Raw genomic sequence first — 69,195 nt, 5'->3', positions numbered from 1 at the left:
TTTTTATGCTTATGGCTTAACGGGTCTGGGGGTTGTGAACGGGGACAGGAGGGTTATACTGGGTAGATGTTGTTTTAGGGCAATGGGATGTAAGGTTGTTTTATTATTATCTTTTTTATCTATTTTTTTATTAAACTTTTTGTATTTTTTGTAGTATTTTTTTTTTAAATGGTTAGAGGTCCTCTTAGGGACCTCTTGAACATGTTTAATGCCAGTGATGTCACAATGACATCACTTAGCTCACTTAATTTTTTTTTTAATTATTATTTTTTGTATTTTAGTGATTTTTTGTTAAATCACTAACCTTTTTTTTCCTCCGTTTCCATGGACGTACCGGTACATCCATAGGGGACTGAAGGGGTTAAAGTAATTTGACAACACATCTAGGTGTACCTCTTGTCTCACCATGTTCTACTGAAGTTACTTCCCCTTCTATTGTCATGTATAAAATTGTAGAATGAATGATTTTGTCTTAGATGACAATGCTCAAGTTTTCAGGGGAACCCATATTATCTGTGACACTCCACTGATACCTATAATCCAAACATTTGTAAATTTGAAAAAAGAAAGGATGAAATCTGCCCAATACAGAAGCAGCACCTTGATACAGGAAAAACATTGATTTCTTCAGGGCTGTGCCATGTCATGCTGTACACGAAGGTCTGCATAATTTCCTGGTCCTTGGAGGTACAGAGACCAAGTCTCTTTAACTAGTAACCACGGGAATGTAATGATAATATCCATCATCCTCTGTGTTTTCAGTGCAGCTGGATGAAATATTGAAAAATGCATTACCAGAAGCTACTTCTTTTCAACGATAGTTCAGATGATTAGAATTAACACACATAACTAGAAGGGGGTAATAGATTGTCTTCCATATTAAATATATTAATTTCCAAATTATATCACATTATGACCACTGACAGGTGATGTGAATAACGCTGATAATCTTTGTTATGGTTAGCTATCGTATAACCGTACACATAGGGTGTGGATGTGCAAGGGTTAACGATACCAGCAACATACCACGATCAAGTTATGTTTTAAGATGACTACAGCTTATGGATGCTTCTGTAACACCCAATACCACATTGAACAAATACAAAAATGTATAAAACCCAATTTAAGATAATTCAGTAGAGTGAATTATTCAGGCTTTCTCTGGATCTAGAGTTCGGTTAGAGCACAGAGACGGAAACTGGATTAATACGTAGTTTAATTGGACGAATGTCACAGTGCTTATGTAAAATTGTTAAAAATAAACAAGGAGAAACACAGAAACACCTAATTATACAAAACCCTTAGAGGCTCTCTGCAGGAACCTCAATGTCATTGTTGAGTTTGAGGGTTTTCAGTGATGTTACAAATCCATAGAAAGTTCCAGGAGAGATTCTCTGATTTTCCAAAAAAACATTCAGTTTCATCTCCTGGTGTGATGTTCCGCCCCAACAGTGTCACAGAGAGATGTCCCAGACATAGCCCTTAGTATCACGCGCATATCAAACTACATCTTAACATACATCTGTTAAGATTGACAGATCCCATTGTGTCCTCAAGATGACCCAAACCCAGCATAGAAGACCCTCACCCTGAAGTCAATATCATAGAGGAGTTACCACTAATGGTCACTGTGGCTGAACCTGAATGAATTTATAGCAGGGCTCTGGTATGTTCAAGGTGTCTGTCAGTCTGTGTGGCTTAAGAGGACAGCTGTTGGCTGAAAAACACATCTGGCTAGGTTAACCCTTCCAAAGCCAAACCCCTGCGTTCGCCCAACAATCTGCATGACAATCTTGTTATCATGGCACCTGTCAGTTGGTGGGTGTCACAGTCCCGGGTTCCAGTATCAGTGAGCGGTCAGCCGCTCATGGATGGTGGTCACCCGCTACAGTCTGTCACTAGCAGACGTCGGGCACCCGCGACTCTGTTCCTTGACTCCGTTGCCGGCGGGCAGAGACTCTGTCGCTGGCGCAGGAGTCGAGGGGTTAAATCTCGGGATCCCGCTACGAGTGAGCCATCCGCTACCCGTACTAGCAGGGATGCCCAAGAGGGAGGACTTACCTTGCTTCCCTGACCATTCTCTGGATTCTGATTTTGTACCTTTGCCCGGATTTCTGTGTACCAGTTTTGGCCTGCGTGACAACCAGCTTTGTGTCTTGACCTTCTGGCTCGTTCGACTACCCGACTTGTGTACTGACCCGGCTATCCTGACCATCCTTCTGGGTTTACCCCTTCAGTTCCTGCTGCCCGTGTCATTCGTCTGGAGCTTCACCTTCGCCTTGCCATCACTCAGTACCTATCTCTACCTGCCCGCACTCGGCCTCCTTGCTGTTGGGATCCTGGTCGTCCGCTGCTAAGGGCTCCTCTCTCGGTAGCGGGAGGCTGGGCAGAGGAACGTCCGTGGTAAGCGCTGTTGGTGTGGGTGGTCGTGACACTGGGAAATTAGGCAACACGTGAACATTTTGTCCTCAAAGTTGATATGTTAGAAGCAGGAAAAATGGGCAAGCTTAAGTATCTGAGTGGCTGACACAGGCTAAATTGTGATGGCAAGACAACTGGGTCAGAGCATCTCCAAAACTGCAGTTCTTGTGGGGTGTTCCACGCCGCGTCCTGGGGTGAGCGTTTGGTGTTGCTGAATGCCTTGTGATCAGGCCCGGACTGGGACAAAAAATAGGCCCGGGCATTTAAGCCTGAGCAGCCCATATTTATTTATTTATTGTTAAAGCCCACCCGTACCATCTTTGCATTTAATCATTCACACAAATCATTAACACATTTATTCATTCATTCTCATACGCATTCACACTACCCCCTCTCTTCATCTTATCTGCCCCTTCTCACTATGTTCCCCCTTTTCACTATGTAACCCCCTTCCCACTTCTCAATATGCACCGCCTCTATCTATCCCCTCTCCCCCTTTCTCACTATATAACCCCCCTCTGCCCCTTTTCACTGCACCCTCCTCCCTCACCCTACTTACCTTGTTGCCGGAGCAGGCAGCAACTGCGACCCACCTTAAAATAGGCCCAGTCAGGACTGGACTGACTGGTCCTATATGGCCGCATTAACGCAGAGCCCCTTAAGCCCGCCACAACTACCCCCTCCCTCTTTGAAGTTCACTTACCTTTCAGGAGTCCTGTGGTGGGGGTGCAAGGCCTCTGCCTCTGTATGGAACAGTATTGAGTGATGGGAGTTTTGATGTACTTTTAGAGCATAATTAGATCATGAAAAAGACATTGGAAATGGTACAGCATAACACCCATCACTCTCACACACTTACCAATCCACACATATACCAATCCACACGTATACCAATCCACACGTATACCAATCCACACACATATACCAATCCACACATATACCAATCCACACACATATACCAATCCACACACATACACTAATCCACACACATACACTAATCCACACATATATACCAATCCACACACATACCAATCCACACATATACACCAATCCACACATATACTAATCCACACATATACACCAATCCACACATATACACCAATCCACACATATACTAATCCACACATATACACCAATCCACACATATACTAATCCACACATATACTAATCCACACATATACTAATCCACACATATACTAATCCACACATATACCAATCCACACATACACCAATCCACACATACACCAATCCACACACATACCAATCCACACACATACCAATCCACACATATACCAATCCACACATATACCAATCCACACACATATACCAATCCACACACATACACTAATCCACACATATATACCAATCCACACACATACCAATCCACACATATACACCAATCCACACATATACTAATCCACACATATACTAATCCACACATATACCAATCCACACATACACCAATCCACACATACACCAATCCACACGTATACCAATCCACACGTATACCAATCCACACACATACCAATCCACACATATACACCAATCCACACATATACACCAATCCACACATATACACCAATCCACACATATATACCAATCCACATATACACCAATCCACACATATACACCAATCCACACATATATACCAATCCACACATATATACCAATCCACACATATATACCAATCCACACATATATACCAATCCACACATATACACCAATCCACACATACACTCTCATTGAATGTTTTCCTACCTTTCCTCTTTTCTCCTTACAGCTCCTTTTCCTCCTCTTCGCTCCTCTTCTTCAGTTCTTCTGTCTTCTCTGTCTTCTTCCGGTTCAGAGGGCACGGAAAGCGGTGGGCGCGGCTTCAGTGTTGTGCGCCGGGGTCTGACAACAAACCCCAGCGCACAGCAGCTGTTGCCGCGCGGATCACAAGGGAGCGGTATCGGAGGTCTTTAACAGACCTCCGGCTCCCTTGAGTGATTTTAAGCCGGGCGGAACCCGGCTTAAAATCACTCAAGGGAACCGGAGGTCTGTTAAAGACCTCCGATACCGCTCCCTTGCGAGCTTGCTCCTCCAGCGGCGGACATTACTGTCCGTCTCTGGAGGGGTGCCGGGTGCCGCAAGTTGGCACCCCCTGATGAGCGGCACCCGGTGCGGACCGCCCCCCGTCGCGCCCCCTGGAGTGTGGCGCCCTGCTCTAAGAGGCCGGGAAGCCCCCACCAGGGCCGGCCTTAGTGGTCTGCGGCCGCACAGGATTTAAATTAAAACATCGGGGTTTTTTTTCAACTTTATTTAACATCCTCCATGTTAAATAAAGTTAAAAAAAACTTTATTTAACATGGAGGATGTTAAATAAAGTTAAAAAAAAAAACCCGATGTTTTAATTTAAACCCTGTGCGGCCGCAGACCCGTAAGGCCGGCCTTGGTGGGGACTTCCCGGCCCCTTAGAGTGGCGGACCCGGTCGCACTTGCGGCGGGCTTAAGGGGCAGGTGCCCCTTATGCCCTGCGTTAATGCGGCCGTAGGTAGGGTAGGGTAGGGGCCTGGAGCTGCAGCTCCATCAGCCCCTAAGTCAATGCGGCCCTGCCGTGGCCCGGCCCACCGGGCAAATGCCCGGTGTGCCCGATGGCCAGTCCGGGCCTGCTTGTGATCGAGGCATTTCAGCAACACCATTGAAGTTTACGAGGTTATAGTTGATCGCCTCCTAAACACTTTTAAAACGGGGGTCCGCCGCAGTGTATGGCAGACATTGACGCCCCGGGGAGTGGCCAGACACGGCCCCTGATGCCGATCGCTGTGTTGACGAATGCCTCAACGTCGAGGCATTACAGCAACACCGTTTGGGTGCAGAAAGCGAACGTAGATTGCTTTCTGCATCCGTTTAACCCCTCGTAGTATATTTTGGGACAATGGCTCTTTTAAAATTTTTCAGTGTTGCTGTTTAGCTGTGATTTTCTCTCATTTCGTGCTCCCACACTTATTATATATTGTTTTTTTTCAGGGCAAACAGGGCTTTCTTTATTTTTATCATATCATCTAATTTACTATACAAAATGATAAAATATGGTAATATTTTGTTTAAATGACCTTTTTTTTAAAAAAAAAAACTTTTACTCATCTGCAAAAACTAATGAAAAAACTGCTAAAAAGATTCTACTATTTGTCCTGCGTTTAGAAATACCCAATGTTTTTATAGTTTTTTTGCTTTTTTCTGCACGTTATGGGGCAATAAGTACAGGTAGCGTACCAAAAAAAAAACAATTTTTCCCCAAAGCTGGTCATTCTGCCCCATGTGCTATTTCGGGTATCTTTGAAGCCGGCCAACGCAATTTACCCTATCAAACCATATATTTTTAAACACTAGACACCCCAAGGTATTTCAAATGCTGGTATTTTAACCATTTCCATGCACCAGTTCTACCATCAGCCTTTGTCAAATTTTATGGTTATAAAAAAGTTTTGTATTTTTTTAACACGTTGTAGTCCAGGTATAAATTTACCCTACCTGGTATATGTCACTGCCAAACAACACCCCAATATGTCCTGAGCGCAGTGATACCCCATATGAATGGGTTTGTTAGGTTGTTCGGGGACTTAAAGGGCCTTTTTTGAGAGGTGTGCATTTACCCTATCAAACCAAATATTTTTGAAAACTACACACCTCAAGGTATTTGAAATGCTGGTATTTTAACCCCTTCCATGCACTAATTTTACCAGCCTTTGTCAAACTTTATGGTAGTACATTTTTAGTATTTTTTTCCACACACGTTGTACAGGTATAAATTTACTGCTCCTGGTATATGTGTCAAACAACACCCCAATACGTGTTCAGTAACATCTCCTGAGCGCAGTGATACCCCACACGCATGGGTTTGTTGGGTTATTTGGGAGGTAAAAGGCCACCTTTGTGAGGTGTGTCAGTCTGTGCCCATATTTGGGACATCTTTGAAGCCGGCCAATTCAATTTACCCCATCAAATCATACTTTTTTTTTTTTAATTTTCAATTACAAAATATATATACAATAGAATGAGTATAATAAATTATGTTCACAAGACACATCCCTATATTTTATAGAATATATGATTTATCCCATATCGGTGTCCATGCAAATAAGTTACTATTTGAGAAAACAGAGAAGGAAATCTAAGAGGAAAAAGAGTAGAAGTAAAAAGATATAAGAAAAGATTAAGAGAAAATTTGAGGAACAGATTAATAAATGCCTTCCAAATAGTACATTATGTTCACAGGGCACATCCTTGTATAATATATAATTTATCCCATAGCAATGTCCATGCGTATAAGTTACTGTTAAGACGAACAGAGAAGGGAAAAAAAGGAAAAGAAAAAAAAAGGGTAGGAATAAGAAACATAGGAAAGAGTACTTTAAGAGACAGATTAAGAAGTAGATTAATATATGCATTAATTGCATTCATTCCATACACTTCAAACTCTCGGAGGGGTTCTACTCTAAGTCGTTAGGGGAAACTACCTTTTTAATTTTATGTAAACTTCATGAGGTCCATTTTCAATTAAATTTCCGGTCCCATGTTGTCCAGATTTTATTGAAAAGATATCCCTTACCTTCTCTATAATAAAAACCCTTTTCCATATCATGTTGAAAATATATTTGATTTATTACTTCCTGCCAATCTATTTCTTCTGCTTTTTTCCAATTCCTTGCAATGCATAATATGGCAGCTGAACAAATATGCATAAACAGATTACGTTGCTCATTATTTATTTTGGAGAGATCTAAAAAGAGAAGAAAAGTCTGTGGGGATAGCAGATTAGTGGAAGGGAGTAAGGAGTTTATCAAACTTTTAAGTTTAAACTTCAGGTTTGTTAATTTCTCACACTCCCACCAACATGTTGGTGTGTTGAGTTTATCAATTTTATGCATTTTCATTGGGACCATATACCAACGGTAAGAGATTTTATAATGTAATTCTACTATGGTCACACAGTGTATACTTTTCCTAATTTGATGTATTCCCCGTGTCCAGTCTTAAGGATCAATGTCTGTATTCAGTTCTGTTTCCCATTTAGCTAGGAAGGAAGGTTTTTGATCTTCCCTACGATTACATAGCAGGTTGATAGTTCTTGTTAGCTGTTTCGTATATTTTTGATTTTAATCCTCTGTAATTATTTACCCAGAACATATTAAATAGATTTCTATGTTCTTTACTGGGATCTTCTATTCTTAACCATTCTGGCTCTTCTCTGTCTTTCCTATTCCACTCAAGAAAATGATTGATCATACAGGCGTTATGGAGCACTTTATAATCTGGGCAAGCTAGGCCCCCTCTTCTTAATGATTTTGTTAGAGTATGTTTAGAAGTTCTTGGCTTTTTATTAGACCAAATGAAATTCATGCAGATTCTCTGAAGCTGCTGGATCCATTTCGCATTGACTCTAAGTGGAATTGTTCTGAACAAGTATAATATTTTAGGGGTAATATATACTTTAACCACCTCTATCCTTCCCAACCAGGACATTTCGTATTTCCTCCAGGCCACAGGAATCTACCCCAATTTTCTCAATTAAGTTCTTATAATTAGACTCTATTACATCTTGAATTTTAGCGGTTATTTGAACGCCTAAATATTCCATATTGGTATTAAGCCAATAAAATTGAAAACTTGATTGTAATTTTTCAAGTCACATGTTTGTATATCTACTATATCCTTATAAGGATCTTCTATTTCTTGAGTTCGCCATGCTTCTTTATAAATACATTGTTTAACATAATAGCTTGAAAAGCGGACTATAATATTCCAAGGAAAATATTCCTTTATTCCATCTGGTTTCCTAATCCTGTGGCACCTCTCGAAAGGATATTCCCCTAAAATCTTTTGAGGAATTAAGCATACGAACATTTTTTTCACAAACTCTTCTAATTGATCGTTTAATACTTGCTCTGGGATACCCCTTTATCTGAGATTTTTCCTTCTTGAACGGTCTTCCATCTCAGTCATTTTAAATTCCAGAATATTTATCCTGCTTTCCATTGCCGAGTTGGAAGATTTCTTGATCTTTTGTTCATCTTGTAACTGTTGTATCATGGTGCGGATCACGTCTCTGCCATCTGTGGAGCCGAAGTGGTGGGGCCGTGACTCGCTGCGGGGCCTGGCACCCTCCTTTAGGTGATCCAGCAGCGACCGGGACAGGCCAGCTGGATCTATAGCAAAGAAGCGAAAAAGTGGCGATAGAGACAAGAAAAGCGGTGAAAATGGCAGCGCTCCAACAACGAGGTCTCTATATGATTTTATACTATATATGATTGCCACGTGGAGAAGGAAGAAAGACTAACAAAAGAAAAAAAGAAGATAAAAATAAAACAAAACGAATTGCAGCTAAATATGAAGACAAGTAAGCAGCTCCAAGGATTCGTATGTACATATGGGACATATGGGACATTATAAATATATTTTGCTTAAGTTGATTCCTGCACCAGGGACACGTGGAGCTATTATTATTTAATAGAGTTGATTGCATAACAGAAAATAACCTGTGACTTATGACAAAATACTGATGAAAAGCAGGTTCAAGGATTTGTGAGTACATCTGGGATACTATTAATATCTACACTACTTTCCTCAGAACAACTTCATACCTTTGTTTGACCTCTGCATCACGGGTTTGTAGAAGTGCTTAACCTTTAATAGAGCCGATTACATAATGCAGGAACCAATCTATGAATACTGATGAAATTTGGATTGAAATCTATATCATTCAGAAATTTTTAAGTATTATCAACTACGCCTCTGGAGGATTATTAGAAGTTCAATAATTCAACAGACTCTTCTTGAACTTTATATTCGTGAATAAGCATAGAAAATTGCCTGAGCAATATGCTTTCCAACTCTGGACCGGGTACTGAACTGAATATATGAACACCTCTAGTGATCCAAGGATACTCAAGTTTCCTGCTGAACTAAAGTTGCACATATATTGCATGACATAAGGAGAGAGGAAGTTCAGCAATAAAATATAACACATCATAGCTAAATATCACAGTATTCCGCATACTGCTTTCCGGGCTAATACACTTGTGAACGAAGTAAAAGAATATAAACTCACCATTACTACCACCTGTGCATGATATTTATATCATAACGAAGCTAAGAAATAAAATTTATCATTCCTATTTCCTGCGCACGATACTCACACAATTGCCTGTAACCATTATAGGCTCCCTCTACTTCAAATAAGTATAAAAGCATCTATAAGCATATATAAAAAATCTAAAAGATAAAATCATCTATCTCTCTGAAAGTCAACAAAGGATATATATTAAAGTAGGGCTGCAACTAACAATTATTTTAATAATCGATTAGTTGGCCGATTATTTTTTCGATTAATCGGATAAAAAAATGCATTTTTTTTAAATTTAAAATAATGTAATAAAAAACGTACAATTTACACTTTCATCTCTTTATTGCAATGGCCTCTCTATTCACCTTCTTATTTTACTGACATAATAATAAAAGCTACAAGAACCCAAACACAGTGTTTCTCAAACTAGGTTTTAATACAAAGTTATTAGTAAATATTAATTCATGTGTTAACTATTTTTCATATTTAATAAAAACTATGAGAAAAAAGCCTTGTTTATATTTTCTTGTATTTACCAAACTGCCCCCAGTTATGCTCATCTGACCCCCAGCTTGCCACTCTGCCCCCAGATATGCCTTATACCTCTTATATGCCAGATTCCACTGTGCCCCCTGATATGCCACTGTGCCCCCGATATGCCTTATACTCCTTATATGCCAGTGATATGCAACTGAGCCCCCCGATATACCTTTTACCCCCAGATATGTCTTATGACCCCCTGATATGCCTAATATTGATATGCCACTCGCCCCATTTATGCCTTATACCTCCCTATATGCCACTGTGCACCCTGATATGCCACTCCGCCCCCCCATAAATGCCCTGCGTCTAGTAGACAGCGTGCCGCGAATGGAGGAGGAGACAACGCGGGACCTGCCGGACCGGACGGGCAGGCGTCCCGGTAGGTGCCAAACCCCAGGACCCTTACACTGGCAGGGCACACGGCTAGGAAGCAAACGGATAGGTAGGTATGTCTGGGTCTGGGTATCGGGATCATTGAAGTAGCCAAGATCAGATGTAGGACACTGTTAGGTCAGTATACAGGGCTAGGAACACAATGCTCTAGCAATGAGGCTAGGCTGATGCCTGGTTTATATTGAACCTTAATTGACCAAAGGAGGGGCAGGTGTTTCAAGAGCATTAGGGAACAGCATGGACCAAGGAGAGGCAGAAGGAGACGATGATCCAAGATCCAAGATCCAAGATCCATCTGGTGGACTAGTGGATAGGTGATTCACCTAGATTCCATAACGTTGCAGGTTCAAATCCCTGTGGTTCCTGGCAGCCACTCTGCCTCCCTGATATTCTTTTTAACACCCTATATGCCACTTTGCATCTAGAAAGCCACTCTTACCCTCCCCTGACTTACCAGTGCTTCCATAGACTTCTCCCTGTGCTTCAGATAACTTAGTGTGTAGTGGGGGCAGCCGGTGGAGGTTCTGCACAATTTGCACAGACAACTTCCACTGCTGCTGCCGGCACTTCATATGAATGAGTACAGGAAGGTCATATGACGTCATAGATGCCCCAGCATCAGAGGAGGTTGAAGACGCCCACCAGCTGCTGGAGAGAAGGATCCAGGTCCCCTGCAGATACTTTTTATTGGGGCCACGTTACCATAACCTTTAAGAATCACCAGAACATATGAGATCACTTAGCTGTTTTCATGGAAAACAAGGAAATTCCTAGCTGTGCTAATATAATTGCAAAAGGGTTTTCTGATGATCAGTTAGCCCTTTAAACTTAAACTTTGGTTAGCCGCCCAATCAGCAGCTGCAGGACTGGTTGGGGAGATCACAGATCTCCCTAACCAACCTAACATTAAGGTTGCAATCTAAACGCTTGAGCACACTGGGCAGTGCGCACACAGGCACGATGAACGCTGGTGTAGGTAGGAGGTGCCTGATGAGCAGGGCTGTTTGGGGAGCGCAAGGTCTGTCACTTCAGACCTCGGCTTCCGTGCTCCCTAATCACAATGACGTCATACCCCAGCGGTCTGCATCAATAGGGAGCACTAAAGCAGAGGTCTGAAATGGGTGTAATGGCAGTGTATGTGTATATATGTGACTGCCCAGTCCCTTCCTATGTCTAAGTAACCCTGTGCTCACTGGGGGACACAGGGTGACCGAGAAACCCCGTCTGTTCTGCCAGAACCAGACACTCATGGACTAGCCGGCTATGGGGCTCTGTCATGAACACGGGCTATTGGCCCGGTTCCTAAAATGACCAGCCCTCCTAGGTGGGTCAGAGGGGTTTGGCCTTGACAGTTTATGGTCCACTCCATCATACCTGTCAAGAGCCCAGTGCAGACTTCTACCTGAGAATACAGTAGTCTTCCCAAAACTAGCCATTTACAATACACCATGATAATCTTGATATGATCATATTCCTCATATATTTATGAATCTTTAGACACCAAACACACTGGTTTATCTATTTTGGAAAGTAGCCATTCTCATCTCTCAGGGCAGAAATACACCAACTGAGCATGTTTGGTACCCAACAAAAGGCAACCCAACCTGGGCAATCTAAATATACATTCATACTGGACCGTCTCACAATACATATACATGTTCTCGATATTTCATTGTATGCGGTTATGCTCTGACTTAGAGGTTATTCAGAGGACATGTCCCAACATACTTTACAACCCCCAACATTTGGCTCTGGTGATCCTTATCTTCTAAGTACATTTTATGGCATAGGCCTGGTGTTACAAGCCAAAGGTTTCCTGATCAAAGCCCACCATAATGACTATAACAACAAACAAACAAAACACATTATATTGCAAACCAAATGCCAATTCATGAATTGACATTATAGGCTCTACAAGCCAGGAAACGCTCAATGTGTAAGTCTTGACTAGTGCTTGGAGAATATAAGTGTTGATCCCTTGAGCAATTATGATTTCAGGGGGAAAGAAGGTCTCTACAGTTGAGCTACTCAGTCCGAGTATGGGTTTCCGTCACAATGCCCAATACCCACTTTGAGTCAGGAGGTTTGTCAGACCCCTATTATTTTTATTCAACGGACATAAATCTCATAGAAATAGAAGTGACAGAATTATTAGTATAAGAGAACATAATTCTGGCTCCTCACGCTACTTCAGGATTTATAAGCAATCTTTTCTTAGTAAAAGAGAAAATTGACCTCAAAGTTCCCATATTTCAGCATCAACAATCATGTATATAGGAAAGATAGAAATACCAGTTGTTTACTTGTCTTCCTTTTGGGCTTAGGTCAGCCCTGTGGTGTTTCATAAAATTAATGAAACCGATAATTCCACTTCTAAGAAGCAGAGGTATCAGATCAATAACATACTTAGATGACATCCTAATAATGTCCCAAAGCAAGAAGATAAACATATCACCCACCAAATGGACACTGGACCTTCTCAGAAGCCTACGCATCCTAATAAACTGGAAAAAGTCAGTGGTCACTCCCAGCAAGCTGATGGAATTTCTGGGTTTTACCATAAATTCTTCAGACGCTTCACACAGTGTTACCAGCTAATGCATGTTTTGTGTGTTTGTACAAATCAATTAAAACGAGGGTGATCTCTAACAAAACTAACGAAAACAATTGCAAAAATGCCGAAAATTTGTTTGGGTTCTTTAGATTTGTTTTCATATGTAGCCGCCATTACAAGCTAGCGCCATTGCAAGCTGTTTTGGCGCTCCTTGATGAAGTCAACAATACATCAATACATATCAATCACTGATAGACAGAAGTAGTCAAAAAAAATTCGGGATGATGTCATTGATTGTTTTGGCTGTGATTGGTGGGTCCAACAACCTGTGGGAGTTTTTCCTTACTTTTTTCACTCTGGACAATCAGCATTCTAAAGGGGAAGGTGCAAGCATTAGATATATAAGTGTGCTGATGCCATTTTAACTTGTCAGTAGCAGCAGTTACAGACTGATGGGAGTGTGAGACAGTGACATTTAGATTAGCAGAGGCTGTGATTGATGATCATTGCTCACCTACCATCCTGCAAGTTAATTAATAGCTTATTTTAGAGCAGGAAATGACTTTTGGGGGGTGGATTGGAGAAGCTGTAGTGACTACTGTAGTGTATTATAGGAACTGCAGCAGACATTTGTTCCCTTGTTCTGAGCTACAAGCCAAACCTGTAATTTGTGGACAAGTACATTTTTTTTTATAACCTTTCTATTATATCCTCTATTATTCTTCATTGATAAATTAATATTGGTGACAATAAATATTGGTGACAATATGTGTAATATATAATACTGGGTGTGACGGGACGCCCTGTACCCCAACTGGGTACACCAGCGGTTAACCCTTTGGGCAGACAGAACCAGCATTGTAGAGAGAAGGGGAATGCCCCTGCGTTGGTGCTGTGGCTAGCCATAGCTTAGCATATTCAGCGCATGTACTTTCCTGAAAAGGACAGTGAGCTATTACAGAAGCCCACCCCAAATATCAGACAGCACCAACCAGGGCCGGCCTTAGGGGTGTGCGACCTGTGCGGCTGCACAGGGCGCCATGGCAACAGGGGCGCCAGCCCGGGACTTAACCCCTTCTTGACAAAGGCTGATTTTACTTTTTGTACCCTTCGTGACAATGGCCGTTTTAACATTTCTGCGCTGCTCGTGTTTAGCTGTAATTTTCTTTCCCGTTTACTGAACCCACACAAGTTATATATTGTTTTTTTCAGGACAAGAAGTGCTTTCTTTAGATGACATTGTTTTGATTGTATCATATTATTTACAATTAAAAAAAGTATAAAATATGGTGAAAAATTTAGAAAACAATAACTTTTTCTAACTTTTAGTTGAAAAATCTTTTACTCATCTATAAAAGGTAATGAAAAAACCTGCTAAATAGATTCTGCTATTTGTCCTGAGTTTAGAAATACCCAATGTTTTTATGTTTTTTTGCTTTTTTCTACACGTTATGGGGCAATAAGTACAGGTAGCTATTTCAAAGCCATTTTTTCCAAATCTGGTAATTCTTCCCCCCATGTGCCATTTCGGGTCTCTTGGAAGCCGGCCAGTGCAATCTACCCCATCAAATCATATTTTTTTGAAAACTAGACACCCCAGGGTATTTCAAATGCTAGTATTTTAACTCTTTCCATGCACCATATCTACCACCAGTCTTTGTCAAACTTTGTGGTAGTCATTTTTTTTGCATTTGTTTTTTCGCACACATTTTACTTCAGATATGACTAAACAGGTTCTGGTATATGTCACTGTCATAAAACACCCATAATATGTGTTCAGCAACATCTCCTGAGTACAGTGATACCTCACATGAATGATTTTGCCTGGCTGTTTGGGGGGAGGGGCAGGGCCACATTTGGGGTATGCGCATTTTTCAATGTTGAACTTTGGGGATCCACTGCCCATGCCCATGCCCTATTTGGTACATCTTTAAGCCGGGCCATTTCAGTGTGCCCAATAAAACCATATATCTTTGAAAACTAGACACCCCAGGGTATTTTAAATGCTGGTATTTTAACTCTTTGCATGCACACATTTTACCACCAGCATTTTTTCAAAGTTTGCAGTAGTATTTTTGTGTGTGTATTTCTCCCCCACACATTTACAGCTCCCCGATATGTGTTCAGCAACATCTCCTGAGTACAGTGATACCCCACATGCATGGGTTTGTCATTTTTGGGGGGAACTAAAAGGCCACATTTGGGACATGTGCATTTTTCTAATTGGAAATTAGATGTGTGGCCATCCTTCCCCCCGTGTTAATTGCGACATTGTTGAACCCTGCCAGTTCAATTTACCCCATCAAATCATACATTTTTTAAAAGTAGACACCCCATGGGCATTTAATATGCCAGTATTTAAACTCTTTCCATGCGAGAATTGATTTAAGCTAATGTGCTAATTTTAGGACTTGCTCACAAAAATATATATTTTATATATATATTATTTCTTTTTGGCATTTTTTTAATTTTAATTTTTTTTACATTTTTTTCAACTTGAAGGTTCCCCTGATAGTGACATCATGGGAAATTATTTTTACATTTTACCGTTTTTTTAACAATTTTTTTCTAATTATTATTAATTTTATTTTTTTTTTTACTAATCACACTGTGATTAGAAAGCTGGGCTCCATTGACTTGCATGGTTGAATGCAGTACCTGTATTCAACCTGCAAGTAGAGCCAGAGTTTTCTACCGGGCAGTCGCCATCTTGCGGATGGCGAAGATCACTTGCAGCGGCGGCTGTGACCGCTCTCCGTTTAAAGTCATGACGGTCCTGGCACGTCAATTGTTGTTAACCCTTCGTTTTTGGGTGACGTGCCCGGACCGTCAATTGTCATTAAGGGGCTAAATTAAAACATTGTTTTTTTGTTTTGTTTTTTTTTAACTGTATTTAACATCCTCCACGTTGAATAAAGTTTTTTTAACTTTATTTAACATGGAGGATGTTAAATAAAGTTAAAACAAACAAAAAAACCCCGATTTTTTTAATTTAAGTCCCTGGCAGGGGTGCCGAGCGGTCGCTCGTGAAGTTTTCAGCGACCACTCGGCGCCCCTCACTTTCCGTGACTCTGTCGCGGTGCCGGTGTTTCATGCTGAGCGCCGGCATTATTCCAGCGCTCAGCTGTGAAGCGCGCACCACGGCATAGCGGGAAGACAGACGCCTCCCGCTCCCACCGCAGGACTCTGGCAGCAAGGTAAGTAAGGATAGGGAGACGGGGGAGGCAGTGAGAAGGGGCAGGCAGTGAGAAGGGGCGGGGGGCCAGAGGAGTAGTCCGCACAGGGCACCAGAACACTTAAGGCCGGCTCTGGCACCAACGTTGAGGTGAAAACAAGACTGAGTTTTATTGAAAACACACCAGTATTTAAACAGTACAAGGGGGTAATTTACATACAATAGTCACAGGAAACCGCACGTAGTTCTCCATCAGGCCCTCATTTGCACAGGGTTCAGGATTTGCACTCAGCCCAGTAGGGGGTCACTATTGTTGTCTGTGGGGAAGATGGTAAACACAGGCAGTTCCCTGACTTCTGGCTGAAACTGTCTAGATATCTTTCACTGTACTTATAGTAACTGGGTTTTTTTTTAGAATAAAATATCCTAGTTTTGCACTTGAGTGTCTGCCTTTCCCTTTATTTAAATAAAATAGCCCCATTATTTTAAGTAAATATCTCCAGTTGCTCTGATAAAAAATGCAATGCAGAAGATATAGGTGGTTTGCATAATTATTTAATATATATATATATATATATATATATATATATATATATACTGTACATACACACAAAAAACCCCAGTATATATATATATATATATATTAAATAATTCCTCCGGACTATCACACACACAACTCTATTTGACATTTATACCTTTTGAAACATTCGTACAAAACCATTTGCGCAGGGCCTTAACCTTCCCCATAACACTGGCATGTGTTTGTGGTGTCCCTTTATAACTGTGATAATACGAATCTCCACTTTACTCATATAAACCTGATATATTTTATCTTGATTTCTTAGATTTAAATCTCCAAAGCTCCTTAAAAAAATAAATTTGCCACCCAAGTTCCGAATTTAATTCTATGACATTTGCATTGCACCACATAGTGAACAGAGGCGAGATATGCATGAAAAAGATAACCACATTGAGTAATGTTATCTCTGCTTCCCTGCTTCTCTCAAAATCTTGCACGTGTGCCCAATCACTCTATCAGACAGTGTCATCTTGAAGACCACTTCACAATGGTCAGCAAAACCACAGCAAGAGGTGTATTGCACAGAGCTATGAATATATATAATTTTACAAGAACTGATCAAATGTGGCACAGAACATAATGTTGAAAAAGTGGTTGCCTGAGCATTGTGGGAGTTCTACAGCAATGACAGCAGAAAGAGCCCAGCCCTGTTTTATCTGCACTTTTGTTTTAGTTACTCAGTAATTTTACGTCAAGCTATACCCACTTTAGTATGTATAGTGGCTTTCAGTGTTTACTGTAATGGTCCAGGGTGGAACACATCCAGAAGAGTTATGTACTGCTTCCGCACTTCTAATTTCCTAACTCAGGAAAATAATATTTAACCCTTTTGTGACAATTATACTCCACTTGGTTAAATGATGGATTTAATTTTTTTTTTATTTATTGAGCTTGATGAAAAATGAATCATCATTATCAAAATGCAATATTAATTCACACTTTCTTGATGATATATTAATTTGACATTTAACATCTTAAGCAATTATAAAAAAAAAAAGGGAGAATTATCAAATTTTCTTTCCCGGCAGATTGATTCTGCTATTTAGACTATTATTAGTATTCTAGTACTCTGCCCTGAACATGACAGTTACTACGGTTGTCCCATGTTAATACTTAACTGAATCTCTTACAATTGTAATATATTTTTTTTCTAGGTAGGCTTATCCCTCTGTTGTTTACCTCAATATTAGCGTAGGATTTAAGAATATCATACAAAAGCGCTCCAGGTGTGAATATTGAACTGCATATTTTGCTTTTATGAACATGCCAGTAGAGTAAGAATCAATCATTCATGGTGTTGATCAATTAATTTATAAGTCTGTTTTGATGAAATAAGTCAGTAAATGCATATTGTATGCAGCAGATATAAATTCGTGTTCTCGCTCACTCCAGCACCTTGTTGAGGGTTAATTTGTGTGCCTGGCAGTGAGCTACCCTTCCTTGCTTGCTTGCTTTCATCACCTATTAAAAACTGCTGTCTGAAGGGAGGGTGCATGTGGCTGATCTGAGTATATCCTAGCCTCAGTAAAATAAAAGTTTTGAGGACTTTGGTTATATTTATGATTAAGCACCATAACTGTCTATAGCTGTCACCATATCCCTATGGTTTAGCAAATGAGTGACCCCAGCACAGTTACTCTGTGCCTTCATTTAGGAAGTCTTTGTGATGAGTTCTGCGCCTGTTTCTTTTCACATGTCTTTTAGGTTTTCTTAATGCAATCGTACAGTAGGCCTATCGATTTTCTCAGTTTTTATTTGGTATTATTTCCCCAGCCTTCTCTAGAGTTAGTTAATACTCATAAGCCCCCTTTTTCTTTGCACATTTTATTTTCCTTAAGACTAAATTATACTATATTTGACTTTTTTTCCATGTCTATTTCATACTTTCTTCTTTATCCCCTCAGCTTCCATTTCTTTCATGCCATTCTTTTTTCATTATCCTCTATTCTCCTTAACTACTTTACACCTTCTCCCCTCCATTTTTCTTCAACCATTGACTCTTATACTTTTCCAATAGAGAAATATATAAATAAAATGCTTAATATTATTTTATTTCTACCGTTCCCTTTTCCCTGTCTTTATCTTTTTTCAATACGTTCTTTCTTCTATATCCCTTCCACTCGTACTAACCAATTAATTCAAGCTTTTTCCCTTTCTAAGCTCTCGTCTCGTGTTTAATCAAAAACGCGGATTTTTTTTAAAACTTCAAATCCTGTCTGCCTACTTTATAGCTTCCTCTTTCCCGCGTCAGCCATTCTCAGGCATACTGTTACATCTTTGAAACGCCGATAAGTTCAACAAAACGGCGACTCGCACACTGAGGAGACGTTGCGAGTACGACGTTAAGCCCCACCCACTCATGTGCAAAAAAAAAAAAAAAAAACAGTAGGAGGCGGGGCGAAAAGGAAGACAGGCAGAGACAGGCGGAGGGGCCAGACATAACAGTGGGAGCGTCGGACACTGTTGGGAAACGGAAGACTTCGGTATTAAACGCGGATAGCGGTAGCTGCACCTCAGGAAGGTAAATGGACTACTTTATTTTCTCCCGTTCTCTCTTATATCTCGCCCTCTCTTTCTCACTTCCTCATTAATTCTTCTGTTTTCCTGTTGTCTCTTCCGTTCTTACTGATTTTTTCCATTGCTTCTTTTCTTCCTTCTGTTATCACACAACACCCCCTAGTATTACACAACAACTCGCAGCGGTCACACCAAGCCATCCAGGGTGAGACATAGAGCCTGACCTCGGGAGGTGCACTCACCCTAACACACCCACTCACACCAACACAACTAGTCATTCAACAGTCACCCACCCAGGCGCTGGCACGAACATTCATTCACTCATAACAGCCACCCACCCAGACATTTAATACTCGCCCTTCCATCCACCCACCTAGACATTGGCACTAGCACACTCATCAACTCATCTACCCAGGCACTGACACACACACACTGACCCACCCACCCAGACACTGGCAATACACACACACACACACACACACACACACACACACACACACACACACACACTGACCCACCCAGACTCTGGCCCTAACACACACACACGCTGACCAACCCACCTACTGACACTAACATACACACACACACACACACACACTGAAATCTGGCACTAACACACACACTGACTCACCCACCCAGGCACTGGCACTAACACAATCATTGACAAAGCCACCCACCCAGACACTGGCACTAACACACTCGTCGGACCTACCCACCTAGACACTGGCACTGACACACTCATGGAACCCACCCATTTAGACACTGGCACTGACACACTCATGGAACCCACCCACCTAGACACTGGCACTGACACACTTATGGAACCCACCCACCTAGGCACTGGCACTGACACACTTATGGAATCCACCCACCTAGACACTGGCACTGACACACTTATGGAATCCACCCACCTAGACACTGGCACTGACACACATATGGAATCCACTCACCTAGACACTGGCACTGACACACTTATGGAATCCACCCACCTAGACACTGACATACTCATTGAACCCACCCACCTAGACGCAGGCACACTCATTGAACCCATCCACCCAGACACTGGCACTGACTCACTCATCGACCCACCCACCCAGACACTGGCACTAGCACACTCATCAAACCAGCCGCCTGGACACTGGCACTAACACATTCATCTAACCAGCCACCCAGACACTGGCACTAACACATTGATTGAACCACCCACCCAGACACTGGCAGTAACACATTCATCGAACCACCCACCCAGACACTGGCACTAACACACTTATCAAACCACCCACCCAGACACTGGCACTAACACACTCATCAAACCATCCATCCATCCATCCACCCACCCGGACGCTGGCACTAACACACTTATCTAACAATCCTTCCATCCATCCACCCACTCAGACACTGGCACTAACACACTCATCGCACCAGTAAATAAATACTTTGAATAAACACAAGACTTGAGTGCATAAACGCACCTGTCATGTCAAGGAAAAAGCCTGATTATAAGATGACCCAATAGGAAAAAAGTTTTACTAGTAAATATGAAAAAATTGTTTACATGAATTAATATTTAAGAAAAGCTATGATTGAGAAAAATATTTTTTTTATTTGCCAACCTGCCCCCAGTTATGAACATCTGCCCCCAGGCTTGCCACTCTGCCCTCAGAAATGCCTTATACCCATACCTGGGAACTCTCCAGGTTTGACCTGGAGATTGCCAGGTGAACGCCGCTCCTCCGCTTCTCCAGGTCAAGACCCGAATCCTCCGTCTTCACACGCCCCGCTCCCCGCCCATTCTTCCATTAAATGGGAGTGTTTCCCTCTGCCGTCAGCGGGAACGCCCGTGACGTCAGCGTGCAGTTCTGGCCGCGTCCCGCAAGGGAAGGTTCTGGGTATGCTTATACACCCTATGTGCTGCTGTGTCTCCCTGATATGCCTTTTACCCTCCTATATACCACTCTGCCCCGTGATATGCCTTTTATCCCCCCATATGCCACTCTTCCTCCAGAAATGCCTTACATCCCCTATATGCCACTCTGGCATATAGGGGGTAAAAAGGCATATCATGGGACAGAGTGGCAAATAGGGTGTAGTGGACATGGATTGCGTTGTCCATTATTAGTGATTCACGTCACAGGTGCAGTATCTGTATCTCCCTTTGGATAAACCACTCCCCTGACTGTGACATACTATACCAATAAGTTATATTGTTTAAGAAGTGCATTAGCTATACCACCAGGTAGCACTAGAGAGCGAGTGATGATGTGTACATCTCTTGTTTATTTAAGACCATTGATAATGGCTGCCTACGTGAAAAGCTATGTGGAATACACCAGGCACAATGGGATACCAGGAAGAGGGGGGGGCAGAAGAGACTGGAAGGGAAAGAAGGAAGCAGCATGGCTGAAGCTAATGGAGCTGTGAAAGTTTGCCAGAGAAAAAGTATGAAATAGAAAGCTACTCTTCCATCTAAGTTAAGTGCCAAGAAGCTAGAACTAGTTTAGTGGCTAGTAATGTAACTAAAAATTAGAAAGCAACTACTGAAGGAATCCTTTAAACTCTTTTGTATAAACCTGGTATCTAGAGCCATTTTGGACATCAAAGTTCAAAGAGTCATTTGATATGCTGATACTCTCTGAAGTTAAGTACATATGTTATTACAATGTTATTAGAATATAATTGTTGATTGCCTGTAACTGTGTTATGGTAACCTTTTTCGATATATTGTTTTTACCGCTAAGGCACTTCACTCACTGCAGTGCCTCAGCAGGCGCTAACTACAGCTCCCACGGCCAATGACGCAACAACGCTGTGTGACCCTGCTAGGCCCTGCCTCCTCCAGAAAATGAAAGCGCCAAGTTTACCGGATCTGCCAATGACTTTGGGACAGCACAGTGCCGCTGGGGTCCCATGGACGGGCCGGTCTTGCTTCACAGAGAGATCAATGATCTCCCCAACCGGCTCTGCTTCCTCTGCAGGGGGCAGGCTATCCTGGCGCGGAGGAGGCCCCCCCCCCCCGAGCTTAGGGCACGCTAGGCCGACAAAGGTACGCGCGTAGACAACCTCCGCTGCCTGCACTTTGGCCGGCGCTCGGTGATAGATGCCCAGTGGAAGCGCCGGCAGCAGCTGAGGTTACCAGGCAGGTCCAGGATCCAGGTCCCCTGCAGCGCTGCAGGGATATGGATCTTCGTCTCATAGTCAGACCTCTATTTGAAACGACCTTGATTATAGGACAAGGGCTATTTTTCAGAGCATTTGCAAATACGGTATTTATATAACGTCAGGGGATTCCGTAGTGTTGTTACGATTAGTGGAATAATTAAAACAAAAAACAAAAAAACAGTAAAACAAACTGGTACAAAAGGAGAAGAGGACCCTGCTGTTGCCACCTTACAATCTAGTCCTTGGTTGAGGGGGAAGGGTCTGGATGATCTGTGGAGGCTTCTGGTCATTCAGATGGCTTGATTAGGATAATCGCTGAGAGTGTTAGGAGGAAAGGTTGTATGCTTTTTGTATGGCGGGATGAGAAACTGAATTCCACAGAAGGAATGCAGCATGGGTAAAATACATTTGAACCACAATTTTTTTATTAGTTTTTTATATATATATATAAATTGTGCAAAAATACTTGGGATTCTACCTTTTCAACCTTGATACTTTCCTGTTGTAAATTGCCTTTTAACCCTTTATGAATGGGATTTTCACCATTTTATAGGTGTGTGTGTGTGTATGTGTTAATTATATATATATATATATATATATATATATATAATATACACATACATACATACCGTATTTGCTCGTTTATAAGACAAGGTTGTTTTCAGAGCAAATGCTTATAATCGAGGTCGTCTTCTAATCAGACCTCAAATGAGGTCTGACTATGAGACTAAGATCCCCGCAGCACTGCAGTGGACCTGGATTCTCCTGTCTGGTAAGCTCAGCTGCTGCCGGCACTTACACCAGGCGTCTATTACCGAGCCCCGGTGAAAGTGCCGGTAGCAGCGGAGGTTGTCTACGTGCATACCTTCTGTGGCTGGCAGAGAGGAGAATTCTCCACAGCGTTGCGGGGAATTCTCTTCTCTGCCAGCCGCGAACGTCCGCTCGATAAACGCAGACAACCCCCACTACTGCTTGTAATTTCTGCCAGAACTTCTACGAGCACCAGAAGGTCATGTGATGCCGGTGCTGCGTCATAGAAACTACGGCGGAAAACCCTTTTAACCTCCTGTATGCGACTCCAGAAATGCCATTTAAAATACATTTAAAATGTGTGTGTTGATATATGAATAGGAAGATGTGATCACCATTTAATATTAATACGTATGCTACGTTTTATGTCTGTCAGAAGCAAAGTGGATTCCATTGTTTATATGTTCTTCCCTTTGCATTTCTCTATGATCTCACTTCTTCCCTCGTCGCGTCTGTTCTCAGTGTATCTTACTATAATCCAAAAAAAAAAAAGGTGGTGACATCTCCTACAGATGTCAGTGTGGCTGCGTGTCACGCACGTACCGGCACGCAGGGTCGGCGCCGGCTTTCTCCCGGATCCCTGGTGACGGCGTCGTGTCGGTCGGCTGCTTCTTCGCTCCCCACATCCACGTGGGGAGCTGGGAAAGATGGCGACGGAGCGGCGTCGGGTGCCAAGAGAGGGGCGGTGCTTCTTCATGTCGCTCCGGCACCTCCTCCTTCTGCCGTCTGTGTGCAGGAGAAGATGGGAGGTGATACTGAGGAGGCTATTGCTAGAGGGGCGGCGCTTCCAACGCCGTCTCCCTCTAGAGTTCGTGTGAGAGGCGGTACTAGGGCTGGATCTACAGGCGTGACACCAGACGTCACACCTGTGATCCCTATAAAAGCCCCAAGCTCCCTCTCAGCAGTACTCAGATATTCTGAGACGCTCTGTATACTACAAAGCGTCCCAAGTGCTGTGCTCCTTGCCCTATTTGGTGCCTGAACCTGTGCCTGAACCGGTATCGTTACCCACACCTGTGCCTGCACCTGTATCGTTACCGCACCTGTGCCTGCGCCTATACCTGTGCCTGCACCTGTACTGTTACCTGCACCTGTGCCTATACCTGTGCCTGCACTTGTATCGTTACCTGCACCTGTGCCTGTGCCTGTGCCTATACCTGTGCCTGTACCGTCACCTGCACCTGTGCCTGCGCCTGTACCGTCACCTGTACCTGTGCTTGATCCAGACCCTGGACTGTACCTAGTAAAGTGAGTCTGAACTTCACCTGTTTTTGCTTCCCTATTCCTTTGGTCGTCCTGCATATTGGGCTCCTTCTCTGAACGGAACACAGACACCTAGTGGTGTCTGACACTGCGGATGGTACCTCTTTGGTCATTACATAGTTGCCAACTGTCCCAGGAAATCGTCAGTTGCTGTTGTCAGCATAGTGAGGGGTCAGTTCTGGGCCAGCCGAATCTAGGTTTTTTTTTTCTTCACCATCCATGTTTTTATTTTCATATATGTTCATTTCATATGTTTTGGTCATATACCCCCCTCTTTCTTCAAAGATTATGCTCCACCAAGGCCACAGACAGGGGTACAACTATTACTGTTGTAATGGGCCTGGCTGTCCTGGTAGGCAGATGTGGTTTTTATGTGCTGTCTCACTCCTTTCTTATATCTTCTTTCTTTGTCCACTTCTCCTCGCTATCTACTCTGTTGACCAGGCCTACCAGAGTACTTCCCCAAAGTGTGCCACTGATGCAACTTCACAATAGGGAAGAGATGACTTAATGGGAAGGAATGATGTTGATCTGTAACATATTTAACATGTATATATTTTCATCCTTTTCACCAATATATACATTTTAAAGTATAAATAACAACATGTAGGATTTGGGAAACTTAAATTGTGCATTGGAGCTAAGCTACCAACCTATCCCATTGGGGCTTTTGAGTGGCATTTTGAAGTTGCCGCTTTGTTGTAGAGATTGTATTATACAAGTTGCAACTTGTAAAATATTAACCACCTATTCTAGTAAGCGTTCTTAGTACATATTTTATACAATAGCTTTTTGTTAGAACTCCAGTAAGCATTAACAGGTAAGTATACAGGAAATCAAGCCCAAATGAAATCCCCAAGAGATTGCTGGTATCTATTCAACTGGTTTATTTTTATTCTTGAAGTTGCCAGTAAATGTGATGTCATTATTCCTTTGTGACTGGCCACTTGACTGCTCTTTAATGCTTCGTTGCATCTTATAAATTAAAAAGCCAACCAAGCTTGGCAAGATAAGACACAAAGGCACAAAGAATACGAGCATTCTGGGGTGTTTGATCCACATGTCGTGTTCACATTCTGTATAGCAAGTCACAGGGTACCTACATGGCGTGGGCTATGTGCCTTAAAAGAAAAATTGGAAGTAAAAGCCATTGGCCCTAACTGTCAACATTGTGCGATGGGGATTGGGAAGAGCCAGTACATTGGACCTGTTGCCATGCAGTCTAGGAGTGATGTGTACCTTTGCCAACATATATTGTTTTACTCTCTTCTGTATCCATTTGTGTAAGTTAGTCACAGGGATTATATGAGGAGAACGCAGAGGCAAGGATCAGGATATATGTGATGGGGACCAGAAACAAAAAGCAAGTTATATTCTGTGAGTGGCAAAAACATGGAGGAGAAAGTCATTGAGATGTGGGAGTTAAACGAAGCAGACATAAGAATGCCTGCAATGGTTTATGGAATGTAAAATGGGCTCCAATGAAAAGAGTACAAATAATGTTGTAAGTGAAACAGCATTGTTAAGTGATCCAAACATTGCCAGGTCGATATGCAAGTCGTTTATCAATATTGTCTGATTTTTGTGGTAGATGAGAAATTTTAACATTATGGGATTTTTCCATCAGGTTTCACTCCTCTCATTACATATAATCCATACGTGAGTGTGAAATTGTGTAGTCCCCAAAACTGTATTTTGATTTTATTTATTTATTTGGTCTAGGTTGCACAATCCTTCAATCCAAATCGGTACATGCACTCTTTAGTTAGCAGTGATAGAAAGTGACATTTTAAATTTTTTTTATCTATATAACTCCAACAATTTACGCAGCGCTTCTTACAATATACCATATTTGCCCAATTATAAGACGAGGTATAATCCCTTGTTTTATATTCAAGGTCGTCTTCTAATCAGACCTCAAATAGAGGTCTGACTACAAGACTTAAGATCCAGATCCGCCACAGCGCTGCAGGGGACCTGGATCTTTCTCACTGGCAGCCGGTGGCCGTCTGTGCGGTGCGCGCAGACAACCTCCGCTGCTTCCGGCACTTCCTCTGAGCCTTCTATGACGGAGCACCGGGATCACATGACCTTCCGGTGCTCCACCATAGAAGCCCCGGCGGAAGTGCTGGCATCGGCAGAGGTTGTCTGTGCGCATCACGCAGCCAGTGAACGTTTGTGGGATGCACACAGACAACCTCCGCTGCTGCCAACACTCTATGATGGAGCACCGGAAGATCATGTGATGCCGGTGCTCAGTCATAGAAGCCCCGGCGTAAGTACAGGCCAGCAGCAGCGGAGGTCTGCATCACACAGACACCAAGGAGTCTGAAGCATGGGTCACAAGTAAAGGGATGCGCTGGTTAGTCGAAGGGGGGGGTTTAAGAGTGTCATGGGGGGTTAAATGGTTTTCCGGAGTCAGTGGCATATAGGGGGTTAAAAGGCATATCAGGGAGGCAAAGTGGCATATATGGGTGTATAAGGCATATCTGGGATGGCAGAGTGGCAAATAGGGGTTAAAAGGCATATAGGGGGCAGGTTGGCAAATAAAAGGAAATAAAAACAAAACAAATCTTTTTTTTCCAATCATAGTTTTTATTAAATATGAAAAAAAAGTTTGCATGTGAATTAATATTTACTAGTAAAACTTTTTTCCTATAGGATAGTCTTCAGGCTTTTTCTGTTTTTCCTAAATTAATATTCAGATTTGGGAGAGTCGTCTTATAATTGAGCAAATAAGGTATATTCAAGAGATATGACGAAGAATTTACAGACTAAGGCTAGATTTCCACTTGGTTTTTTTTTGCTAAAAACGCCCATAAAAACGCCAATAGCGCCACCTGGCGTTTTTTTAAGTGAAAAACGGCTGCAGCCAGATGTTAGCCGTTCTTCAATAGGAAATCGCAAAATGCCATTTCCACTTGGCGTTTTTCTGTCTGGCGTTTTTTCAGTCCTCTTTGGCGTTTTTCTGCTTTTTTGGGCTCTGTGGCAGTTTTTCAAAATCGCAGCATGTTGACACTCTGGCGTTTTTTGCAAGAAATCTTGGCGTTTTTCTCCAATAGAAGTCTATGGGAGAGAAAAAACGCCATGAAAAAGCCATGTGGGTTTATTGCCTTGGCGTTTTTTATGGCGTTTTTTCCACAGTTACAATGCAGAGGATGGACCCAGTATCTGTGTGTCCTACGAGAATTAGGCTGAAAACAAACAGTTTCACACAAAACAAAGTCCTGGACTGGTTCATATTGAATTTTACACCATTTGGAACAAACATGCCATTACAAACAAACATACGCGACCGGATCCTGCGTGCCAAAAGCAACAGCAAACAATTTGCACCATCATTTGGGGCCAATCTTCCCAGAGGAGCAGACATTCGGAATAAAACATGCCTTACAAACCACAGAAAAGAGACAAAAGGGTCTACCAAGTAAATGACATCAGGAGAGGGCCGATACTTGCCATTTATCCTAATCCCTTTTAGCTGGGTGAAACTTCTAACTTGTAAAGGCTGGAAAAACTGCCTAAGGTCAAACAAAGCAATTTCCACAGAAAGGCTAAAACGCCAGAAAAAACGCCAAAACGCAGGTAAATGCAGTGGCAGTTTTCTTGGCGTTTTTCATCAAGAAAAAAACGCAGGACAAAAACCCAAGTGGAAACCTAGCCTAAGACACACCGATGCATTAGGTGGAGAGAGCCCTGCCCGCAAGCTTACAGACATGACTCATATTTTCCTCACAAATATGGATTCAAAATGAAAATAGGACTGAATTGGTATTCTTAATATGCTGCAGCTCACTGTTTGTATTATGCAAGGGGATAAACACAAAAACAATTTAATTTTTGAACGTAATATAAGTGTGTATCTTATAGCAAATTGTGTTTTATTCACTCTGCAGTATGTCATTAGATTCGTCAAGCTCTTTGCTAGGATCTAAACTTTGATGTACTTTCAGAACCAATAAGTGATCTGCTTTTTATTGTTTATGAATGTAGGGTTATGGTCCTGTAATTTAGCCTAAAGGCATTCACGCTTATCGTACCTAATAATAATAATAAAAAAAAAATATGACAACAGTAAAAGGAGTTTTCAGTTATTGCACAGCATGTTCTTTGTAACTGTGGCTTTCTTTAGATTTCCTTGTTATGGGAGAAGTGATTAGTCTGTTATTAAAGGTAATATCTTAGCCAATCTGCTAGACAAACACTCTTGACTCTTTTATCCCACTACCTTGCTGTAAAGAACAAAATGGTTCAGGCAATCAAGCAGCCAGGCACTACAACTAATGAAAGTCTATACAGGAACAGCCTTCCTTAGCATTGTCATTGGGGGTATACTAGCAAAACCGTTAACTGATATATTTAACGAATCATTGGTAACGGGAGTTGTCCCTGGGGATTGGAAAGTAGCGAATGTTGTGCCCATTCACAAAAAAGGCAGTAGGGAGGAGTCGGGCAACTACAGGCCAGTTAGTCTTACATCTGTAGTGGGGAAATTAATGGAAACAATGTTAAAGGAAAGGATTGTTGAACATCTGAAGTCACATGGGTTTCAAGATCAAAAACAACATGGGTTTTCCTCAGAAAGATCTTGCCAAACAAATCTTATTGATTTTTTTGATTGGGTGACTAAAGTAATTGATCAAGGTGGTGCAGCAGACATTGCATATCTGGATTTCAGTAAGGCCTTTGACTCTGTCCCACATAGAAACTGCAATCTCTGGGTTTAGATCCCAATGTTTGTTGAATGGATTAAGGAGTGGCTGAGTGACAGACAACAGAGGGTTGTAGTCAATGGCATATATTCAGAACAAGGTCTTGTTACCAGTGGGATACCTCAGGGATCTGTACTTGGACCCATTCTCTTTAATATCTTTATTAGTGATATTGCAGATGGTCTTGATGGAAAGGTATGTTTATTTGCTGATGACACAAAAATTTGCAACAGGGTTGATGTTCCTGGAGGAAGAAGCCAAATGGCAAACGATCTAGGTAAACTGGAAAAATGGTCAGAGCTGTGGCAATTGGCATTTAATGTAGATAAATGCAAAGTAATGCACCTGGGGCATAAAAACCCAAGAGCGGAGTATAGAATATTTGATACTGTCCTACCTCAGCGTGTGAGGAAAGGGATTTAGGGGTAATTATTTCTGAGGATTTAAAGGTAGGCAGACAATGCAGTAGAGCAGCAGGTAATGCTAGCAGAATGCTTGGTTATATAGGGAGAGGTATTAGCAGTAGAAACAGGGAAGTGCTCAAACCGTTGTACAGATCACTGGTGAGACCTCACTTGGAGTATTGTGTACAGTACTGGAGGAGACCATATCTCCAGAAGGATATAGAAATGTTGGAGAAAGTTCAGAGAAGGGCTACTAAAATGGTTTAAGGATTACAAGATAAACCTTACCGGGACAGGTTAAAGGATCTTAACCTATATAGCCTGGAAAAAAGACGGGACAGGGGGATATGATAGAAACATTTAAATACTTAAAGGGAATCAACAAGGTAAAGGAAGATAGTTTATTTAAAAGGAGAAATACTACCACAACAAGAGGACACAAGCATAAACTAGAGGGGCAAAGGTTTAATGGTAACATCAGAAAATATTACTTTACGGAAAGGGTAGTAGACGCATGGAATAGCCTTCCAGCAGAAGTGGTGGATGTTAATACAGTAAAGTCATTTAAGCAAGCATGGGATAGGCATAAGGCCAAGCTAGATATAGGATAAGGGCAGGTACTAAAGGAAAGTACTCAGAGGTTGGGCAGACTGGATGGGCCTACTGGTTCTTATCTGCCGTCACTTTCTATGTTTCTAAGTGTGATTGCCTATGGGATGTAACCCACATTATCACATGATTGACAATAATGGCTGCTTCCAGGTCTGCACATAAAGGAAATTTATTTTTGTTTTTAGTCAATGCTGGCCTACACTACTGTACACAGCATTGGATTTTACACTTAATGTGAAGGATTATTTTTTTCTCCATTTGAAACACAATTCATATATTGAATGCAGATTTTATTGTTTTAAAGCTAACAATATACATTTTCCTTATTCTCTAGGCTCCATAATGGTTCCTCCTTTCTCGTATAGTATTGGTAGTCACAGTTTACTACTTTTCTTGGTCTTCTGTATGCCCATCACTGGTACCCAAGGTAAGAGCTCCTTCTTAATACCTAAAAACACAGTATTGATTGTTGTAAGGCAAACATTAACATGCCTTGACGTACTTTAATGTATACATTCGAAGGAACATTATAGCCAATATGAACCTATTCAGTAAGTAAAACTGGTGCAGTGCACACATTTGAACTGTAAACATCTATAAATTACATTACTGTCTACTGTAACCATCAGCCAGGTGAGAACAAAAGGGGCAGCCGGCCAGTAGCTATATGGTGTTTCTTTTATTTCTTTTAGAAATGCTATATATATGTACTTCATAAATATATATATAGTATTCTGGAACTGATGAAAATGGGATTAAAGAGACGCTTCATCATATGTAATTTGATGCATATGATTGTTTTAGGGGCCCTTAAACTCCAGCAGAATCCCCCGTTAAATATTCCACTTCCCAGGTTCCTTGGATTGCAGGAGACATGTTTGGCCAAATAAACATATTGCTTGCCACTGCTCTGGCTTCCACAAGAGTCCGAGGGTGTCTAATGACACTCTCCATGCACGCGTTTTTAATTTAAAGTGAAGGATATCAATATTAAAACAATACCCCTTTATTCAACTGATAAAATCCTTCCCTTCCAGCAGAAAAGACACAAGTTTTATTCATTGAAACGGCACATCTTCGGTGCAGGATTGTTGAAAATCGTTTGCTGAGACAACTTGCTCCACCCATTTGTTTTTTGTAAATGTTCATTAGTGTGCACTGCAATATCGAGCAAGTTGAAGAGAAAAAAAATAAAAAGACGGCAGCTTCGTCTACAAGGTCAGTTAGGGAAGAGAAGGTGGCTTATATTGAGTGTTATGGAGTGCACTCCATATGGAGTGCATATGGAGTGGAGATACACTATCCAAGTTCAGGAATATACGCGGTACCTGTAATTCCGCATGAAATGGTTTATCATGTGATTAAAGAGACACTCTAGCCATCATATGCATATGATGTTTAAAAGTGCATGGGGAGGATCTGCAGAATCTTCCTATATACATTTACCCCTTTCCACACCCCAGCTAAATGTCTTGTAGGAGATGTGTTCAGCCGGGCACACCTCCCTGGACATGATATATTTACCTCCATTGAGCTCCACCAAAGGTGGGGGTCTATTCAGAATACCTTCTATACATGTGTGGAATCGTTTTATTGGTTTCAAGCAACCAATTAGTGACAAGAATAATCTGGTCATAGAGGAGGTCTGTGTCAGGTAATTTTATTTTCATTTTGGAAGAATGCGTGTTAGAATGTTTACAGAGTACTTTAATATGCATTATTCTATGGAGTGTTAGAGACATTTATACTGTCTTGTGAGTGCTCAAAACACGGAACACAGCTACAATGTGGTGAACTCAATCAATAGACACTTCCGACACAGCCTACAAATGTGCATTGATGTAACACTGTTTTATGTTATTATTTATTAGCTCCGTCATATGCTTCATTACTATCCAACGGTGAAGAAGACCCTGCTAAACTAGTTACCAAATATATCTGCTTCTCTGCTTTTAATAAGGAGCATCAGGTGCAGGACTTTCTCCATTTTGCTTATGTCTTATCATTTGTGGTATTTGTAGTCTGTGTGGAATGTGTAAAAGGAAAGGATTTATTCTTTTTTACAGATATAACTGAATGTCTGCTTCTTGTAATGTTTCTGTAGGTGAATGTGGCCCTCCTCCAAAGATGAATCACACGGAACCAATTACGGGAGATTCCTTTCCTATAGGACACACTGTGGTATATTCCTGCGATAGGACTAGTGGTTACTATGAGATACCTGAAAACAGCAAAACTATAACCTGTCTGGATGATTCCACATGGTCACAAATTTCTGAACTCTGCATACGTAAGAATTAATTACAGTATGACGCAATCCTTCATATTTAAACAAGAATGCAGTACCAAATATACTTTTGACTTTCACATTTATGTTAAAATAGTAAAAAAAAAAAAAAAAAATAGTAGATCATGTGCCCAGTTGAAAGGTCTTGTAGACCCGCTTTTGACTTTAGGTAGATGGTTATACACAAGTGCAACAGCTCCCCAAAAGCAGCGGCAAAAACTTTGGACTTTAAACGGGATCAGTGGCGACTCTAGGAACAATATATGGGGGGGGCACATAAGATACCACAGTCAAAACCTGGGGGGCACTAATAAGTTCCACCACTAAATCATGCCACTGCCCCCTTCCCTATTTTTTTTTTATTTTTTTTTACAGAGGTTATTTTAGTGACCCTGCCTTTACACATACCTGCCCATAAACACACATATACACATACAATGCCCTTACACACACCTGCCCATAAACACACATGTATACATATACACTGCCATTACACACACCTGCCCATAAACACACACATATAGACATACACTGCCCTCACACCCCTTCCTTTACACACACCAGCTTACCAACACACACTTACCTGTCCTGGGTCCCGGCAAGCACGGGCAAGCTAATGCCCGTGCGCGACGGGCACCACGAGGTGGAGACCCCCAGAGACAAGTACTTACCCGATCTCGGCACATCCATGGTTCCTGAGTAGAAGACGGGGGCGTGTCGTCACAGCATAGCTGGGGGCGTGGTCTTGATGGCAGGCTGAAGCTGCATCAGTGATGTCATCCAGTGGGCGGAGCTTAGGTCTGGCACAGGATTTAAAAATCCAGAAATCCTCCTCCCAGTTACCCTGTTGTGGTCTTGCTGTGTGCACCGTGCTGTTTAGTCTCCTGAGTATATTGACCCTTTGCTTGCCTGACGGCTCTCTTGCCTGCTGATTTTGTACCGCTACCTTCTCTGATTTGGCTTCCGATTTGGCTCGTCTGACTACCCTCTCTGGATTTTGACCCCGGCTTGTTCGACTACCCTCTCTGGTTTTTGACCACGGCTTGTATGACTACCCGATTTTGGTGCTCTGACCCAGCTTTCCTGACTATCGTTTTGGCATCATCTCCACCCTGCGGGATCCTTTACCAGATCCTTCTACGCTTTACCAATACCTTGTTGATCCAACTCCGTTCCAATATTACCTACCTCTACCTGGCCTCCTTACTGTTGGGATCCTCTAAATCCTGGGGTGCTGCCGCCGGGGGCTTCTCCTTCAGCAGTAGTACTTTGGGTAGAAAAACTTCTGCGGTAAGTGCCAGTGTGGTGGTGGTCGTGACAGTACAACAGGGTCATGAATTCCTCGGAGTTGCACAAGGTTCTGACTTCTCACGGCCAGCTGCTGGAGTCTCATGAATCTAGATTTAAAAATCTGCAGGACACCTTGGAGCAGATGGCCCATGCTGTTCAAGTTTTGGTCGCCCGGTCTGATGCAAGTTCTGGAGATCCAGCTTCTGTAAGCTCTTCCTCTGCTTCGTCTGACCTGACTCCTGCTGCCGCAGCTGCTGTCTCCATATCAACACCTGTGAAATTGCTGACACCTAATCGTTACAATGGTGATCCTGAATCCTGCCGGGGTTTTTTGAATCAATGCTCTATTCAGTTTGAAATATCCCCACATATGTTCCCCTCTGAGAAAACCAAGGTGGGATATATGGTTTCCTTACTGACCGGCAAAGCCCTCGTCTGGGCTTCTCCACTATGGGAGAAAGACTCTCCGTTGATTTATAACTGCAGTTCCTTTTTATTGGCTTTTCGCAAGACATTTGATGTACCAGGCAAGGCAGCTACAGCCTCTTTGTCTTTGCTGCATTCCTTGCAAGGATCCCGTTCAGTGGCTGATTATGCTATTGAATTCAAGACCATTGCGGCTGAAGTTAATTGGTCCAACGAGGCTCTGATTGCAGCTTTCTATGATGGACTGTCTGAAAGATTAAAGGATGAGTTATCTACCAGAGACCATCCAGGTGACTTGGAGGATTTCATATCCTTGGCTCTCAGACTTGATAATCGTATTCGAGAGAGACTATCTCAAAGAGCCAAGAGATGGGAGCGGAATTTCTACCGATTACCTACCTCTGGTCCATCTAATCCTGCTCCTCATCCGGAAGAGCCGATGCAATTGGGGGCTACCAAATTAACCCCCGCCGAAAAGAACCGTCGTAGAACCGAAGGACTCTGTCTTTATTGTGAACGCAAAGGTCATTTCGTCCGTTCCTGTCCTAATAAGCCGGAAAAACTCTCGCACCCAGTTCAATTAAAGGAGCCTTGGCTGGGTGAGATTTCTCGAGCTCCTAATTTCAAGAATAATGATTGTGTACTCCTTCCTATTTCCTTAGTGTGGAATAATGTTAAAATCTTTACCGAAGCTATGCTTGACTCGGGAGCTGCTGGTTTTTTTATTGATCAAGCCTTCGCCCTATCGCAACAGATTCCACTTTGCAAGATATTCCCACCTATTGCTATCACAGCCATTGAGGGCAAACCCCTCCGTCCATCCTTTATTACTGAGCAAACGTCTCCATTGTTGCTTTCGGTGGGATTGTTACATCACGAATCTGCAAACTTTCATGTCATTTCGTCTCCTCGATGTCCTGACGTTCTGGGTCTACCCTGGCTTCGGGCCCATAATCTTTCCATTAATTGGCAGTCCGGAGACATAACTTCATGGGGTCCGTCTTGCTCTAAACATCGCCTGTCGTCCGTGGTAGCTAATAATACCTCCATTTCCGCTATCTCCACAGCAGCCTTACCCTGGGCTTATCAAGCTTTTCAAGACGTTTTTGACAAAAAACAAGCGGAGGTTCTTCCTCCCCACCGTCCTTATGACTGTCCGATAGACATTCTACTTGGTACTATCCCTCCTAGGGGACGTACATATCCTTTGTCATTACCAGAATCCAAGGCTTTGGAAGAATATATCAAAGATAACCTGAAGAGGGGGTTCATTCGGAAATCTACTTTGCCAGCTGGGGCAGGATTCTTCTTTATCGCCAAAAAAGACGGAGGCCTGAGACCTTGCATCGACTATAGAGGACTTAATCTTATTACCATTAAAAATAAATACCCTTTGCCACTCATTCCTGAATTATTTGATAGTCTCCGGGGGTCTACAGTATTCACCAAATTAGACCTCAGGGGGGCATATAATTTGATCCGTATCCGTGAGGGACATGAGTGGAAGACGGCGTTCAACACTCGCATGGGACACTACGAATATACAGTTATGCCTTTTGGGTTATGCAATGCACCGGCTGTCTTTCAAGAATTCATAAATGATATCTTCCGGGACATTTCTTTGCAATTCGTCATTGTATATCTGGATGACATACTGATTCACTCGGCTGATTTACAGTCTCATCGTAATCATGTTCGTATCGTGTTACAGCGGTTGCGTCAGAATCAACTATACGCTAAACTCGAGAAATGTGAATTTGAAGCTTCCAGAGTCTCTTTTTTTTAGGATTCATCATATCGGCATCTGGGTTTGAGATGGATCCCAAGAAACTTTCGGCAATCTCGGATTGGCCTCAACCTCGTGCTTTAAAGCCCCTCCAAAGGTTTCTGGGGTTTTCTAATTATTACAGAAAATTCATTCGTGACTTTTCCAAGATTGTGGCTCCCCTCACTAGCCTGACTAAGAACGGTGCAGACTGTCAAAATTGGTCTAAAGAAGCTAAACAGGCATTTGCTCAATTGAAAGTCGCCTTCGCCACAGCCCCAGTATTGAGGCACCCAGATGTCTCTAAACCTTTTGTGATTGAAGTGGATGCTTCTGAAATAGGAGTGGGTACTGTGCTTTCCCAAAGAAAGGAATTTAATGATAAGCTCCACCTATGCGCATACTTTTCGAAAAAATTCTCCCCTGCTGAAGTTAACTATGATGTGGGCAATCGTGAATTGTTGGGCATAATTATGGCATTACAGGAATGGAGGCATTTATTAAAGGGGACCAGGAATCCCATCACCATCTTAACTGACCACAAGAATTTAGAGTACCTCAGCAAAGCCAGAAGACTAAACCCTCGGCAAGCCAGATGGTCGCTTTTTCTTTCCAGGTTCCAGTTTGTTGTATCTTACCGTCCTGGTTCCAAGAATATTAAAGCTGACGCTCTTTCTCGACAGTTTGTTAATGACTCTGATATCAAACCTACTCCGGAACCTATGTTCACACCCTCTCAAATCATTGCGTCTGTTACCACGCAGTTTTCCTCGTCTATGGTTTCTCGTGTTCTCAAGGCAGAGGCCCAGTTCGCAGTAAATGGCCCATCGATACCTTGTTAGTTCCTGAGGAGGAAAGACTTAGTCTTAACCTGGGCTCATGCATCTAAATCTTCTGGTCATCCTTGCTCTCGTCGTACTCTAGAATTAATAAGAAGACGTTTTTGGTGGCCTACTATGGTGCAGGATTGTAAAGACTTCGTGGTCTCATGTATTTCTTGTGCCACAGCTAAAAGTCTTCATGCCAAACCTGTAGGTCTGCTCCAGCCTTTGCCCGTACCTTCTCGTCCCTGGACTTGTCTAGCCATGGATTTTATTGTAGAACTCCCAGTGTCCGAGGGGAACACCGTGATATTAGTCATTGTTGATCGTTTTTCTAAAATGGCACATTTCGTTCCCCTTCCCAAATTACCCTCTGCTCCTGAACTCGTTCCTATTTTTGTTAGAGAAATAATTCGTTTGCATGGTCTCCCTCATCAAATAGTATCGGATAGAGGGGTTCAGTTTACTGCACTATTTTGGAAAACATTTTGCAAATCTTTAAACATTTCCCTAGCTTTTTCCTCTGCTTACCACCCCCAATCCAACGGGATATCTGAAAGAACCAATCAATCGCTTGAACAGTTTCTTCGTTTATTTATTAATGAGCACCAAGATAACTGGACACAACTTTTGCCATGGGTCGAATTTGCGAGGAATAATATGTGTCACGAAGCCTCTAAGTTATCCCCGTTCTTTTGTAATTATGGGTTTCACCCTGCTATGTTACCTGACACCTTTACGTTGACGCAAGTTCCAGCAGTGGACCACTATGTTGAAAAACTACCTACCCTTTGGAACTCGGTCCAACAATCCTTATCCAGGGCTGCTGAAAGGTATAAGCAACAAGCTAATAGGCATCGCAGGATGGGTCCCTCCTACTTAGTCGGGGATAGAGTGTGGTTATCCACTAGGAATTTCAAACTTAAAGTTCCGTCAATGAAATTTGCACCTCGGTATATCGGTCCGTTCCATATTGCTCGCAAAATAAATCCTGTCACATATGAATTGCTACTCCCTTCCTCTCTTAGGATGCCCCGTACCTTTCACGTCTCCTTACTTAAGCCCCTTATATGTAATAGATTCACTACTTATACCCCGCGTCCCAAAGCCATTTTTATTGATTCCCAGGAGGAATATGAAGTCCAATCCATTCTAGACTCCAAAAGAATATGTAATTTAATACATTATCTGGTGCATTGGAAGGGGTATGGTCCGGATGAGAGGTCCTGGGTTTCTTCTAGAGATCTCCGCGCTCCTGTGTTGCTTAAAAAATTCCATAGGAAATTTCCTAATAAACCTGGGAATTTTCGGCCTACGGCCGGTCCTCGAGAGGGGGGTACTGTCACGGTCCCGGCAAGCTAATGCCCGTGCGCGACGGGCACCACGAGGTGGAGACCCCCAGAGACAAGTACTTACCCGATCTCGGCACATCCATGGTTCCTGAGTAGAAGACGGGGGCGTGTCGTCACAGCATAGCTGGGGGCGTGGTCTTGATGGCAGGCTGAAGCTGCATCAGTGATGTCATCCAGTGGGCGGAGCTTAGGTCTGGCACAGGATTTGAAAATCCGGAAATCCTCCTCCCAGTTACCCTGTTGTGGTCTTGCTGTGTGCACCGTGCTGTTTAGTCTCCTGAGTATATTGACCCTTTGCTTGCCTGACGTCTCTCTTGCCTGCTGATTTTGTACCGCTACCTTCTCTGATTTGGTTTCCGATTTGGCTCGTCTGACTACCCTCTCTGGATTTTGACCACGGCTTGTATGACTACCCGATTTTGGTGCTCTGACCCAGCTTTCCTGACTACCGTTTTGGCATCACCTCCACCCTGCGGGATCCTTTACCAGATCCTTCTACGCTTTACCAATACCTTGTTGATCCAACTCCGTTCCAATATTACCTACCTCTACCTGGCCTCCTTACTGTTGGGATCCTCTAAATCCTGGGGTGCTGCCGCCGGGGGCTTCTCCTTCAGCAGTAGTACTTTGGGTAGAAAAACTTCTGCGGTAAGTGCCAGTGTGGTGGTGGTCGTGACATTACCTACACTGCTCTTACACACACCTGCCCATACACACATACCTCTCGGCTGATTTTATCTTCATCCATTCATATCATCACTTACCAGAGAATTCCTCGTGGACTGCCTTTGCTTTTATGCTGTTGTAGCTCACTTTGTGAGCCATCACCTCTTGTAAGTTGCTCCAATAAATAGGGGCTACACTTTTTTACTTGCTATACTGTGCCATGGTATCATTTCTTTTATACAGATCATTGGAAAGGACTGCGTTTTAGATTGTCCTGGATACGATTTTTTTCACATCGTTTAACCCTGCGCTTCCCTACCTGTATACATTACTATCCTACGCCTGTCCATACATTTATACACTGCCCTCACACACCCCTGCCTTTACACACACATACACTTACACACACCAGCTTACAAACACACAAATACCTATACTGCCCATACACGCCAGCTTACAAACACATGCATATATATGTATACATACACAGCCCTTACACCCCTTTCTCCTCTTCTCTTACCTTTCTCATCTTCTATTTTTTTTATTCAGTTGTAGGAGCTCGAGGTCTGTCACTTCAGACCTCTTCTTTAGTTCTCCATGATCACTATGCGCCGGCTATTGATGCAGAGCATGGAGATGACATCATATCCCGGCGCTTGGCATCAGTTGCTGCCGCGTAGTGATTAGGGAGCACAGAAGCCCAGGTCAGACGTGACAGACCCTGCACTCCCTAATGTGCAGGGGCAAGGAGGCAGGCTGCCCTAAATCTAATTAAAACTGCCGGCCACACACTAAAGTGGCCGATGCGGCCACATTACCGCCAGGGTCATCTTAAATGCGGGAAAAAAGCCCGCAGCAACCGTGTCCCCGCAGGGGTCACAGCACCCGCGATCACTTCTTCAGGGGCCTGCAACTTACCTGTGCGTTGGTAGCACACGTTGCGTGAGCAACATCTCTTGTTCTGCCCAGGACAAGCAGGACCCCAGTGGAGTCACGTGATTTTACGTCACATGACTCCACTCCTTTCCTGTTTCCCTGGGCTGTACAAGAGAAGAGGGAAGTGGCACCAAGATCTGCAGTTCAGGTAAGGGGGGGTGAATGAATGAGTATGCAAGATTGATGGAATGAATGCTTATCTGTGAATGAGTAACTGAAGAAATGAATATTTGTGTGATTGCATGGATGTGTAAGTGGGTAGAGGCTTTTTGAGGCTAGGATGCCACAGGCATGTTGTTTGGGAGCAAAGGTGGCAAGTCCTATGCTTCCAGTCTGGGTGTTGTGCAGATCCTGTAAATGCAATCAGGGTTCCAGGGCTGACATGATACTAAAGGGGGAGCATTAATTCACAAGGGGGTGCTGGCTGGGGGCACTAATTCACCATAAATCAATACTAAAGGGGTTAGGGTGGTGGGATAAATATACAATGTGGGGCTAGCTGGGGGCAATACACAAGGGTGTGGGGCATTCGGGTGACCACATCGACCATGTTTTCCAGGACACGCATAACTTTTACATATTGCTGACTAGCCCAGATAAAATGCTGCCCTGCAGAATGAGGGATGTATAGACTCATGGAAGGAACAAACTAGTCGGATATACATTCCTCATACAGCAAGGCAGCATTTTATCTATGCTGGGGGCATCAATACACAAGGGGGGGCTGGGGCCATTACATAAATCAATACTAAAGCGATGGACAGGCTGGGGGCATAAATACACATAGTGCTGGCTTAGTACGGTCTGTGTGACAGAGCCTGTCCTGGTGTGTGTCTGTGTGGCAGAGCCTGTCCTGGTGTGTGTTTGGGTGTCGGTGTGGCAGAGCCTGTCCTGGTGTGTGTGTGTGTCGGTGTGGCAGAGCCTGTCCTGGTGTGTGTACTCGGTTATCTGGTTCCTGGCACTTTACTTACTGTAGGAATAAATAGAACAGTTTTTTTTATTTATTTTATTTAAAAAAAGTAATGGTTTTGTGTTATTTACTCTTTCAATCTGCATATTTTTATTGGAAGGATTAGTGACACTAAATTGTGGCTAAAGTCGTCTCTTGTGTGATGGGTTTTTTTGGGGGTTTTTTTTTCACCACAGGGTCCCCAGAACACAGGGCGTTTGGGCAACTGCCTAGTGTGCCCATATGTTTAGATGAGGGTTCCAAATTTGGTGGGGCCAAAAGGAGGGGCAAGGAATGATCTAGTGGGGGATAAATTCTATATTTCTGTTAATGCTGTTAATTTGTATATTATTAAATGATATGCATACCTTCTCCTTTGCTAAAATGTATTGCTGCACCCTTTAAACAGTGTATGTTTCCTGTTTTCATAATTAGGAGATTATTTAGCTAATCGCTTCAAACTAACAAGCCTTTCAATCAATGTTGTTTTTTTTTTTTTTCTATAGGTGCTTGTGAGCCCCCACCTAGACTTCAATATGGGGAGCTACAACAGATATATGTCCTTATGAACATCTTTCGCAGTGGTCTTAAAGTGTCTTATAAGTGTAGACCTGGTTACACTCGTGTTCCTGGCACCTCAAGTTCTGTTACTTGCATGGACGACTTTACATGGTCTACTCCTGCAGAGTTCTGCAAGCGTAAGAACTTTATTATTTTGTTGTTGTTGCATTAATAAAATACCTACTTGGGAAGGTGTCTCTTCCATTTTTTTTTTCATGTGTTGATCAATGTGGGCAGATATCAATGCTAAGAATCTTGGCATCCTTTTGGCTGACTATTGTCTTTTATGATTCCTTATACAAGAATCACTCACACCAACTCTCTACAAATGGTGATGTATAACAGACTTTTTTTCTTTTGCAGTAAGGAGTTGTGGTAATCCTGGAGACATTGATAATGGAGAACTGGAGGCCACAGATTTTTTGTTTGGCTCTAGAGTAACTTATAGATGTAATGAAGGGTGAGTTTTACACACATGTGCTTACTTGTGGTAAATGGTCATTATAAAACATCAATATCATCCCTTTTTTTACATATTTTCCTCACAAAATTAGGTAAAGTGATGGAACATCCCCTACAAGTTTATCAATTCAGGTGTCCTGATTTCAGGAATACCTAATTTATATAGAATTTCCCAGCACTTATAGGGAACATACTACAAGGTGTACATTATTCTTTACAAAGCCGTAAAATTTTTACATTAGGTGTGAAAGGATTGCAACATGGTTTCTCACTCTCCTCCCTGGGATCTGCCTGCACCGATCACACTGTGATCTCCATGCAAGTCCCCATAGATCTCACTATCTTCCTCATCTTCATTGTTGTTAGTGGCGTCTGCTTTTTCTTCATATATCGCATCATCCTCTGTTCCATCCATCGCATTAGTGATGCCACACTCTAAAAACAAAGGACATACCCAGCCACACTTGCTTACTTACTCGCTTTGGAACCTAAAGTACTTGGCTAGTCCATATCCCCTTGGTGTATATACAGTGTATGATTTTTTTTAACATGCCAGGTAGTAAGTACAGTTAGGCCATTTGCTAAGCCAATGTTTGCTGTTCCTTATGTCATTAGGTATAGGATGATCTCAAGAAGGAACTATAGAGATTGTGAAGCAGATGGATCATGGAGTAATATTGCTCCCCAATGTGAAGGTAAGACATTTATTTGTAGACCACCAGCAGATTCTGAATTGTTACTATAGTAGGGGGCAGTAAAAAAAAAAATAACATTTAATATCGATAGTATAAATTTGCCCAGGTTACTACTCTCCAAAACTTATTGGCTTTGCAAATTTACAAACTATTAGAAAGATCACTTCTCCAGTGAGCATTAATTTTGCAGAATACAACACCAACTCAATGTGGTTGTCATTGCTTTTTTGCTTTCCCTTCTACACAGATCAGCCATAACATTATGTCCACTGGCAGGTGAAAGGAATAGCACTGATAATCCTGTTATCATGGCCTCTGTCAGTGGGTGGGGATATATTAAGCAGCAAGTGAACATCAAAGTTGATGTGTTAGAAGCAGGAAATATTGGCAGATGTAAGTATCTGAGTGACTTTGACGAGGGCCAAATTGTGATGGCTCGATGACTAGGTCAAAGCATCTCCAAAACTACAGCTCTTGTGTCTCCAGTGGTCAGTATCAAAAGTGGTCCAAGGAAGGAATAGCGGTGAACCAGCGAGAGGGCCATGGGCAGCCAAGGCTTATTGATGCATGTAGGGGGTGAAGGGTGTCCTGTGTGGTCAAATCTAACAGACGAGCTAGTGTAGCTCAAATTACTGAATCTGTTAATACTGATTCTGATAGAAAAGTTTCAAAACTCACAATGCATCACGTTGTTGCATATGGGGCCGCATAGTTGCAGACCAGTCAAGGTGCCCATGCTGACCCCTGTCCACTGCCGAAAGTGCCTACAATGGGCATGTGAGCATAAGAACTGGTTCACAAGCAATGGAAGAAGGTGGCCTGGTCTGATGAATCGCATTTTCTTTTACATGACATGGATGGCCGGGTGTGTATGCATTGCTTACCTGGAGAACATATGGCACCAGGATGCATCCTTGGTGGCCCCACCTCGCAACTTACAGGACTTAAAGCAGGGCTCAACAAATCCCAGGTCGCCATGGCGCCTAGGTGTTTGTCAGCCTGTTAAATCCCCCCAAAATGCCCCCACATCGCCACGATCGTGGTAATCGCGCGTCTGGGCAGACCAGCACAGCCACCCCGAGCCCGCGATCACTCCCACGGAGTGATTCTGTAGGCTGAAATGCGATTGCCGGCAAATCAGCAATTGCGTTTTCAGCTGCCACAGACAGCTTCAGGGAAGGGGGTTGTGTGTTGATTGGGTCCCCACACTTGTGACACAACACCCCCCTGCTGCCTGATCGCTCCATGAGAGCGAAAGTGCAGCGTTAACCCCTTCAATGCCACATTTTAGGGGTTAATTCCTGTTTTTGTACGGGGCTCTGCTGCTGGTGGTCTGCCTGGAAGCCCAGGCAGACCAGCAACAGCAAAAACGAGCCTCCATAAGCCCTTTGATGACTCCTGTAGGCATGGAAGCCTACAGCAGTCATGAAAGACTCCTCCCTGCAATGGCTGCTCTATAGAACAGCAATTGCGTCCCAGCTGCCAGAGGCAGCTTCAGGGACAGGGGTGAGGGTTCTTCTGGAGACCAGCCCCAACCCTCCCCTGCTGCCTGATCGCTCCATGAGAGCGACAGTGCAGCGTTAACCCCTTCAATGCCACAATTGTGTATGACACATTCGTGGCATTGCAGGGGTTAACATTTGTCCCTGCAAGCTTGTGGGGACTAAATATCAGTCAATGATGTGCTCCAATGGAACACCAGCATTGAAAGAGTTAAAAAAAATCAAAAAAATATTAAAAACAAAAAACAGCACTGACCACTCCTGACCAACTGTTAGTTTAAAAGAAATCCTGGCTCCTAACTTTTTTAGCTGGTGCCTAGATTCACAACAAATTTGTCAAGCCCTGACTTAAAGGATCTGCTGCTAAAGTCAGATACCACAGCATACCTTCAGAGGTCTTGTGGTATCCATGCCTTGACGGGTCAGGGCTGTTTTGGTGGCAAAAGGGGGACCTACACAGTATTAGGCAGATGGTCATAATGTTATGGCTTATCCCTTACGAAAAATTACTGCAGGTTTTTTCTGAAGTAATACCGCAGTTTTGTGGACATGAAAAAACTGCAATACAGCACTTTTACTGCACATTTACTGCAGTTTTACTGCATTTGTACTTCACTGTACTGCAGTTTTACTGCAGTTATTTTTGTAAGGAAGTACAAATGCAATAAAGCTGCAGTACATTGAATTACAACTGTAGGTTTGCAATATAATGACGTAAAAGTGCAGTATTGCAGTTTTTTCATGTCCAAAAAACTGCAGTAATTTTTCGTAAGGGATCGGTGTGTATATAAACACTGATAAATCCATATCCCAGCCCTCCCAAGTCTCACAGACCTGCAGGGACTCGGAGGAAGAAGCAGATCTGTGCAGACAGAAGCAGCACTGGTGGCAGGCAATGTCATTGGGTATTGGTAAGTTTAAAAAAGCAGTTGATGGATTTCTGTAGTACATATGACTTTAAAATGGCTTGTGTTTTGAAACCATGTACACACCTGACAGCACCGATTTAAAAAAAAAATAAAAAAAAATAATAATAATAATAATAAAAATATATATTACCCTTAAGTGTGTGTGTGTGTGTATATATGCGTGTATGTATATATGTATAAATGTCTGTTAAATTTTACCATTTTCTGTGCCAATCACATGCATGGCACTTCGCTGGCAAAAAAGGCCTAGGATGATAACCACATGCCATTGCTCTTTAGGTCTCCCTCAAAAACCTCTGTGTGTGTATACTTGTATGGATACATACAAGGGGCATTTGAAAACTTTCCGTGTGTGTATATGTATATGTGTATATGTGTGTGTGTGTATATATATATATATATATATATATATATATAATGTATTATAGATTCGTATGTGTGTTAAATAAATATTGTGTTATGTGTATGACTATGGATAGTAGCAACAGCACTATTTTGTCTGGAGAAAATATATCCTTACTTTGGGTGCACTCAGAGGCAATTTAGCGTTAAAGAAAAACACAGCACAAATACAAAACCTTCTTTGGCCATATAGTGTAAATAGCAATGGTCCAGAAGAAGTTAAGCCACTCACTTTCGTAGTATGATTGAATAATGTTATAAGAAGTGTGACCAGTGGTGCTGATCAGACACGCATCATATATGTGTTCTATAACCCCAGAATAGTATGGATTTTTTTAAAAAAATTAGTTACACATTTATTTGGCTTGATTTACAAATTTTTATATATCTTCTTTTTTTATCCCACTAGCACAAATTTGTACGCCCCCTGAACAACTTATCAATGGAAGCTTTAATCCATACAAAGATGAGTACAGGTACCAGGAAGCTGTGACATTTTCATGCAACAAAGGTTTAACTCTTTTTGGTGAATCTTCTATATTCTGTAGTGCTAACGGGACCTGGAGTTCTCCTACGCCTACCTGCAAAGGTTAGAGCAACAATATTTTGTTTGTTTGGTTTCTGGTAATGAAAATTATGTTTTTGTTCAGTTTATTATTTTATTGGGTTTGATTTATAAAGGCCAGTGATTTTGTTGGCCAATCTTTGCTGTGCAGTCTGAATCAGGGGTATAGACCCCTAAGAATGAAACCCTAAGCATGATTACATTGGCTAAAATTTTTGGGCTGTGCTTATTGCAACGGATACTTGTGTTGTAAGCGATTGTACCACGAATACATATTAGGAAGCAGATTTGTACTGTTGATGACCGCAATTAAAAAGAGAGACCTGCATATACTACAGTTTAAATCTTTGGGGTCACTTAGAAATGTTCTTGTTCTTCTTGAAAGAACAGTACATTTTGTCCATTAAAATAACATCAAATGGATGAGAAATACAGTGTAGGGATCGTCAATGTTGGAAATGACTATTGTAGCTTAAAACGGCTGATTTTTCATGGAATATCTTTATGGTGTACAGAGGTCTTTTATCAGCAACCATGACTCCTGAGTTCCAATGGCACGTTGTGTTTGCTAATTTAAGTTTACATTTAAAAGGCCAGTTGTGCTAAGTGACCCATATAGCACTATTGTTCTATCAGCAGCCCCGGCCTTGGTTTGTTTCTAACAGCTTTCCAGCTGTAGGTCTTCATTTGTGTTTAAACAGGGCAAAGGATCTCACAGGTTTTAGTTCAGCAATCATTTGTGATCGATGCATATAATAGCTTAGCGGTTACCTAATTGAGAAGTCTGCACACACGTTCTTCAGTCAAGGTCCACAGTCTAATACATGGGACAGCGAGTTGCAAAAGTGCCATAGCATACTAACATATAAATTATGATCTAGGAGTTCTACAGTAGTGAACTGCACAATTGAGTATAAGGGAGAAGCAACAGTTGCGCTCCGACTACCTGTATATAGTCTCTCCTACGGTATACATGTTGCAGTTGTAAATGGTATTTGACATTTTATAGGGTTTCCAAAACTGTTTAGCAACCTTTTCATCTTTTTCTTTTTAAGAATGTAGTGTGCCTTCTTTTTTGTGAGCAGTTTTGTATATTCTGTTTTTCCCGTAGTGGTAAGTTGCCAGGATCCTTTGGTCCCTAGCTCGATAAGGTTGTCTGGATTCGTAGGACCATACACACTGAATTCTGCTGTGAGATTTGAGTGTGTTGAGAATTTGCTTATGAATGGATCTGACTCTGTCGTATGCAATATTCACAGTCAATGGGAGCCTCCATTACCCGAGTGCCTGAGTAAGTATTTATATGCTCAAATGTACGATCTTTAATTTTTCTTGTTTTGTTTTACGGGGCCTTGCAAAGCCATGACTTGTAAAGCCAGCCACCAGATAAACTGTTACCAATAAGCTAACATTGAGATACAGATTAGCATTTAATAGCATTTAAAATACAGAAATCCTATATTGTCATTTGTATTAACTGAATCTTGTCTGTGTCTTACCTTCAATGGTTCGGGTTATTTAATGTATGCCTCCGCAGACAGGGCATAACATAACATGATCTAAAAAAATTTATTGGTGATTAAAAGAAAAACAAAAAACGGTCAGTGTATGTTGGTCATTCAAAGAAGTTGGCAGATTACTTCCATCTGGCCTATAGGTGTCAATAATGAAACCACACAGCTTTATTCTTCCAACTATTGGTATCCAATGTGCTCCAAATTACCTAACAAAGTGGCCCCTGACATATCTGGAGGGCTATTTCCTAGAGCCAACACCATTTCCCTGAAAGTCATTCATTCACACACACACCTATACTTCACAGGATCTCATCGAAAATGTTTGTTTGTGTAAAGTGCCCTTTGCTCTCTTCCCTGACGTACCTTTTCAAAGAGAGGAGAAAAGGGCTTGGTGTTCTGTAGGGCTGTCCTCGGAACTCATCACCCGTGCATACGATTCCAAGGTAGAAAGACAGTGCAGGTTTTGTATTGTATTATTTACAGCCTCATGTAATTTTGAATATTGGGAATATTTCCTAACGTTGCATATACTGGCACAGACACTTCCAGCTTCTTGATTATCACCTTGTATACAGCAGTAAGCAAGTACTCCATGCTATTCTTCCTCAGATGGCTGCAGTTCACCTCCTGATGTTAAGAGTGGGTCGCTTAAACCAGATTATGCGGCTCAGAACATCTTCCGTAAAGATGCAACAATAGAATACTCATGCCTGCCTGGATTTACTGCGGAGTCTGGAATTACTAGGACCTGTATGGGTCAACGCTCTTGGTCTGACCCTAGCTCATCGTGTTCAGGTAAGCCTGAATTATTTTTACAGGCCCCCTAAAAAAACAGTAGTTGGGACTATATCACCATATAAAAGTGTTTGTATGTATATGTATACTGTACATATCTGTATCTATAAATATACATATCTTTATTTAGCAATTACCTGCCCAAACATTGGTGTAATTGCTGGTGGATCATACATGCCACAAAAGGACAAATACGAGTATCAGGACACTGTGACGTTCACGTGCAACCATGGCTTCAAACGTTCTGGAGTGGAGTCTGCCCAGTGCACAATTAATGGAGTGTGGACATCTAACTTTCCTGAGTGCAGAGGTTTGTACCAAAATCAATTATTAAATATGTAATTTATAAATAATTGAAATGATATATATATATATATATATATATATATATATATACACACACACATACACAATCTGTAATAGATCACCGCACTCATATCAAATAGGTTATAAACTCTCAGAACTTTAGTTTTATAAGGCTACTTTAAAACACCTTTCTAAGATAACAAAATTGGAGGAGATTTAGTCACATCATGCCCACCACTGCTTTTCTCTGATTGTTTTCTTGGCTTGTTTAACCCCATGTCATGTCAGGCATGTCAATTGTCGTTAAGCGGATGGATTTTCATGACGTTGTTGTCAAAGGGGTTAAACATTTTATGAAAACATTCTACCGGTATTTTTCAGATATATTTTTCACATAACCTTTTTGTTTCCGATTTGCACTGGGTATGGTCGTCAATGACTTTGAAACCGTGTTCTGCTAAATTCCGTAAATTACATTCTGCTGTGCATGTATTCGGAAAATATCGAAACATAGATAAGAATAATTCAGCCCATCTACTCTCGCTTTCTTTCCTGATGTAAAGAGTAAGACCTTAATCAGTCCTTGGTCTCTGCTGCGAGCCAGGCTTTTTCCAAGCTTGAGATATTTTAATCTTTTCTTATAATTTTTAACCCTGCAAATCATTCACCATTTTAGAATGTGACAAGTTATAGAAAGATAATTGGCTATGTGAGGAACAGATACCCTTTCATAGGACCAAAACTAAAGTGGTGGGATATACTTTTTTTTTTTAATCCCTAAATCCCCCAGATAATCTTTTCCTCGAAACAAGCAAAACAAAAAAAACATTTACAACACTAAATCTAGTAATTGAGCAAAATCAAACTGTGTATTGGGACAGGCCCTCACAAGTAGCACAAGAGAATAATCCTAATAATCTCAACGTTTTTGTGTAATACACCAGTTAGCCAAAAAAAGGAACATCTTTACGAAATGATTGTTTTCTTTCAACAGCTAACACCAATGAGTTGCTAGTAAAATTTTCTGTAAATTATTGTCACAAGGTCCGTATCTTTTTTTTTTTTCCCTTCAGCAATAACTTGTACATCACCTCCTAATATCACCGATGGATCGTATGTACCACAAAAACATACATATGAATACCATAACACAGTGGAGTACGCATGCAACCCCGGACACATACTGTTTGGAGAAAAGACTGTGCAGTGCGTAAATGATGGAACCTGGAGTCGTAATCCCCCAAAGTGTAAAGGTGTGTATCATAATTATTTATTGTTCGTATAAGAAAGGGCAATACATACAGCATAATTAATTTAAAAAATGCTTATTAAATAACTTTGTAAGTACATTATATGTATTCTTTACCTTTTTAATACATTTGTTAGATAAAAAGTGCATACCCAATGAAAATGCTGGTCAGAAAGAGCTCCTACTGTGGTCAGAGGGAGCGCTTTCTGTACATGCATACGGGGATGGAACTGGTTGGGGGGGTGACTTCTTAGGCCCCCCTTGAACTCATGCATTTGGGAGAACGCATCTCTTGTTGCAGGAGTGCACCTCCTGCAATGCAAATGGCTGGAAGGAGAGGAAATAGGGCAAGTCTGTAAAATACATTTTTGATCAATGCCTCTGTGCATTTGCAGGTAAAACAAAAACAGTACCGTATTTATCGGCGTATAACACGCACTGGTGTATAACACGCACGTATAAAACTTCATCAGAATCACTGCTATCTGGGAAACCACACACACACACACACACACACACACACACACACACAGTAAGACACACACACAGTAAGACACACTCACACTCAGACACACACACCCTAACCCCCCTTCTCAGGATCTCCCCTCTCTCTCCCTAACCCCACCCCGGTCACTTACCTTCAACTCCTGTGTTGGAAGCGTGAGGCGTTTGTCTCGGGTGCCGGCGCTTCACTGCTGAGCGCCGGCACCCGAGACAAACGCCTCACGCTTCCAACACAGGAGTTAAAGCGCTGAGGCAGGCGGCGGCTGAGGCAGGCGGCGGCGGCTGCTGCTGCTGAGGCTGAGGCAGGCGGCGGCGGCTGAGGCAGGCGGCTGAGGCAGGCGGCGGCCGCCAGCAGAGGAGTCCTGGATTTCTGTCAGTCAGGGGGGCCCGAGAGTTGCCGAGCGGTCGTCTTCAGCAACCGCTCGGCACCCCTTGGGCCCCCCCTGACTGGCAGAACTCCAGGGCCCGGTCGCAGTTGCGACCCCGGTAGTTCCGCCACTGGCTCTAGGATTTATCGGCGTATAACACGCAGGTAGGGTTTCAGCTTCATATTTTAGTTAAAAAAGTGCGTGTTATACGCCGATAAATACGGTAATTAGATATTTTGATGTTGACTAAAATATTAATTTACAATGTTGTGTTGCACAAGAAACAGATTTGTATCAGAATATCAGAAGATGGGAACATATAATGTGACTAAGAAAAACCGCTATTGAAACCCATATTTCCTATCCAAGTGAACTTTAAAGGGGTCTAAAGGAATATTTTAAAGATGTGGTTGCATTTCCCTAGTTATATCTGTACTACTTTAAAAATGGAAAAGAAAAAAAACTGCAGCACCTTTCTTTCCTTGTGCCGATTATCAGAATTGATTGGTTGCTCGAAGCAGGAAATAGCAATACTCCTATTGATATTATGAGGGGCACAAGTGGGTCCTTTTTTAGACCCCATTCTGCAATTCTTCCTGAGCCAGTGCTAGAGCTGGTTGGCGGCAAGTATATGACGTGGCAGGGATATGTTCAGCCAACTGCGGTGAAAAAAGCTGGGGTGTTGGGCAAGAATCAAATGTGTATTGGGGGGGGGTCTGTAGAATCCCCGATGCAATATATAACCTGGGGCTTTCATGTAAACATATCAATTGTTTAATCACTTTATATAATATTATTATTATTTTGTTTTATGTATAGTGTTTTGCTTTGTTTTTGAAGATTGAGAAACTTTAAATTCCCCTGTTCTCACCATTCCCTCCTTGCCAGTTTATCACACAGTAGTTAATCTGGGATGTATGCACGCTCCTGCAGCGAAGTGTTAACTATGGCAGTCACTGTTTTTCAGACTGTGGTTATATTTAATATTAACTGTTTATTTTCTGTTTGTTTTTTTTCCCTGCAGCTTTTACATGCCCCCTCCCAGATGATGCAAATTTATTGATGCCCCCTGTAGTTCTTGGTGATCCATCATACAAGTTTCACGTGATGTTTCAGTGTGCCGACAACTATGTCTTGAATTTACCAAATCCTTTTAAATGTAGCATTGATGGCCAGTGGGAATCTCAACTCCCCACTTGTGAGAGTAAGTATTCCTGACCTGTGAAAGAAAACACCTGTGAAAAAGTATTTGCCCCTTCCCATTTCTATTTTTGTTTATCACAAGTATATGTTTCAGATCATCCAATTAATTTTAGTATAAGACAACGTGAGTAGACAGAAAATGCAATACCTGCATCACCCATTTGAAAAAGTAACCTTATTATGGAATGCTGTGTTACTTTTACACCAGATGTAATGGGACCCATGTCTTCCAAAATGTTCCACTTATGTTTCACCAGTCCACAGAACCTTATCCCAAAAGTCTCGGAGGTCATCAAGATGTAAGAGGGGCTTTTGTGTTCTTTTTGGTCAGAGGTTTTCATCTTGCAACTCGCCCGTTTGTGAACACGGACCTTAAGCGTGAAGCCTGCAGTTCTTAACGTGTTAGTCTGGGTTCTTTTGTAAACTCCCGGATAAGTCGTCTATGCGCTCTTAGAAATGGCTTTGTACCACTTTCCAGACTGATAGATGTCAATGACTTTGTTTCTCATATATTCTTGAGTTCCTTTAGATTGCAGTTTTTTGCTTTTTTGAGATTTATTTTACTACTTCACTTTGTAAGACGGGTTCTGTTTAACGAATGCTTTGATTCAACAGGACTGGCAGTAATCATGTCTGCTGCCTCTTGTAAAATTGGGCCAAATTAGTTAAATGTGGTGAATTAGTTGATTTAGTAAGGAGACAATGTTTCCCTTAGGGCCAGGTAGGGTTGGATAGCTCCCCCCCCTTCTATACATGAACCCCATTTTGTGTTTACTCTGGTTATTTTTGTCTAATATTAAAATTAGTTTGGTCTGAAACATATGTATGATAAATATACAAAAATAGAAGAAATCTGAGAGGGGCAAATATTATTTTACAGCACTGAATGTATTGCTGTTATTATTGGTATTGGTATTTTTTTTACTTGTATAAAATATACACACACACATTCTAAAAGCTGGTGCAAAAGTTGCTTTGGTTTTTTATTTTTATATACTTGCAGAAACACAAACTGTCACATTTCCGCCAATTTTGACTGACACTTAATAGTAATCCCCCATTGTCACCTTTCTAAGTGCAGAAATAGTATTGAGGTGCCAGGAAAAGAAAAAAAAAGCCTTGGCTTTGAGTTGAGAAGGTACTAGCTACTTTCTCAGTTGCACGCAATGATTTGGTTGCCAACAATCTTTTACCTAGGTCGGTAGAAGGTATCTTAACTATATGTCTTTATTTACTGTATATGTCTTCTTTATCACCTGGTATCAGCTAATTGGTTGACATATACCCTGACATCATCAGCACGCATCTGCAGTGCATCTCAGTAGATTTAAACAAAAAAAAAAATCAACAGCAGATGACAAACCAGAGAAGCTACATTTTTTTAAAAATATGCTGCCCATGAAAAACAAACACATTAAACTGATTAATAAAAAGGATGGGTAATTCTGATGAATGCAATGTTACAATTTATGAAAGCAACATTCTCCCTTTAAATGCTTCTTTTTTATTTTTAGAAACACCTTACAAATTCTGGATCATTATACGTAAGTATACATTACGGTCGCATTATTGTCGCTTAAAATTTATATGTAATATATTTTGTAAATTGTATTGACCACCTGACCAGAAGAATTCAATCCAATCTCGTGGGGTTGATCTTATTCTAGCCTGATATGCACCAATTAACCACGTTTGTCGTCATTGTTAGTAATATCTGTGCTTGTAGTGGGTGAATAGCAGACATAAACATGGCTGGTGGGATTGGCATTTGGAGCTAATGGAGTTAATCAGAGGTTTTTCCGAACATAGGGTTTTTTGAGAGACTTTTGTATGTTACTGCCCCGTAAGCCCATCACTATTTTTCAAAACAGCTGTGGAAAAAGGCTTCTCCATAATAAGACTTTTTGACTATGAATATATTCTAAGTCAAATGAAATCAGCAAGTCGTCAATTTTGATACTTATCTGTCTACATCAAGTAAAATAATTTCTGAAACTAAAAATACTTGTGATTCTCGTTTCTCTTTTAAGTAATAACAGTTTCTGTGATTATTGTGGTCGTTGGCATTGGAGTATTTGTGTGGTATAAGAAACGCAGCGGGTGAGTCTACTTTACATTCCGAATTTATACTTTTCTACTTATTAATTGTTTTTAGAGTCCTCACCGTGCATTCTGTTTAACCTTTTCCTGCGCTGCTATGCTATATTTAATTATTAAAAAAAATGTTTATGCCTAATTTCTGCAAGATCTCTCCAGGGCCTGAGAAATTGCCTGCATATGAAGGAGCCAGTCACAAAACGCAGGAGGTGCTTCTCTACGCCTGTGGAGTCACTTGATATTGAATCAAGCGTCGGCACGTAGAATGGAAAAGTAACTTTGTATGGAGACACTAAGTTTCCAGGAGGTGGCACCCAGGGGCCAATCCTAGTCACCATGGTGACCTGACTTGCGCACCCCCCTATAGAGGCCCTGTGTCTGTATTTTTTTACCGTTATGGGCTATATGTTCATGAAACGGTCACATGTACAGGCTAGCTCTATATATCTTCCATTATTGTTCTGTTCACCATTTTCAATGAAATGCAAGTTTATATAATATTCCTAAATCGCCATTTGTTGGAAGAAGAATTTGGCTTGGGCTCTGGCAGTAAATTTGAGTTAGTTTTTGGAGAAAAATGATCATGCCTTCTTCTAACATATGTCACAGCTTACTACCAAAGGCATTTTATTGCATTGTGATCCGCTGCATGGCTTAATTCTATTTCACATTGAACTGACTTTATCAATGGTTTAGTATTGCCAACAGTGCAGGCTTTCAGTTTTCTCTCGCAGAAACACAAGTCCCAGTGAGCGCTCCATGTGTGCTCTCACAGGGGCTTTGCTTGATCTATATATGTACCAGAATACAGCAACATTCAGACCAGATGCAAGGACTGGGGGTGTAAATTGCCCCTTGGGCGTTTAGGCCAGTGGAAGAAAAAATGAAGCCTATGTGGCCGCCTGCTGCCCTCTTGCGCTTTTGCAGCATACTAAATGACAGGATCTGTAGCACAAGCAGCGATGAAGGTACGTGGAAGGCGACCATCTTGCAGCGGCCCATCTGACTGCCAGTGATGGGCAATGCAAACCGTTCTACCGTCTGTACATTCACATTGCTCTCCCCATATACCCTTTAAACCTATGCCATTTCTTGGTGTGGTATTCCATATTGCTGATCTTCTTGACTCGGAGGGGCCTCAGCAGATCTGAAGAACTTAAATCCACAGTGCACATTTGAAGATATCCTGAAAGCATGCACTGTTGGCAAATTCTTAATGACCTTTTTTAATTTGTCTGGAGACAATGCCATATTCCCTGCCTTAGAAACATAAATAAAACAGTTTCTCACTTTTATACATAATAAACAGTTTCTGAAACGTATATGCTGTGTAAAGCAGTCACGCAAAGTCTGTGGGACACTGTGGTCCCTAAGAAAACAATGTTCATTTACTATTCAGATCATGAATAGTGCTTCCCCATTGGACCTTATTTTGAAATAATTGATTGATTGCAAATGGTCCATTCCCAGAATCTTTAGCTTTAGTCTTTTCCCAGTCTATGATATGACGTATTCTAGGATGAACAAATGGTTTTAGCATGAAGTATGGCCTGGTTTCCATAATCTACTAAACTACAACTACTTTTTTTTCTTGCGCATCCTCTATCGTGTTTCTTAATTATGCAGGTTGCTCACCTTTTTTAAACTATATTGATTACCTTTTGTATTTAAGGAGATTGTATTTAATAATGTGACACCATTTACTATATTTATTTATATATATATATATATATATATATATATATATATATATAATTTATATAGGCCAACGTACAAGCATATCATATATATTAAACTGTCCAGCCATTGAAATTATTTCCCTAAAATACTTCCTTACATCCATCTGGCTGATTAAACAAATAGTGATTTCATTATTAGGACTCCTGGCTTGATATTTGAATATTCAATCCCCGTTTTGTGATATAAATATTAGAATTAAATCTATAAGTTGTAGATGGCATCTCCTTAAACATAAATGTGAATGAAGTCTGTGTATATTGTATTCCCAGCCATTATACACACACGCACAAATCTAATTTTTTATGGTGGTGGTGTTTTCTTCTGCAATGGTAGTTCTGTTTCCTCTTTTATCTAGTGTATATTATGCTCATCACCAAGATTGCAAATCACCAGAGTATGAGAATACTCTAGAACAAACACTGTGAATGAAGGTATATCCATCCCGGTTACTGTGCCAGTTAATCCTTTTCTCAGCGTTGCGTCCCTCTTAGGTCCCTCTCAGTCATCTGTTCGTTTCTGACAGTAACACTGTGCGTTTTTTTTTTTTCTGTGTTGCATACTAACTTCCATGTGCAAAAGGGTTTTGTATTTAAATATTAGTTGTTACCCACAATTTTTCTTACATTGTTTAAAGTTTATAGTCAAATTTTAAAAACTAGTTTATAATTCTAAATTCAATTTACAGTTTTTTGCCTTTGGGAAACATTTACCAGTAAAATGGTACATCAGATACTTAAAGCTATGTAGCGTTTTTAATAATTACTAAACCAAGTTTAAAAATATTATCAGGGAAATAATCTAGAACGGAAACCGAAAGTAAAAATATACGTAGAACGCCTACAAAAGCAACACTCAGGAAGGGAAATTACTTTTTTTCAACGGTTCTCTAAACATACAGTATATATATAGTGATATAAGCTATAACATACAAGCATTTATCCTCCTAAACATTAAATAATCGTAGTTAAGATCCCAAAATAACATTTCTTTAAATGGTGTAAAGCATATGACACTGTTAACAGAAGAATACTTGCTTTCAGATATTCTGATGCTTTTTATTTTGTTTCCATGAGTCTGAAAATGCACTATTTCTCCAATCTTACTTGGTGCTTGTTTATATAATTATGTATGTAAAGAAGATCATAGGACAGCAAGTTATCTCCATAATGGACTTACAGAAAGATCCATGCTTGTATCTGTGCAAGTAAGTGGTTGCTATATAGTTAAGCACATTCTTCCATATTAAGTTGTTGAGTGGTTCTAGTCGGCTGGCTCGGCAACGATGAGACACAAATCGCAGCTTCCTTTAGGTAAACCGAATATCTAGAGATCGTTGATACTGAAACGGATGTTCAAGCTTTAGAAAGTTTCAATAAATTAGTTATTATTAGCTGTACCTGACATGCATGGACCGTGGATTACCAATGTTATATCTCTGCCTCTCAGAGCCCGAACTCTTTGCGGCCAAGTGGCGTGAATAATTCAGCGCAGCATTTATTCCTTTGGCTCTCGAAGGTTTTATGATGGACAGAGTAACCTCAGACTAAGGATACACTTGCCCTTTATCAATGTAAAATAATGCTGCTTTTTTATGTTGTTCTTTCTTGCTTTAACAAAGTTTTGTACAATACTGTGAAACTAAGGCATGTTACCAGCGTCTAATATGTGCTCGGCTTTATGTATGTGTATTTGTATGAAACGATTCCTGTCTCACAATATTTCTGTATCCTTCTGTGTATTGTAATTTTAAACTTATTTGATTGTTGCATGCTTACCTATCATAGGAGAAAAAGTAGTAGACATTAACTTGCTTTCAATTATATATTTTTATATGATTTTAATATGTAAATGATATTTCCAGAGTAAAGGGCATTATGTCCAAAATACAGACGACCAACCTAATTATATTTATTTTAGCAGATAAAAACTATTCAGTGATGGTAGTCCCTGTCTGGCCGAATCCTGGCATTAATTATGAAAGTGCATATGATGGCTGGAGTAGCGCTACTGTGAAACGCTATGATAGCTGCGGGGCCTTCTTAAATTTTGGCAAATGCATGGGGGAATTCTGCATTCTTCCTCCAGCCCCCAGCTATTTGCAGTGCAGGAGATGTGTTTGGTCAAACACACCTCCCTGCGCGTGATGTAGCTTACTGCCAATCAGCTTTAGCAGTGGCTCGGCGAACGCAAAGGCGTAAATAAAAAATAAACATTGATTTTAATTGCAGTGATTTTTCCCCCCCCCCTTCTAATCAGTGGTGGCAGCTGCTGTTGCTGCAACTTGTAGGTCAGTTATATGCATATTTAAGTACTTAGAGCACTTTAATATGCATTCTTTTTTAGAATTTTTTTTTTTTTTTTTTTACAAGCAAAAGTGAAGCGGAGTCCACTTTGCATTTCTACTACTAAAGATTATGTTCAGGACAAATTTTTTGACATGTTACACTTTTTTCTTGCTTTTAGTACCTTAGGTCGATAACCTCATATGCGTTTATTAATATGCTCTACTTTGATCTTCTACCTTTCTTTTAGGAAAACAAGGCCTGACCCCTTCAATGCTCATTATAAGTCATGCGAAGCTTAGTTGCAACAGAACTGAAGATATTTATTCATTTGATTCATAATTTTTTTTTTGTCCCTCTGTACACTTAAAAGCTTTCTAAAATCTACCAAGGTAACTGTCGTCCAATATACTGCAAACTTTCAACATTCCTTTAGTACTTGGAAAAGCCAGAGAGACCCAGTAGGAGGTTATAGGGTCTTGTGTGGCTCTCATGTGCATTTTGGTACCTCTCCTCACCTGTGAATCTCAGCTTTATCATATGACAACATTGACATAAAAAAATCTTTCCACGCACGAATCTCCAAGGTCTGCCTTCTAATGGAGCAGCGTGCTAAATGAAGAAAAGTGTCCAGCTAACTCCTTAACACAAGTCTTCATAAAGTCTTCACAGCAAGCTTGGTTGTGAATACTGGCTGACTGGATTGACATTAAACCACAAAAACACTGCTCTGGAGCTTGCTTTAGTTATTGCTTGTTACTGAAGTAAATCACAATTATTTTAAACATTTTATTTAAAAAAAAAAAAAAAAGAATTTTACTGTAAGCCATCTTGAAACTGGCATTTTTTGATCATCTCGGAAGGATTCCTCTGAAATTGCGTTCACGCAGTTGCTGCTCTAGTTACTTGCATTTTGTGTACTCGGACATTACGTGCTAAAGGCTCCAGGACAAAATGAACAAGGTGCTTGACATTACCCTCTCCTTGTCTATGTAAAGGATGGACGTGGTCGGTACACATGTATATTTCCCCTTGTGGCTGGCTTGTGGAAGTCTCCATCAAACAATATTATGTGTGCTGTAGGGAAGGAAAACTCATGACACCACCTACAGTGATATTAGCGAAAGGAAGGCCTTAGCACCTACAGGTCAGGGATTCTCTTTTTTCAGGTAGAGATGTAAATAGCGTCCACTCAGAAGACCACCGGGCACTGCTGCCGGAGCCCTGGCACGTAGCACTACCGTATGAACTGAGCATGCACAAGCTGCCATCAACCTTAAAGGGCCATGCAGAGTGCAAGGAGGCCGGGGAATGGCTTAATTTGATTGTATTAAAACACATTGGAAATAATTGTTCTTTTAAATAATTGTAGGATTAGCTTGTCTTTTTATTACATCACCTGTAGGTTCAAAGTGCCTTGTTTTAGCGTTTTCAAATACTTACAAGAAGCTCTAAAAATGTTTGGAATAGTGTCCAGCTACTGATTATCTCTCCCCACCAAGCTATTCATATTGTGGTATTATAGTCATGCCAATCTTATTTTGTACATTTGTTGCACCACCAACAGTCTAGATTAAGTGCTGCAGGTTAGGAGAAAAATCCTTTCCTCTTGCTGCTAAAGCCTAGAATCCTTTATTATTATCACTAGCAAATTTAGCTTGAATAGTTTCATATTTTTTTTTGGTGGAATTAACTACCCAACAGTTACCTATTTGCCTTGTTAACAAGTATAGAGAGGTGTACACACCATAATGTTTTAGGGTACAGTGCCCCTTGATTGGTGTACATACCCATGAAACATTTATTCTTTAAGGAACTTGGACCCAGAGTAGTAATTGTTTAATCATCATCATACTAGGTTTGCACCTTAAGGGCCCTTCAGTATATTTAAATTTAAGAAATCAGAAGTGTAGACTCTGGTGGTGAAAATGAAGGAACTAGGAAATTTTCCTGAAAATGATTGTATCCATAAATTAAGAGGGAAAAACCGAATTGTCTCCTGAACGTAGATTGTCCTGCTGTTTCATACACATTTGGAATATATTCTCTTGTGTAGTGTACTTTAAATTGGAGATGTTTGCTTTATGGTTTTGTCTTATGTTCAGTGATGTAACTACAGGGGTTGCAGCAGTCGCAACTGCGAAGGGGCCCAGGTGACCACTTGTTTTTCAAAAACCTTTTTTTTTTTTTTTTTTTTTTTTTTTTTTTTTAGAAAAGCCCCTTTCTAAACAGAAATGCAGCGGGGTCATGTTCCATTTTGACACGTGACCCTGTGATTAAACCTAGGCTGCTTGTACAGTGTGGGAGCAACAGACTGAAAGTTGCAGCTCTCACATTGCCACTTTGCAATTTAAGCAGAGAGATACAATATGGTGTCATATCCCAGTATTGTGCTACAATATGCCTTAAGATGGCTTGATATGTAAGGTAGGTAGATGGTCCAGCACTGCTTTCACCGCAGCCCCTGCGTCTAATTTCTGACAAGAAAAGTGTCCTGCTTTGGGCACCTGAAACACTGGAAGGCATGGATGTGTGCCAAAAGTAAATGTATGTTTGATAAAAAATATTTGTTTTCCATTTTCTGCATAAGGGTATCTTGTAAATGCCCACGATTCTCAAGCACAGTAGTTCACAATTGTAAATTGGTATCTCCCTACCATGAAGGAGGGGTTTAAAACCCACCACAAATATTGGGCACTCTGTTTTAGTTTGTGATATGATGTATTGCCTTATTTAACAAAATCAACTATACCCATTATTTGCTACAATAAAGTGTAATCAGAAATATTGTCACACTTAATATCCCTGGTGTTTTTGTTTTGTTTTTTTTAAGATTTGTAAAATGTACTGTATTGGCTCGAATATAGGCCGTGCCCTTAAAGTTTGGTGCTATTTTAAAGAAAAAATACACAGTGGAATGGTAAAAGAGTATCTTATCTAATGAACAGGAATACATGTATTTTAACATTTTTGGTATCTATTATACAGTTTGTCAGCATATGTTATATAAAAACAGAAAACCAATAGCCATTTTAAGCCCCCCCCCCTTAATTCATAATGCACATTTTACTTATAGATATGCCACTCTGACCCCAGATATGCTTTATAACCCCTGATATTCTTTATGCCCCCTGGAAATGCCACTCTGACACCCCAGATATGCTTTATGCCCACCTGACCCCCAGATATGCTTTATGCTCCCTAGAAGTGCCACTCTGCTTCCTAGAAGTGCCACCCCCCCCCCAATTTACCAATGCACCCCCAGACTCCCTGGTGTCTAGCGGGGCCGGCCGGTGGACGTCTGTGCTATGTGAATGTCTCAGCGATGCGCATAGACAACCTCAGCTGCCGGGGCTTCTATGATGGGGCACCGGAAGGTTATGTCACGCCAGTGCTCCACCATAGAAGGCCCTGGGGAAGTTTCAAGCAGCGGAGGCTGTCTACGCACATCCCGCAGATGTCCACGGCTGCTGGAGAGGAGGATCCAGGTCCCTGCAGCTCATCCCTGCGCTAAACCCCGAATATAGGCCGCACCCCCACTTTAAAGACCTAAAGTGTGGGGGGGTAGCCTATATACGGGCCAATACGGTATTTTTATTTATTTTTTTTTTAAATGCTCTGTGCTTTCATTACATCAGGCCACAATTTTGACAAGGGTACTGGCAGGGCCGGCCCGACAACGGAGCCGGGTGGGGCAACCGATCCAGGAGGCACTTTTGAAGGAGCGGCACTTTGCCGCCCCAAGCCCTTTTTTTTTTTTTAAAGCGAAAGAGAGAAAGGGACCCCTCTCTCCTCTGCGCGGAGTCTCCCTGTTCGGTCTCGGTGGCGGCTTGTAATGCTGAGTGCCGGAAGATTAGCTCATTTCCGGCGCTCAGCATTACAAGCCGGCACCGAGACCGAACAGGGAGACTCGCCACAGGACTGCTGAAAGGTAAGTACAAGGGGGGGGTAAGGGTAGACAATGGGGGGGGGTAAGGGTAGACAATGGGGGGGCAGGGACGGAGGAAGAAGAAGGGTAGATAATGGGGGGGGCAGGGGGGGACGGAAGGGTAGATAATGGGGGGGGCAGGGGGGGACGGAAGGGTAGATAATGGGGGGGGCAGGGGGGGAGCAGACAAGACTAAAACAACATTTGTGGCTCAGGGTTTGTATTTTTTATTATTACTGTAAAACTAATTTTACTTTCCTATACCATGCTTTGTATATAAGCAATGATTCTATTCTGTAATAAGAAAATGCACATTGTTTTTAAGCTTACTTGTTGAACACGATCTGTGATGCAACCTTTTTAAATGTTGATGCCATACTGACATACTAAATAAAAATTGTTTAAAATGCATTGTTGTTGCATATAATCAATTCTATGATACTTTCTACTGCTTGTCAAAGGGGATGACATCTATAGGCAACGGCACATTTGAAAGATGTTTGACAGAAAAACAACCTCTGTGTTGCCGACATTGGACAAATCTGGAACTTTAGTTTTCTGTTTTGCTTATTCAAAACATTAACTTACTACTTCTTGATTATAGAACAAGATGTCATAATCTAAAACTAGAGGGTCAGAGGTTTAGATGTGAGGACAAATTTACGTCATCCTAAGAGAATTGTGGTAGCCGGGACCAGCCTCCAAGTGAAGTAAATGAGTTCCAACAAATTCAACTAATCTATTCATATGTCCAAGTGCTATGGCATTGTGTGTTCTGGGAGCTGATGGGTTTTTGGTTACGTGGTCACAAGCAGCGGTATGAGAAGGTTCGGCTGTTAGTTTAATGTGGGAGAGGACAGTATAGGTTGCAGCAGGGCTGGTGCAAGGATTTTTGCCACCCCCTGGCTCCACCCCCACCCTTTTTGTCACACCCACTTATACCCCACCTCTTTTAATGCTTGTTAAGTTGCTCCCACTCCTCCCCATAGTGACCGCGAGCCGCAGCCGCGCTTACTGAATGACCGCAGCCAGCGGCTGCCTGCCTCCCATCAAGTGACCACGGCTGCCGGCGCCCAGGACCGGACTGGGACTAAAAAGCAGCCCTGGAAATATTTGGATACCAGTCCCATATAGTTTATCTCACGGTTGAGCCCTTGTACCCACACGCACCCTTTATACATACTCGAGTCACACTATTTGCCATACAAATAACATTCTTTTTATCACATTATTTGTATTAAAATGCCAGAAAGCAAAAGTGTTAAAATGCCCTAATAAATTAAATACATTAGACATAATGGAATCAAAACATTTGCTACTGCAAAAAATTTTTGATTGAAAAGGTTCCATTTTATTCAGTGGGAGAAAACAGTGATCACATTATTCTTCACGATATTCTTGTAAGAAACTTTTGTTTTTTTTTAATTCATGTAAACTGTTTTTTCATATTTAAGAAAAGCTATGATTGAGAAAAATATTTTTTTTGTTTTTATTTCCTTTTATTTGCCAACCTGCCCCCCCCCGTTATGAACATCTGCCCCCCAGGCTTGCCAATCTTCCCCATGATATGCCTTATACCCTCCTATATGCCACTGTGCCCCATGATATGCATTATACCCCTATATACCAGGGGCATATCATGGGACATAGTGGCATATAGGGGGTTAAAAGGCATATCATGAGGCGCCTACTTTGCCTATAGGTGGCGTCGGCCCTGGGTTGCAGGTACTAGAGAAGAAGGATGTACTGGGTGCAGCTGCAGTTCTGAACAACGTGGAGAAGTGCCTGAGTGTTTCTGGAATTGCTGGTGAATGGCCTTAAAATCAGGCAGGTGTGGAGAGTATTTTGTACCAGATTATGTCTCCAAATGAGAAAAACCCAAAGAGGGAGACACAGAAAAAAAAAACTAAACAAAACTTGTGCCTATAGTCTGATAATGTACCATTGTGAGCAATCTGTCAGATCTATGCTAAACATTAACCACCACGTCAAATGCGAGATAATGTAGTAATGAACCACTAGGTGGCAACATTTTCAAATTATTGCATATACACAGTATATACCGTATTTGCTCAATTATAAGACGAGTGTTTTTTTTTCCAATCGGGGTCGTCTTATAATCAGACCTCAACTAGGTCTGACTATGAGACTAAGCTCCAGATCCCCTGCAGCGATGCTTCTGAGTCCCCGGTGCCTAGTCCGGGAAGCGTGTAGAGCTCTACGCGTAGACAACTACCGCTGAAGTTCCCCATGATCTCTGACAGCCGGGGAAGGTCTGCGCGATGGACGCAGACAACCCCCGCTGCTAGCTGCACCTCCTCCCGGCTGCAGCGGAAGCTGTCTACGCGGATCGCGTAGAGCTCTACACGCTGCCCGGACTACGCACCAGGGACTCAGAAGCTCCGGTAAGTTTGGCATATAGGGGTATAAAGCATTTCTGGAGTGTCACATAGGGAGTCAAAAGGCATATCATGGGGCACAGTGGCATTTAGAGGATTAAAAGGCATTTCTGGGGCAGAGTGGCAAGCCAGGGGGCAGATGTGCATAACTGGGGAGGCAGGTTGAAAAAAAAAAAAGGAAATAAAAACATTTTTCTCAACAAAAAATGTTCACATAGTTTACATGAATTAACATTTACTGGTAAAACTTTTTTCCTACAGGGTCGTCTTATATTCAGGCTTTTTCTTTTTTTTCATAAATATTCAGATTTTGGGGGGGTCATCTTATAATCGAGCAAATACGGTAATATGTACATTTATTGTGTTACACAGTGCTGTACAATGGCTTTGTGCAGTATCTTATCCTGCAATAAGTGGGAGGATAGTCACTGGATGTTTTAAATGGAGCGATTTGGGAAAAACTCACATATTATTATAAGTTCTTAGGAGCTGTGCATATTGTAATCCCATTTATTAACAAATGGTGTATGTAATCTAAATGTATTGTAAATATCGTTACTTGATTTGTTTAGCCAAAGTCTCTAAAACAGAAAACTAGAGGTAGCCCTGCTTCATAAGCTTACAGGATCTCAGATTTCTTCTTTAGATGAAATTATTTGTAGTCCAAGTCCAATTATTTGGAATTCGGAGATCTTGATTTGGATCAATGCTTCAAACTCTCTGAAGTTGTCTTTCAACCTAGGCGCCTTACCATCACTCTTGGTCAACATCAAGGTAACTAGAAACTACAGGGCTCTGGTCTTTACAAAGCCAGGGCCCATAGTTGGTATGGAGGAGGCACACCATGTAATAAAGATTATAAACCTCCAGGTAACGTTTGAGAAAATAATTATTAAACTTTAAATTATCTATTTAAGTAAAGAAAAATAGAGCCTCTGCCTGAACATACAGTAATCCATTATGTGCTTCATGAAAATGAGTGTTATAACAAAGAGCACATAATCTGCTTTATTGTTGTACACAAGAGGTTGTGAGTAATACTTTTGGTAATTTGTTACAATTTGCTAAAGCACCTTTCAAAATAAGATAAATATTTTGGTATGTATTGTTATAAATCGATTCAGAATAAATTGAAAATTTGCTAGGAGTTGTAAACATTGTTCACTTTAATTACCACTGTCTGTCAATTTTACACAAACAGGTGAGTGGAACATAAAAATGTTTTTGAACAAAATGTTCTAAAGAAAGGTTTTATTACATTTGACAGTGGGGATTGTGTGTAAAAATGTATGCTCAATAATAATCTGTTTCTCATTACCAGGGATGGACTGACACCATCCAGGGCCCTGGGCAACGAAAAGGTATGGGTCCCCTGCATGATGGCCCTCCCTTAGCCACACCATATCATGACCGCATCTCTTGATAGTTAAACCCCTCCCTTATATCTACTTTTCAGTATTTGTAGTAATTAAAAAGATTTTTAAATGTAATTATTAAATATATATTAAATGATATCTACAGCAATTGAAAAATACAAGTAATTATAATTGTAAATATATTCATACAGAAAATCAATCAGAAAAATATAAAAGTAAATATATTTACTATTACATACCTGCCACCACTATATACTGTACCAGACATTGACAGTGGCACAGCATAGCTGCCACCGCTATGTACTCTGTTAGACATTGACGGTGGCACAGCATAACTTCCATTACATTACGCTAAGCCAGACACTGACGGTTGTACTGCATAACTGCAATCACTAAATACCGTGCCAGACATTGACGGTGGCATAGCATAGCTGCCACCGCTATGTACTCTACTAGACATTGATGGTGGCACAGCATAACTTCCATTACATTAGGCTAAGCCAGACACTGACGGTTGTACTGCATAACTGCAATCACTAAATACTGTGCCAGACATTGAGGGTAGTACAGCATTACTACAATCACCAGAAAAGGATAACTCCTATCAATATATATTGTGCCAGACATTAACAGTCGCCCAGCATAACTGCCGAAAATAAAAGAGGATCATCCCGCCAAAAGAGGATCATCCACCAAAATTCAGAGACCAGGCAAGGAGGGCTTTAATCATAGACAAAGAGACCAAAGATACAGCAGGGATTGGAGTGTATGTCCTACACTCCATAGAGCTGGGCTTTATAGAAGAGTGGCCAGAAAAAAAACATTGCTTAAAGAAAAAATTAGTGAACATGTTTGCTGTTTGCCAAAAGACATGCGGGAGACTCCCCAAACATATGGAAGAAGGTGCTCTGGACAGATGAGACTAGAATTGAGCTGTTTGGTCATTAAGGAAATCAGTATGTCTGGCGCAAACCCAACACCTCTCATCACCCTGAGAATATCCGCAGGGACTGGTCAGGATTGAAGGAATGATGGATGGCGCTAAGTACATGGGGAAATGTTTGAGGGAAGCCTGTTTGAGTCTTCCAGAGATTGGAGACTGGGACAATGGTTTAACTTCCAGCAGGACAATGACCCCAAGCATACTGCTAAAGCAACACTCGAGGTAGGGGAAAAATTGGAATGGTCTAGTGTAAGCCCAGACCCTAACCTAATTGAGGATCTCTGGTATGACTTACAGCTGTAATTTCTGCAAACAGTGGCTCTATGAAGTATTAACTTGGGGGGGGGGGTGAATAGTTATCCACCCTCAAGTTTTCTTTTATTTGTCATTTATTTGTTTCGCAATAAAAAGTCTTTAGCATCTTCAAAGTGGTAGGCGTGTTGTTAACATAATGTGACTGTGTTACTGTCTCCCCGTGCCAGTTCAGAATGCTTTATAAAGGGCCCTTCCCAGGTTGGACCTTTTTGAACAAGCGCAGGGAGACTGGAACAATTGGTTGCAGTGGTCGCCCAGATCCCCTGTAGTTACGCCACTGTTTGGGACTGGTTAGCTCCTACAGACCCCACCCTGAATCTTGCAGGACCCTTGATGCCCGATTATTCGGTCCGCCCTTACTTATTATTACCTTACCAAGGGCAAAATACAATCCCTTGGTTATCCCATTACATTACTGTCTTACCAACACTCCCCAAACAAGGATATACAAAAGTATTTTATGAATGCTTTATTGTTTTTATGTCATATTGCAGATGTATTCAACAACTATTATTAAAGCAATGTAGAATGTATGAGCACTGTCCTAGTAATAACAGCATTGTCCATCAAAATATGTGAGGAAGATGATCTGTGATGTCCTGGTCATGGAGACTTTTGCCTTACGTCATAACCGATTTCAAATGGTGCTAGAAAAATCCTGAGCCTCTGAACACCAAGAGAGATCGGTCATTCTGTGTAAGGAAGATTTCTGCTACATCAGATGGAGAAAGAAGATACAATGGATTGTACAAATAGGTTCCTACTGGGTTATTAGATCCTGATTCTGCAGATGTTCATGACAGCAAGAGTATATGGCTTCATTTTGATAGAATCCTTGTAGATGTTTGGTCACCTGTGATAAACCGTCATTTGGAAATCAGACAGTATGCTGTAAACGTTATTTTTTTTTATTCCTTTCTTTTGAGAGAAAATAAATCAAAGAAACAGAGGTGCACATAGAAAGGAAGAGTTTATACAGAGGCCCAAATTACAGAGAAAAACATCACAAAGACGGGTCAAAAAACTTAAGCTGTGCACTGGAATACCACAGTATGGGCCAAGTTACAAACTATTAAACAGGTATCATGCAACTTTATAAATTATTACTCAAACCAAAAAGAACAAATTGCATTTTATTTGTCAGAATGGTGTCTTAGTGTGGGGACTTTCAGTCTCTTATTATTTGAACTTTACTCTTGGCTCTTCAATTTAAAATGTGATGTGGACATCCTTTATACAGATAATTACTATCATGCAAATTAAAAATTATCAGGTCACTTTAATGTGTTCTGCATTGTGTGGGCACTCCCTTCTTCATGTGTTAAGTAATAAGGACGGGCATTGTGCTCATGGAGACAGAGTGGTACCATTTAGTTTCTATAGCAGACATGTTCCATAAAAGAATTGAGTCATTAACCTGACATGATCCTACTAGAAACGGGCACTGCTTGGGGAGAATCATGAATCAATAAGAAGGTAGAATTATTTTTGATAACTCCTAGAGCATTTATGGAGACTGGTGATTGGGTAACCTGTTTAAAATTGAAGCAAGTTCTCAACTTGTGTCTGCACAAGGCTTGACTTCAAGTCCAGCTCCAATAGCTGGCCCTGTGTCTGGGTCAGTTCCTCCCATCCTACAGCAAGCTCATCCACCACAAATGCAAATGTAACTCTCTGACAATACAGATCTCATGGAAACTGTTTAAATTCATTAAAAAAGTACATACATACACTTGACCCAACATATATAATGATACTTTTGGATATGGTAAGGGATACCACCATGAAAAATGTATAGCATTATTTAAAGAATGAGCTATATTGGTGTAAATAAATTCAGCATTTTTTTTAAATATGCATGGAAACAGATGGTAGCATTTGATTCCGATATGTGTTTGCCTTTTACTGACAAATTTGATACTAATATAGTCTCCAAAAAGACAAAGCGATGTTGAGAATTACAAAGAAATGGAACATAACATAAAGGGCAGGCCATTGGGGGCCATCTGTATAGTAACCAACCAGTGCAGTCCGAGTCATGGAATTCCTGCTATAATGATCTTATAATGTTGTGTTATGGATGGTGGGCACAGAGGAAATAAATGATTCATCAAAGAGTGCCTATGCCTAAACAGTGTATTTGGAAGAAATACATTTCCAGTGGCTTCTTACAACAAGCCACATGTCCTAAGTGCTAGAGAATAATTTCACATTTCCTCTGTTTGGATACAAGGCTGCATAATGTCACTTATCACGCTTGTTCATCTGGTGTAAAACCCTTATATGTATTTTGGTTTTGCTAGTTAATTATGCTACA

General features: G+C 41.4%; 1 protein-coding gene and 1 long non-coding RNA gene across 3 annotated transcripts; both read left to right on the top strand.

Moving 5' to 3' along the window:
- The first annotated feature begins 19,178 nt into the window (after nt 1–19,178).
- On the top strand, nt 19,179–49,759 carry LOC128473646 (complement decay-accelerating factor-like). The gene is made up of 11 exons (XM_053455897.1): nt 19,179–19,292; nt 30,583–30,675; nt 32,353–32,538; nt 41,247–41,438; nt 41,665–41,761; nt 42,379–42,458; nt 45,701–45,880; nt 46,968–47,147; nt 47,983–48,168; nt 48,299–48,478; nt 49,548–49,759. Exons 2-11 carry the CDS (start codon nt 30,591–30,593, stop codon nt 49,757–49,759), a joined length of 1,578 nt encoding a protein of 525 aa, XP_053311872.1. The 5' UTR covers nt 19,179–19,292; nt 30,583–30,590.
- Nucleotides 49,760–53,327: 3,568 nt separating this feature from the next.
- LOC128475179 (uncharacterized) lies at nt 53,328–59,294 on the top strand. Of its 2 annotated transcripts, none has more exons than XR_008346462.1 (3): nt 53,328–53,342; nt 53,829–53,898; nt 58,168–59,294. It is a non-coding gene; the product is annotated as an uncharacterized LOC128475179 (long non-coding RNA). The 2 variants fall into 2 exon arrangements; XR_008346463.1 differs by lacking the exon at nt 53,328–53,342 and adding an exon at nt 55,991–56,066.
- Nucleotides 59,295–69,195: the final 9,901 nt, after the last annotated feature.

The sequence above is a fragment of the Spea bombifrons genome, chromosome 2 (genome assembly GCF_027358695.1).
Source record: "Spea bombifrons isolate aSpeBom1 chromosome 2, aSpeBom1.2.pri, whole genome shotgun sequence".
Taxonomy (NCBI): Eukaryota; Metazoa; Chordata; class Amphibia; order Anura; family Pelobatidae; genus Spea; species Spea bombifrons.
This window is presented reverse-complemented; position numbering and strand designations above follow the sequence as displayed.

Coding starts and splice junctions, on each gene's coding strand:
- LOC128473646 (XM_053455897.1), top strand. CDS start 30,591: ATGGTTCCTCCTTTCTCGTATAGTATTGGTAGTCACAGTTTACTACTT. Junction 41,439..41,664: donor TCCTGCAGAGTTCTGCAAGC/GTAAGAACTTTA, acceptor TTTCTTTTGCAG/TAAGGAGTTGTGGTAATCCT. Junction 48,479..49,547: donor TAACTTTCCTGAGTGCAGAG/GTTTGTACCAAA, acceptor TTTTCCCTTCAG/CAATAACTTGTACATCACCT.